The 60,536-nt window shown below is 36.7% G+C and overlaps 5 protein-coding genes and 1 long non-coding RNA gene across 14 annotated transcripts; 2 read left to right on the top strand and 4 right to left on the bottom strand.

The window, feature by feature from the left end:
* Positions 1-4,315: 4,315 nt before the first annotated feature.
* Positions 4,316-6,671, bottom strand: LOC144714360 (ADP-ribosylation factor 1). Its single transcript, XM_078589082.1, has 7 exons — positions 6,515-6,671; positions 5,987-6,144; positions 5,444-5,514; positions 5,198-5,317; positions 5,019-5,137; positions 4,599-4,680; positions 4,316-4,490 (listed from the first exon to the last, which is right to left on the bottom strand). The coding sequence occupies exons 2-7, from the start codon at positions 6,132-6,134 to the stop codon at positions 4,485-4,487; spliced, it is 546 nt and encodes a 181-aa protein (XP_078445208.1). The 5' UTR covers positions 6,135-6,144; positions 6,515-6,671; the 3' UTR covers positions 4,316-4,484.
* A 289-nt stretch (positions 6,672-6,960) lies between these two features.
* LOC144714470 (uncharacterized) lies at positions 6,961-11,429 on the top strand. Of its 2 annotated transcripts, XR_013584361.1 has the most exons (4): positions 6,961-7,061; positions 7,450-7,606; positions 8,172-8,277; positions 11,142-11,429. It is a non-coding gene; the product is annotated as an uncharacterized LOC144714470 (long non-coding RNA). The 2 variants fall into 2 exon arrangements; XR_013584362.1 differs by lacking the exon at positions 8,172-8,277.
* LOC144714469 (small ribosomal subunit protein uS8) lies at positions 8,488-10,351 on the bottom strand. The gene is made up of 3 exons (XM_078589220.1): positions 10,172-10,351; positions 8,790-8,950; positions 8,488-8,699 (listed from the first exon to the last, which is right to left on the bottom strand). Exons 1-3 carry the CDS (start codon positions 10,302-10,304, stop codon positions 8,601-8,603), a joined length of 393 nt encoding a protein of 130 aa, XP_078445346.1. The 5' UTR covers positions 10,305-10,351; the 3' UTR covers positions 8,488-8,600.
* Positions 11,430-28,400: 16,971 nt separating the features above from the next.
* On the top strand, positions 28,401-30,457 carry LOC144714114 (NADPH:quinone oxidoreductase). The gene is made up of 3 exons (XM_078588797.1): positions 28,401-28,556; positions 28,659-28,853; positions 30,005-30,457. The coding sequence occupies exons 1-3, from the start codon at positions 28,463-28,465 to the stop codon at positions 30,304-30,306; spliced, it is 591 nt and encodes a 196-aa protein (XP_078444923.1). The 5' UTR covers positions 28,401-28,462; the 3' UTR covers positions 30,307-30,457.
* A 2,835-nt stretch (positions 30,458-33,292) lies between these two features.
* On the bottom strand, positions 33,293-39,984 carry LOC144714113 (dual specificity protein phosphatase-like protein). The gene is made up of 8 exons (XM_078588796.1): positions 39,870-39,984; positions 38,138-38,612; positions 37,285-37,337; positions 37,145-37,209; positions 36,988-37,066; positions 36,411-36,710; positions 34,178-34,358; positions 33,293-33,590 (listed from the first exon to the last, which is right to left on the bottom strand). The coding sequence occupies exons 2-7, from the start codon at positions 38,575-38,577 to the stop codon at positions 34,204-34,206; spliced, it is 1,092 nt and encodes a 363-aa protein (XP_078444922.1). The 5' UTR covers positions 38,578-38,612; positions 39,870-39,984; the 3' UTR covers positions 33,293-33,590; positions 34,178-34,203.
* A 5,804-nt stretch (positions 39,985-45,788) lies between these two features.
* On the bottom strand, positions 45,789-48,712 carry LOC144714572 (uncharacterized). Of its 8 annotated transcripts, none has more exons than XM_078589342.1 (8): positions 48,578-48,712; positions 48,373-48,446; positions 48,226-48,285; positions 47,710-48,149; positions 47,438-47,630; positions 46,867-46,971; positions 46,165-46,289; positions 45,789-46,084 (listed from the first exon to the last, which is right to left on the bottom strand). In XM_078589342.1, exons 4-8 carry the CDS (start codon positions 48,051-48,053, stop codon positions 45,976-45,978), a joined length of 876 nt encoding a protein of 291 aa, XP_078445468.1. In that variant the 5' UTR covers positions 48,054-48,149; positions 48,226-48,285; positions 48,373-48,446; positions 48,578-48,712; the 3' UTR covers positions 45,789-45,975. The 8 variants fall into 8 exon arrangements, with proteins under 8 accessions (XP_078445468.1, XP_078445470.1, XP_078445471.1 ...); XM_078589344.1 differs by having other exon boundaries at positions 47,710-48,062; XM_078589345.1 differs by having other exon boundaries at positions 48,373-48,440; positions 48,578-48,664.
* Between the last annotated feature and the right edge of the window lie 11,824 nt (positions 48,713-60,536).

The following is a 60,536-nucleotide window of genomic DNA, read 5'->3' as shown; positions in this document are numbered from 1 at the left end:
AAAAAAGAGTTCCTTTTTTCTTGATTGGACCACATCACACTTACATAATTCAAATCATCAGAAGTTCTTCCAACTTCTGATGATTTGAATTATGCAACTCACACGCACATGAGATTATTATCTCCAATGTGTATGCATATAGCTGCTGTTTGATCATCCGGTCAACAGTTTAAATCATCAAGGACTCGAGATGCAGATAAGCATGTTCTATGTCGCAAGTCAAATATTTATGTCTATCAAACATCATTTTCCAGTGAAGTGTTGGACAACGTGGACTTATCTACCTATCTTATATATTTATACCCAAATTAATGATTTAATTTCATAGATCTTAAATGTACATGAACTAATGTTTGATTATTTGTAATATTTTGAAGTATATGGTGTTAGAATTGTTTGATAAGTTGTGAATTTAAATTTATAGAGAAACTCGAATGATTAGATTTACCTTTGATGGATTATGAAATGAACGAAAAAATTGTATTACATAGTAAACCACCTTATGTTATCACTAATACTAAAAACCTTTTAATGTTTACTATTTATGAAAATTATGGACTAACCACTCTGATTTTTAAGTCCTCCCTAATTTTGGAGGTCTCACTTCTTTCTCTCTCTAAAAATAACATTCCAAAAGTAATAGAGATACCTCAGACCTTGAGACATCTACAAGCCAACTTTTTGCATTTTTTTACTAATCTACTGTTGTTAACATTAACCCCAGTCTGTAGGATACAGAATCATTTTATTTTGTGGATGTTTTTATAATCAGTCCAGCAATAAGGCTGCCTTGTGCATGTTCATGCTTTCATAAACCTCTGTACCAGTATTAATGCGTGGGGATATTTGCTAATGATCTTTGAGATTATCAATCTGCCACCAAAGAAAAATATCGAAAATAAGAGAGCTAAAGGGAAGAACCATGATACAAAGGGGAGGCAACTTAACAAAACTTAATTTATAAACATAAAGTATATTTTATCTATATTCATAACTTCAAGATTATATAAAACATCTGATGAACAGCATTGATAAATTTAATTAAGAAATTTGGACAAAAGTATTAGTTGTTTAACATCATCTTGATCTTAGATTAAGAATTTTAAGGATACTTATAAACATCATTGTTTTTATTTGAGGAAAATATTACTTGGATTAAACACCAATACTATAGTGGATGCATGAATTTGATTTTTAGATAGAATATTTAGGATTTTCTAGGAGTTGGGGGAGGGCAATAAAGGGTAGGGCTTTGGGGGTCAATAAATAAGATGCTTGGGGGGCTTACCTGGAGGGGGATATGTTTTGATAAGCTGTGGAAGACTTTAGGGGTTTAGGATGATCAGACCTTGACCAAAATTTTGGTTTATTGGTCTCCTTTGTCAAGCCCTGTTTCTAAGTACTTGTCCTGATGCAAACTTTGGTTACTTCTTATCAAACTATGGGCTGAATTTCTCCAGAATAACATAAAGGAAGAACCTAATTTATATATATAATCTGATGCTCACTTAGTTACATATTTTAGGAACAATAGTCTTTAAAATAAATTAATTCACCCACCCCTAGCTCACATAAAGTGTAGAGTTATCCATAAACCTCTTCCTCACATTCCCCTAATGTGCTCACTTTTTTTAGCATAGGTGCTGGTCCTAGGCTGTCTTCTTTGGGACGTGTATAAGATAAAAAGGTTAGGGGGATTTTTACAGAAACTATGTCTCTCTTGTTTAAATTGAAAATAAACCTCAGAATTGAAATAATAAAAAGTATCCCCTTCCACAATCCCAAATTAAGGAAATGGAAAATAAATAAATAAAACAAGTAATACGTTTTAATATTTTCATTAAGACTACATCTTTCAACTTTTTCATAACTTTATTTTTAAAAATTATAAGTTCAAATTTTCTTGATTCTTTTTTGAATTTTATTTTTTATAAAATTCGGAGTTAATTTTAATAAATTAATATATTGAGAACAATATAGATATATATTAATAACTAAATATTATTAATCAAGGTATAATAAATATTTTAATAATATTTAACCGAAGGCTAGAGATATTTTTATAAAATAATATAAATATTTAGTAGATAAAAAACACCACAATGCTCATGATATTTATAGTAGATGAGATTGATCAATCTAGAATAAGTAAGATATATTTGTAAAGGGAATAAATATATTGCATATAATTGTATAGGGGCGCACATTAATATTAGGAAGTATAAATAATCAATAAAAAATAAGATATGTACATATATTATATTAAATGTGATTTGTTTAATCATATTAACTTTTATGTCTACATAATTTTATGAGTTATAAAATAATATAAAATGTGGCGTAATAATTATATTTAATTATATGTATCCATATATATTACATAATTTTAATACATTTTTTGTTCCATAGTAGGGTATTTATGAAAATGAAATCATAAATTTAAAGAATGATATATACTCAGAGAAACGACTAGAATTAATTTTAGTAAATATTTTAAAAATAGGGTAATAGGAATTCACTCGTACAAAATTATCTCTTAAAAAAAACAAAATTTAAGAATTACTGAAATTAAAATTGAAGATATTGATTAATGACTCAAATTTCAAAATCTTTCTACTCCAAAAAATTCTTTCCAGATAATCCCTGATTGAATAGTATGGAAAATTTAAATCCAAAACATGAAATTTAATTTTAAAAATAAGATATTTAAAAACCATTTCATAAATATATTTTTTGCATTTAATTATTATTATTATTATGTTAATTTCCTGCACAAGTAGAGAAGAGAATCAAATTAAAGAATACATGAAAAATTTGCATTTAAGGGTATTTTAAAGTCCAGAAGTTAGAAATATTGAACTAATAAAATGAGGCAAAATAGGGGTTTACCTTATTAATATAATGAGTTTTAATTTAATTTATGGTGCAAATTTTATTTTAAATTACGTACAAATAACAAATCACCTCAGGATACTGATTCCGTAGGGATAACTTGCTGATCATATAATACATTTGATTCAAGCTCAAAATTATCCCCAGATTCTAAATCAAACACGCTATTGCATTTATATGAAAGTTCAATAATTCGTGTTTCCAAAAAACAAAAATATATGCACCTTAGCGGTATACATCCACATGATTCAGTGTATCCGTCTTTGATTTTATCTTAGAATGAGAGTCATGTAGTTAACGGCAGTGATATTAATACCTAAATTCACATCCTATTGCCGTTTTCAAATTCCTTCCACATGTTGGGGTCATGATCTGTTCCAGTTATTGTCTCATTTAGTTCAATCCCTCAATCAGGCGTCTATTAATTCTAGCTCCCTAACTTGAATCCGCTCCAATCCTATTTAATCTAATTTAGATCATTGTCTCAATCATTAGTCTAATAACCCTTCAATAACCAAATCTTCATATAGCTGACCCCATATTTAAAAATCAAAATGGAATGACATTTTGCCATGGGGGTGGATTAATAAATGAATACCTTTATATTTAAAACTTGTCTGATGGGGAGTAGTTAGCAAGAGATAATATTTTCAAAGTGAAATATACTCAGCTGACCTCATAGCTTCTTAATCACCCTTCTTTGGAACTTAGTGCGCACACTGACGTGTAACAGTCTAATGACAACGTAATAGTTGAATTTTGCAAATATTTTTTCCAAATTCATAAGGTTCAGAGAGTATTTTTTGATCTTTTTACTTCTAGAACGCCAATGCTCGAGCGACGAGCTATAGAATTTAGAAGTTCTCAACAGGTTGAGATTGCAAGCCTTGCATGTCAATTTCTGAAAAACATAATAACTTTACCTCCGAATTTGGTATAACTGAACTTGTTTTAAGAATATAAGCACAATGGAGTTAGATAGAAGTTTAATAATACATTTAAGACCTAAAAACGTATTTGCTTTGGATATAGTTAGTTTGATACTACAGAACTTGTTTTAGAATAAATACATTATGAAAATAAATTTAATTATTTCCATAAAACAATATTTTCATCAGCCTTGGTCATAACTTTTCTTCTAAGACCAATACGGTGTTTCCCTTAGAAGGATTGGAATGAACATAAAAAAGGACTTACGATGATCTGAAATTATTGGTAGGATCTATGATTAATGTATTCAACACACATTTCAATTGAAACTTTGGAGATTAGTTTTAATAAAATGAAGCTTTAGTGACCGATTTTTTCTCATAAGGATTTTTATTTTTCTTCGTCAAGCCTGATAGTAGTGGAAAACGAAGAAAAACATAAGAGAACTGTAAAAATTTGGGATAGCAACAGGGACACGTCCCACAAGAAGAGATTAAACAAGCTAATAACGGCAAATTCAATAATTCTGCAACAAAGAAAATCCAAAAGCACAGCAGAAGATAGATTCGACAGATTCATTCTCTATTTTTTGAATGATAGAAGGAAAAAGAACTGGGAAGGCGAAATTACGGAGATATGCACGTCGGGAATCGGTACTCCCATCAAGCCTGCGGACGCAAATGTAGCACAATATGAGCACATTTAAAACTATATATAGATCATTAATCTACGCAGATAAAACTATACTAAAACCGAATTAAAGGGAAGATTAATACCTTGCTAGCGATGTTGCTCGAGAGCCAATCCAAGCCCTCGTACAGGCCTTCACCAGACGTGGCACAGGTGCTCTGGATGTACCTGCGTGATTCAAATCAAAGGAAAAGAAGGCTTCTTCAGCAATTACAGAGTCAAATAAAAGAAATTAATAACATCCGAAATTTAAATACATTTTTCGAATTTAATTTATGGCTGTCTTAATATGCAGTTTTTCACATTAGATGGGTAGCTTTTGATCGATCAAAACTGCATCAACGTAAATTGGATGAGAAAACTGAACAACATACTAGATGGACCAGGATCGCTAAGAACGTCAGATAAAAAAAAAGATTGATCAAAACTTGATAGATCAAACCAATCGATTTATTAGATTGATCAGCGTTGAAATAAAACAAAATTTGAAAGAAGCTTTGGATTACCAGTGACGCTGGCGCAGGGAGTGGAGACCGAGCTTATCGGTGATCTCGGCGGCGTTCATCGCGTTGGGAAGATCTTGTTTGTTAGCGAAAACCAGCAGCACCGCATCTCTCAGCTCATCCTGCAATTACCCAAGTCAACGGCAAGCAGGTTACTAAAGTCAACTGAAAAAAAAACTCACCTCGTTGAGCATCCTGTGGAGTTCGTCCTTGGCCTCGACGACACGCTCCCTGTCATTACTGTCCACGACGAAGATAAGGCCCTGGGTGTTCTGGAAGTAGTGCCTCCAGAGCGGCCTGATCTGTTTAGCAAGGCACAGATCATTCAGAATTACATCATTTTTTTACCGTGATGGAAATTTTTAATATTTTTCATTTGATATATTACTTAAATTACGCTAGATGTGATGCAGTTTTAGCGGTTTTACCTTGTCCTGACCCCCCACATCCCACACGGTGAAACTGATGTTCTTGTATTCCACAGTCTCCACGTTGAAACCTAAAGATTATGTCAAAATAATTGGATAAATGGGGAGAACAATCATGATAATACAATTTCGTTTCAAGAGAAAGATAATAAGATCGCAATTGGTAGAACACGGTTTTTCCGATTATATGCACGATAAGCTCATAAATTAAACATTTAAAGACACAAGTCACTCCACGAAGAGGCAAAAAAAGGTAAAGCTATCATCCAGCGGGAAGAAATTTTCAAGCGCAATTGAACAACGATACAGCAATTATCTGGATGGAAATTAATAAGAATCAAAATTCGACGGTTCAACATTCAAAGATAGCGCGCTAGGGCAATGTCCAATGATTCTCTACCCAAAGTCTCATAAAAAATTAAGATACATGACAGAGAATAGATAGATCTCGAGATTTGTAGCTTTTAAAACATTGACGGAAAATTGGGGAGGAGAAAGAAAGGGAGAGAGAAAGAGAGAGAGAGAGAGAGAGAGAGAGCGAACCGATGGTGGGAATGGTTGTGACAATTTCTCCCAGCTTCAACTTGTAAAGGATGGTCGTTTTACCGGCCGCATCAAGACCGACCATGAGTATTCTCATTTCCCTCTTGGCGAAAAGCCGGCTGAAGAGCTTCGTGAACGTAAGCCCCATCTCCGATTACCTGAAACCAAAGCAATAAGAATCTACCAAAATTAAACAAGCTGAACTAAAAAATTACGCTCCATCAATGATCCAGACAACAAAATAGCGGCACAGACGACAAATCACGCCGCAATCAAAGGATCTGACAATATACAGAAAATACGACACCAGATCTGAGATTCAGGGGTCCGTGATGAGTAAAAATGTTGAAAATAAGATGCAGATCAACAGAAAAGAATCCGCCAAAGGATATTCAGACAGAATGAAATGAGATCTGGAAAATCCCTTAACGACTGACATAGATATGCAGATCAAAGATCTAAGAGGAAACCGCTGGATGTATAAGCTCAAAACTATGAAAAATAAAAATTCTGGAGATCAGAACTAACCTTGCGAAGAGGAATCACAACGACTCAAAGGAGAAGGGAGACCCGACGTTCGCACAGATCTTCGACCGAATAGGATGCAAACTCTGAGAAAATAGAAGGTTATTGTTGCCGACCGGCTTTAAATAGTGCGAAACTGCGTTCGACCAACGCGCGCACGTGACCTCGAGACCACCTCACGTGCCAACTAGTTTCAAACAGAAACATTGCTCTAGACCCAGATAAACCTAATTATTGTATAAACAACCGATTCGCGGGCCGCGGTATCAGTATGACCGATATTTTGAAGAGTAAAATGTTTAAACACAAATTATAAAACGCGGAATTGGCACAGATCTGTCAACAACGATTAGAAGCTTCGAGATCTAACCAAGGGTAATATGGTCTTTTCGTTTTTCTCTCTGTTATACTTTCGTAAGAATAAATACGAATTTGAAATAGTAAACATTCTTGAGAGACTCCCGCTCCAAGAATTAAACCGAGCTGTTTGATTGCTGCTATGGAGCTCGTTATGGATTTCTTCAGTCCGACGCTATTTGACTATTTCTCGGTAACAAGATCATCTTTGAAATTATGGATTTCTTCGTTATGGATCGTTTCTTTGAAATTAACTGTGATTTCTCGCTGCTTCTTGTTGCCGGAGTTAGCATGTATGGATGATTTTGTCTCGAGGAATTTCGTGTTTTATGATTGCAGAGGAATTACGAAGTCTGATCGGCGAGTTTGTTTTTAAAATTTTTCGAGATTCATCGCGCTTTTTCTCGGCAACAAGATCATCGTATCTATGAAATTAATTATAATCTCTCGCTGAGCTGTGTTGCCGATATCACCTCGGATAGCCGATGCTGTCGCGATGAGTGCGGATGAATCACGGAAGCTGATCTGCAATCTCTTTTAAAGAAAACTCCGAGACTGATCGCTCTATTTCTCGTTCACAGGATAATCGTATCAATGAATCTTTCGCTGCTCCGTGTTGCTGATATCACCTCGGATAGAAAATGCTGTCGCGATATTTTATGAATGCAGAGGAATTACGAAAGCTGATCAGCGATCTCGTTTTTAAAAAAATTCCGAGGCTGATATCTCTATTTCTCGGTAACAACATCATCGTATCTATGAAATTAATTAAAATCTTTAGCTGCGCCGTGTTGCCGATATCACCTCGAATAGCAAATGGTTTCCCGAAGAATCTCTTATATTATGATTGCAGATGAATTACGGAAGTTTATCAGCCATCGCATGTGTCCAAAATTCCTAGGCTGATCGCTCTACTTATAGGTTATAAGATCATCGTCTCGATGAAATTAATTAAAATTATTTCACTGTGCGCCGTGTAGCCGAGATCACTGTGTATCCATGTTGTCGCGGAGAATCTCATTTATTGAGACTGCAGAGGGATTACGGAAGATAATCAGCAACCTCGAATTAAAATATTCCGAGTCTGATTTGGCCGTGTAGCACACATTTTATGATTGCAGATGAATCACGGAAACTCATCATCAATCTCGCTTTTTTAAAAATTCAGCGACTGATCGCTCTTTTTTTCGGTAACTAGATCATCGTATCAATGATAATAGTTTATCTTTCGCTGCGCCGTGTTGCCGTGATCACTATGTATCTATAATGTTGTCGCGAAGAATCTCAAATTTTATGGTTGCAGTTGAATCAGGGAAGGTGATCACCCATCTCGTTTTTTTCCAAAATTCCAAGGCTGATCTGCTCTATTGTCCTCAAACGCAAGCAATGAGATTCAGGTTTTAATTCACGTAAGCATATTCTTTTTCAATCTCAAATTGAATATTCTCCAACGATCAATAAGTATGAACGCAGTTACCGAACGAATTCACAATCTAAGTTCGGTACCACGTCCAAAAATTCCTTCCCGATCCTCAGTGATCTTCATAACAATCCTGGACAACCAGAAAACAATTTTCCATGAAATTTCCAGGGATTTTGATCTTCCAAACGCCACCAAATTCTCATGAGATAATCGATATCCTTAAAAAGTTCAAAAAAATTCCGGACAAAACGAAATTTCCGAATGGAAAATCTTGTTCAAAAAAATCTCCAGATCTTCTTTTTCGTAGAGCTAGTAGAAGAATCCGAGGACCTTTCCACCAACATTCTTCCTCCTGGCCTCTTCGTGGTCCATGATCCCGGCAGAGGTCGTCAGCACGATATACCCAAACTACATATCCAAACATTTTTATTTTAAGAGCATACTTTTATTTTAGATCAAACAAAACCTTAGTTTAGAAAAAACGATGAACATACATACCTGACGCGAGGGAAGAAGCCTGGCGGTCCAGGGTTCGATGTCCTTAACCCCGACGTCGAATCTGGGGCTGATCACCCCACACTTGTTCAATCTCCCGTTCAACTCCACTACAATCTTCCCGGCTCTGTGATCATCCACATACTCGAATTCCCCAATGTATCCTGCCAATTTATACTGATTATTATGACCCTGATGCTGACGATGATTACCATCATCATGAAGATGACGGTGATAATGCTGATGGTGGTGATTGTTGTGATAATGATGATGGTGATTGAGGTGATAATGACGATGATGATTATGGTGATGATGATGGTTGTGGTGATAATGACGATGAAGATTGTGGTGATGATGATGATTGTGGTGATAATGACGATGAAGATTGTGGTGATGATGATGATTGTGGTGATGATGGGTACGATGATTGTGGTGATGATGGGGATGATGATTGTGGTGATGATGGGGATGATGATTGTGGTGATGATGATGATTGTGGTGATAATGATGATGATGATTGTGGTGATGATGACGATGATGATGATGATGACGATGATCGTTGTGGTGATGAAGACTATGATGATTGTGGCGACAATGATGATGATGATGGCGAGGATGTTGATTGTGGTGATAATGATGATGATGATGGCGAGGATGTTGATTGTGGTGATAACGATGATGATGATAGTGGCACTAATGATGATGATGATGATGGTGAGGATGTTGATTGTGGTGATAATGATAATAATGATTATTGGTGATAACGATCATTGTAGTGATAATGATGATAATGACTATTGGTGATGACGAACATTGTGGTGATAATGATATTTTTTGAACAAATTTGAGGTGATAATGATGAAAATGATTCTATGGGATAACGATCATTTTGGTGATGATGGTGAAAATGATTCTATGGGATAACGATCATTTTGGTGATAATGATGAAAATGATTCTATGGGATAACGATCATTTTAATGATAATGATGAAAATGATTCTATGGGATAACGATCATTTTGGTGATGATGGTGAAAATGATTCTATGGGATAACGATCATTTTGGTGATAATGATGAAAATTATTCTATGGAATAAAGAACATTGTGGTGATAATGATGATCATGATTCTAGGGGATAACGCTCATTATGGTGATAATGATGATTATGATTCTAGGGGATAACGATCATTGTGGTGATAATGATGATGGTGATGATGTTAAAAATGAGGGTGAAGATGATGGTGATTATGGTGAGGTTCAAAATGATGATCTTGGCGATAACGATGAAAACGGTGATAATGAGAACGATGGTGATGATGATGATGCCGATCGTGGTAATGATGATGATGGCGATAATGATGATGATGATGATGATGGTGGATTACCGTGCTTCTGCATCACAAGGAGGAACTTGATGATAACCTTGGAAGAGGGACGGATGAGGACCTGGCGCTTGCCCCGTTTCTCGGCGTTGTACATGCTCTTGAGAGCATCGTTGAGGACGCTGACTCTCACCATCTTTGCAGGAGAGCGGTGGCTAGGGTTTCAGACTCGGCCCCAAGAGAAACAGGGAAGGTTTTTATATTTTATTTTTCCAAGTAGATCTCTCCGGCTTAAGGAAGTTACAATAATACCCCCAAGATTATAGAATACAAAATGAGATTTTATCGGCTTCGTAAAACTTTCTTCTTTTGTGGGTAGATAGATCTGCGCTTCGTAAGTTACGATTCACATATCTTTAAAATCTTTTATTTTATATTTGGGTGTAGATCTATAATGATATGCTCGGTATGTTACGAAATGAGATTTAACGGTTGTTTGAAACTTTCTTAAATTGTGGGATTATTTTTTTGTTTGTATGATCTAATAGATCTCTGGTATTTTGGAATTTTGCAATCATCCAGCCGGTCTGATATGGTCGGGTTGGGTTGTGAGAAGAAAGAGCGGTAATTCTTGAAGATACAATGGAAAATCAAATTCATCGTTCGAATTTGTGTATAATATAACGGTTATCTATAGTGATTTTTATAAGATTTTGAAAGTTAGAATATAGAGCAGAAAGAGATTCGTCAGTACAACAAAACTTTCATTCATCATGGAATAAGACCTTTTAGATAGAAGCCGGATGATAAATTATGCACAAAATTGTAAGAAAGTGCATTTGTATTTGTATTTATGATAGTCCAACATCTGTAGTTGGTTGTTTCTTTGTCTTTTATTATAAGTCTATTTGAGCAGTCTACCATTCATCTAGTTATAATTTATTTTCTGCCAATCTATCTTGTTGTTTATTTATAACTTATGTTCTATGGTATATTTATGTCTATTTTATTTTACTATATTTTTGTTTGCCAGGTTAAGCTACTTATTTGTCTTTCAGTTTATCTACTCGAGTACGTTAAGGAGATATGTTGGCACAAAATACCACTCTTTCGTGACATCGTTAGACAAAACTGCTTGAATGATTACTTGGGTCGTGTTCATCGAAAAATATATTTCACAGCCTATGCTTTTCTAGGACCAGAACATAGATTATGTTGAGCCAATTTGTATTTGTAGCTTTTAATGGAATTTTATTTTGCTATTGTTCTATGGAATTCAGCATCAATAGTTATTTATGTCAATTTATTATTTTTCATTCTATTCCTGTCAATCCATATCTATCTAATTATTATAGACTGATCTACATGCTATTTACGAATTGTTCACTCTATATAATTGTTTTTTAAGTACTTATGTTCTGTAGTTATGTATTGTTATTAGTAAGTTAAATAAAGTTAAGAAAACATCTTATTAAAAATATTTCATGCACATTATTCCATTTCTGAATATATATAATCAATAAAAATTTAAAAATACAGAAATCATATTCATGAATAAGAGAGGGAGAGGAAGATAGAGAGAGAGAGTGGGAGAATAAGAGAGGGAGAGTGGGACTATGGCAGACAGAGTTACAGAGTGAGAGAAATACTGAGGCAATAACAGAGAGTCGAGTATGAGAGAGCTCGAGAGGCATGTTACTTACAATCACCAAGTCACAGGCAGCGAGGTAGAGTTGTAGACAGAATTACACGCAACAGCAACAGAAGGGCATGCAGTACGGTGGCAAGAAGAGAAGAACCAACAATGCATTTGATTGGTTAATTTTTCCACATATTTGGACGACAGCAAGGTAAGAATTGAAAATTTCAACCTAAATTAAATAATTACACTTATAATTTGTTTAATTGTAGATGTCATTTTGTCTGCTTTGTCCGCTGTGAGATGGACGTCGCCTGGTGACGGGCTGAGGGTGGGACGATGGATCCAATGACGGGTGACGAAGACATGATGGATTTTTGTAAAATCTAATGACGTATGATGGGGCAGGAAATGTGGAAAACTTTTCGTCACTATTCGTCATCCATCCGACCACATCCGAGCCATCACATCCAAGACATGGCATTTCCTAGAAGGGAGCCATTGATCATGTATGATATTAGGCCAGTTTGAGCCACTAATTTCATTTAATGCCCTAATAAATAAAAAACTCTAAAAATGCCATGACAGTGCTGACAAGGATGAGGTGAGAGGAATTTTTACACTAAATGAACGGCTAGGAATCGTTCAACCTCAAAGCTTCACATCAGGTGATCCAAAAGTCTTATCGAGCTGAAATTTTGAGGGTAGCTTCATCTTTATGTCCTCTATCAATCTTTGAGGTTTTGAAGGTTCATCAAGTGTGTTATTGGTGTCTTGAATGCTTGGAGAAGGTCAATTGAGAAGTGGGGAGGACGATATGCATCAAGATGATGCCTTGACGTCGGCAGAACATAGGAATCTACGGTTGAGCATATCCATTCTTCAACACATTCACTTAGGTAAAGCATATCCATGTCATCATCACTATCCATCATTATCCATCATCATCCACCGTCTATGTCACGAATCATCTACCACCTACGTCACATACCATCTACTCTGCCACAATCCGACCATGTGTTTCCTCTCTATTCCCCTAATAAACCCTAAGCCACTTCTTTTCTCCATCTCATCACTCACTCATTCCCTACATCCACCATCTTCATCCCTACGCCTCATGTCATCATCCTCATCACTTCTCATCTTCAAATCCTCTTATCCCATAATAAATCATAATTTCAATATTGAACTATAATTAAAATATTTATTCTTATCATTCCCTCAAATTCCCCATCTTTTCTCATGATTATATTATTTAAACTCGCTTCGTTCATGTTCCACTATCTAGCACTCGTGGTAATATTCATCTTATTCTTATCAAATAGTTATTATCCTCATCTCATCTCAACATCTTCATCTTATAAGTACCTCTTATCTTATATGTATTACTTCTCATCTGCATAAAATTAACAAATCATAAGAGTTGTTTCCCTAGGATATGTTCCTTGTGGATATGACACGTACTCATCCACTATATATCATATTCAAGTGAGTATTAGTTTTTTAACTTTATTGATTAAACTCAAATCCACAATGTCGTATTGTTACCCTAAATTTGAGTTTATCACCAAAAAACAAGAGAAGAAAAGCTAAAGAATATAAATATAATGGTGGGATAGGTTAGTTGGTAAAAAAAGTACCACAAATTTATGTGTCACTAGTCTCTCAAGTTTGTCGTTTTGTATTTTTTAGGGCTAAATATGAATAAAAAAAAGAGAAGAAGAATAACAAGAAGAAGAAAGTGGTTTTAGCTTCACTGTCAAAGGTCAAGCCAGCAAGGCACATTACTGCTCAAGCTAGTCGCATGCCAATGAGCATAGAGCGCTCAAGCCAGCCAGTGGCTAGCGACCACTAGTACGCAAGCAACATCACCACAGGGGAGCAAATTAGTGCACAAATAGAAGGCCAACATACCAGGGAGGAAGTCAAAGTTGAAGAAATTAATAAAGAAAGAGAGATAGAGGAAGAACATATATATATATGCGTAAATTGATTTTAAAGCGAGACAACTAGGGCTGAGCCAAGGCGTAATAGTGCCCACGCCAGCCGCACGCGAGTGAGCGCAGGGCACTCAAGCCTACCTGCAATTGGCAAGTGGCAGCGCTCGGCGCAAGCCTCACTAATCCCACAAAGAGCACACGTAGGCCACAATAGTCAAGCCACTACACACATGCCAAAGGGGAAGTTGTTTTTATTCAATACTGATTTCCACTCAACATTTATATAACATTTCGCCGTTGAACCGTATGCATCAAAAGGTGCATGTACGGTTCCTAAAGGATAACTTTTTTGTCCTAATCAACTGACTTCCTAAAGGATAACTTTTTTGTCCTAATCAACTGACTTCCTAAAGGATAACTTCTTAATTTTTTGATATGGGATAATTGCTAGCCAATTCTTATTCAGCAGCGCGTCAGGCCGGGCCAATAAGTGACAAGATGGATTGTGGCCCAACGGCCGAGAACAACTGCGAATATAAGAAATAGATAGAAATCATAACTGGGCTTTGAGTCGACCTGGCCCAAAGCCCATGTCATATCAGGCTAGTTTTAAGTTAGCCCATATAATCTCGACTGTATAATCTTCTTGAGGAAGATCGAACAGTGAGATCTTCTTGAGTTTTTAAAATTATCTTTCTTTCTTTTTCTAGGCATTCAATTGGCCACGATGCCTTATGAGGAAACCTTAAATAAACAAATAAGAAAGGAGAAAAGGGTGTTGGGTTCTGCGTATTGGTTCAACTAGGGAAAACATGGCTGTCTTGATGCCAAAGCGTGTTAACGATTCTCAATGGATCTATGAAATCATACATCACATGTACCTTATGGGGAACTTGTTCCACCCTTGACCTGCTCACTTTGAGATCGTTCTGAAGCCATTCATTTGCCTAGCCTCTAGAAGTATCCACTCGATCACGTTGCACTTGGATCTCCACATCTTCTACTTCAGCTCTCCTTGAAAATCTTGAAGATCTTCTCACCATAAAGACACTCTCCATGGTCGAGTGGAGAAGAGATAAGAGTGGAGAAATGGGGCTCTCAATTCTGGCTAGTTTGGGTGCTTAAAATGAGTGTCCCTTTCCGATTTATATTTTACTTAAGTTTTTCTCAAGAATCCCATAAAGTATAATATATTCACCAATGCATCTTTGATCTTATGCGTGTGACCCTCTAGGCCCATGTATCATTCTAATTAATAACTTTTGTGGCCCAATAACAATTATTGGCCAACCTTATTAATTAAATATATCAACTCATAGATTAATTATCTAAGGATCGATTTAACCCATTCGATAGGTTAAGTTTCCATTCTATGGGGTGCCAAGCTATACATGGTGCTCTAGCATGATACCGAGTTGTGTTTGAACTCTCTCATGGAACCTTTACTATCATCAGTTACCATATGTGTATAATCCATCATCCGTGCAAGACTCTCGAAGGGGTATGGTTGATCGTCAAGCGCTAATCTGTCATTTGATTAGTACTAATATGTAACAGGGATCACTGGAGAACTCATCCAATATCCTCACTACCCTGGCCATGAATTTTCTGCATCTTCCTTGAGCCAATCTCCTCTTATAGCGAGGGTGGATGATCTCGTCTTGACCACTCAATCATCTCCGTGAGATTCTTACTACACCTAAGCTATGACTTGTTTGAATCCCATGATTAGAGGGTCGTAAATCATAGTCAAAATGCAGTCGTCCATTCACAAGATGTCCTTGGTGTCTCAGGTCAATGGATCACTTATACAACCGTGACATGAATCAACTTGATTGACAATTAGGTATAATACCATTCAGGAATTATTCTGATCAATTCAGTGAACTCTTTCTCCAAAGAGCACCCACTATTTGTCCTTAGTGTCGCCACACTAATAACCACAAGATCAGTTATATTTATCATATAAGTACAATTAGTTAGTGATATTCTATTACGGATAATTTAATGTCCATCTCGACTATCCATCGAATAGGAATATGTAGAATACATATTTACATATTAGTAATCAATGTATTATGATCTCATCATAATTCATTGTAATTGCACGTATTCATGTACTTCATTATAATCATCACAGTGCAATAATAAGGAATGTAATATTTTATTCGGCGAACTTAAATAAACATGCTGGTATGATTTGGCAAGACGGCCGCATAATATCCATCAAAGGATTGATGGGGCTTATAACAGGGTGGCTAACATGGCTGGGGGGTGCACAATAAGTAATAGGGACAGATCCATCCATCTCCAACCTTGGTCGTGAACTTTGTACGTCGGACAGTAATTTCTGGCCTCAGGGGCCTATTAGAGGCAATCCAACGGACTCTGAAAAATGCACATTGCATGCACATAGTATTTATGGCTGATGAGGATTCCCTTGGAGCTTCAAAGTGAAACTTTCATCTTCAATTTGAGACATTTTCCGGTTGAGACATTTAACAATGGTGGGCGACTTGTCTTGAGATTTCCTTGTTGTCTAAGGGCAATGACAGTTCCCTAGATGCTTGGGAAGCTCAAGACAGTGTTAGTGGAGCTCCTGATCATCATGGATTTGTGACAGCACATAGAAAGGTGGGCAAAGATGCATACCACTGTTAGGGGGCAGCGATCGACATACCTAATCTCCACCCCCCTAAATTAGGATGATTGAGGTAAGTTGTTGCACTCCATTTGGTAGATCAGTACTTTTTATCATGATCTGGTTCATGTATTAAGTTAAAATTACCTTTTGATTTTGATTTCTTCGAAATTTCATAGTTTAGCCTCTTTGAGGTATTTTGACAAACATCTAGCAAGCACAGAGCATTCATCACGATTTTCCACTATTTCCTACTGAATTTATAATATTAATAATACTTAAATTACTTATTAAATATATAAAACTAAATAAAATGCATCCTATTACTAATCCTATGTAAATTCTCTCAGCCTTCACCTCTATATCTAACTAAATAAACTCTTTTAAATTGGACACCTTTTGTGTCAAAAAATCCAAGAATTTCCACTTTAAGAGTGATAGATGACACATTGAGATCTATCGAGCATCCATATTTCTCTATCTTATTTCTATAATCCCACCAATCTCTCTTAATCTTAAAATCTTGGCACATATAAATATTTCTCTATCTTATTAACCTATATCTACTTACGTAACCTGTTGTTTATTATCATTGATATTCTTATTCCTTCTCTTCTTCATGTTTTAGCTCATATCCTACTAAAAATAATACTCTGATTAATTAACCCTTTACATCTTAATACTCCCTCCATTACTATATTTACATACCCTACCTTACATATAATCCAGATTTTAATTAAAACAAACATCTTATAAGAATATTTCAATCTTTATCTCTTTATATTATTTTTCCTACTTATGGGTAAAATTTAAAAATAATTCTTCCATTACATATTTTAATATCATCCTTTATTCTAAAACTTTGAATCCATTTCAGCATCTTACTTTCTTACTATTTTGAATATCCAAAGATATTGATCATAAGAGGTAATACAGTTATTCTATCTTACAGCTATCTCAACTTTTCCTTTCACTACTACTCTCTGTCACTACTTATTATTACTTATTATCATATATAATCATAATTTCTCTACTTCCCTATCTAACACTATCAACTTACTTATGTTTACCTTTTCTTGTAAACTCGTTGCTGCTCCCGTTCCTCGCGCCTCGGGTCCAAGAGTCTGCTGAGCCGCTTGCATGGCAAAAAGGTGCAACTTTAGGAGCGTTTAGGACCTATGTCAAAGTAATCCTTCTTTGAAACACTTTGGTTTTCACTATATGTATTATTATTATCACTTCTCCAATCAACCTCTAACTAATCTCTTTAATTATCCTTATTGTCATCCTAAAGTCCCCGTTATCCTAACTAAAATAATTAGATTCACCTTTAAAGGCCAGTCCTTGTGGTGAAGATCTCACTCTCATTATACACATATTTGAGTGAGTTTACATAATTATATATTATATTTGATTTAGGCAAATTAAATCACAGCAATACTAAAAAAAAACAACACAATTTGTCACCATCATGTGCTCTTTAAGATGAGGTTAATATAGACCGTAGAAGAATTATGTTTATATTTTTAATTAATAAGTAATAGAAATAAGGTTAAGAGAGATATTAGCAAGTATGTTATAATTAATGAGTTATATGTGGGGTAGAAGAGGTAGATCTAGTCAATAGAGAGATACAAGATTTAGAGAAGAAGTAGGGTTTTGTTGTTTTAGTGAGATGTAAGATAAACATGAAAATAGAAAGGGGGGTAATATTTAGGATAGATGGGGGATAGATATTAGTTAACTATGTGTATATTGATGAGGTACAAAATTATATCATTAATAAGTAGATTTTAGTAACATAAATAGGGTTTATGGGTATAATATTTAATAAGTATTCTTACTATTTTTAAGAAGGAAAATTGGAGAAAAACTAGATTAATTTGTCGACCCTGTAGGTGTTCGACAGAATGCATCAAAGAGGCTGCAACACTAAAACACGATAAACTCAAATTTCTCCTAGAACCAAACCAACATTTACTCAATCAAAGGTTTTCATATGGTAATTTTCAATTAAATCAAGCTAGGAAAAGTATCAAATCTGTCCTAAATTAAAAACAAGAGGTGGGGACGCCGATCGCCATCGCCCAACTTCGGGTTGCAATTTCCCCCTTTCTTCTCCTCCTTGCTGGCATAGTTTCTTCTCTTAATGGACTTTCTCTGATGCCTTCCTGAGTCAGTTGAGTCATGGCAGAGTTGTCACAACTTTGAAACGCATGCTCTAAGCTCTAAAAGGGTCTGTGCCATTGCCTCTTCTTCCAATGACAAGAGTGATAACATAATAAATGCATGGTTATTTTTATACATTTTAGATGACTTTGGTGCTTTTAATTGGAAATTTATCATGTTACTATTTTAATTAAATGAATATTTATGTATAAGCTATAAATTCTAATTTTTTCACATTATGGTTCTTTTTTACTAAACTCCTTGACTTCGTTGAAGTCAAGCAATTTGAGTACTGACGATTATTTTATATTTCCAAATAGCATAAGATACAGGAATGAGAAGATACAATTCTTCAATAGTTGGAGAATTTTTGGGAGCTTAGTGATTCTACAAAGGAGCTTGAATGGACCAAGTGGAGTTGTGGACCTTCAGAAGAGAAATCTGAGGGAGATGGGCCACAACATGGCATGCCCATTGGGCTCTCAAAAGCCTTACAAAGAAAGAAGCTAAAGATTGCAAGGGGAAGCTCTCAACCTATGTAGAAAAAGAGGCATAATGGCAAGAAAATATAATAGAAAATGCCCAATGGGGTATTTAGTAATTATTCCTATGTATAAATACTCCTTTTCTCCCTCATTTCCCCTCATTCCGAACGTGCTCCAGCAAATGGCTGGCAAGTAGGACAAGACATTTTGCAGAATCCAGGTTGTTCAACCTGCTTACTATAAGTTTGTTGAAATTTTCATTCAATCTTGTCTCTTATTTGTTGGGTTCTAGAGGCCTTGATCTGGATGAACAAATCAAAACGATGCGCAGCGGAAGTCTTTTGCGAACCGAACGACATCAATAAATATTAAAACGAAGTACCTTTGCATGAATCTCATTTGTGATGTCTTCGATCCCGGAGCGAGATGAGTCGAGCTGCTCAAGTGTGCAGCCTCTAGGCATATCCACACGGTCCTCGGCGCGTCGGATCTCCTCCTTCTCGTTGATGAGCCCCTTTCTTTCTCCGTCAGCGTCATTACGTCGTCCCGATCATATCAGGAATGGAGAGGGGGTGTGGGGAGAGTGGAGAAGAACGGGAAAGGCCCCTGAAAAATTCTGGCCTGGGTGAATTTCGTTTAGGGCCTTCCCTATTTATACTAAGTGGGTATTTTTCATAAAAACCCCCAAAACTTAAGTATATCTTCCAACGTCCAAAAGACCATTTGTGTGTGACCCTCTAGGCCCATGTATCAGTCTAGTTAACGACTCCAACAGCCCAATAACCTTTATTGGCCTTCCAAATTAATTAACTATATCATCATATAGATTAATTAACGTCGGATCGATTTAACCCAATCGATAGGTTGAGACTCCGACAAGTGGGGTGCCAAGCTACACCTCGTGTCGTAGAAGATACAAAGGAGTGTGTATCGACTCACTCATGGAACCTGTTCGTCATCAGTTACCGTGTACGTATAATCCCTCATCCACTTGATGCTCCTTGGACGACATAGGGTATGGTCAACTGTCAAACCCTAATCGATCATCCAAGTTAGTACTGATGCATTCGAAAATCATCAGAGAACTCTTCTCTGATATTTCACTGCCTTGGCCAAGGAATTCATAGCATCATCTTCCTTGAGCTGTCACCTCTTATACCGAGGGTGGACGATCCCATCTTGACCACTCAATCGCCTTCGTCTACTTCTTGATGCACCCGAACTAAGACCGTTTAGAATCCCATGATTAGAGACTCGTTGGCCATAGCCAAAGTACAACCGTCCTTCCACAAGACGTCTTTGGTGTCTCAGGTCTAAGGACCACTTACACAACCGTGACGTAAATCAACCCGATTGACAGTTCGGTATAATACCATTCAGGGATTCGTACGGATCAATTCAGTGAACTCTTTCCACTAAAGAGCACCCACTATCTATCCTTAGTGTCTCCATACTAATGGCTACGGGACCGGCCATACTTATCATATGAGTGAGGCTAGACAGTGTTATTCTATCCGGATACTTCGATGTCCTTCTCGCGTATCCTTTGAATAGGAATGTTTAGAACACATGCTTAAAAACTAGTGATCTCCGTATTACGATCTCATCATAATTCACTAATTCCGATCATGTATTCATGGACTTCATTATATACATCACACCTGCACTATAATGAATATGTTCTATTAATGAATATGGAACAAGATGTGGAATGTGTGATTGGCTTGCCAACCACATATATTTCCATCATTATTTGCATTGATAAAATGCCTGATCCTGAAAAAATAGAAGTATCCAGACTTGAGATGAAGTAGTGAGGGCTCACCAGACTTGCATTGAGGTTTTAGGAACCTAAGTTTTACATTTTCCCCATCAATATCCATCCATTTACCCTTAAAATCCATCACTTTATCACTATAAACACTCATTTTCCATAATTTCTCTCTCTAGAATTGGATATTTATCTCTATAGACCTTCATCCATATCCCTAGTTGATCCCCTCAAAATTTCATAAAAATATCCTTTATTTTCATCGTCAAATTCCATCTCAAACTCCGTCTACACCATATCTTCCTTTTCTCTCTCTATCTCCTCATTTTGACATTTTCTCTCTAAAATGGTTTATTTATGTCTCTAAAATTTCTCTGTATCTCCATCTAGAATTCCCATAATTTCCTATCTCAAATATCAAAAAAATTGCCTAAAAAATCAACTTTCAGCTCTCAAAACCCAAGTTTCTCCCCTCAACGCCACTGTCATGCGTTGGTGTGCGCTGCACTCCAGCGCCAGGGGTGGCAGGAGCACCCTTCCACCCCCCATTTTGCACGTGGGAAGCGCGTATCCGCCACGCAGAAGAGGCACCTGTTCAGGACTTACTCAAATCGGCCAAGTCTTGAACCTATTGGGCCAAGCCCAATTGGGATGCCCCAATGGGCAAACCCCTACACGGGCCACACTAGGCCCACTGACCTGAAAGGCTCATCTGCTCTGCCACAATCGCCAGAACGTGTACTTTCCTTATTTTATGTGTTTAAAAAATCATTAAATTAGGAAAAATTATTTTGTGCATTAAATTTTCTAAAAATAGGAAAATCCTTAAAGTTAATATAATCAATTTGTAGTGATTTTAACCTCGAACAAATTCTTAAAAATCTGCAACTCTCATTTTTAATATTTCTAGTGGTTCTTGGTGTAAATTAAATTCCATAAAATTATAAAAATTTATTTTCTATTACTGGTGTTAATTAAAGTAAGGAAAATTAGTGTAAAATATTTTTAGTTTTTTCTTTGTATTTCTGCTTCAATTTAAATCATAGGAAATTATATTAATTGAAAAAATCCATAAATACCATAAATTACATTTCTCAATTTTAAACTCATTTCCTTTATTCTAAGCCTGAGAAAAATTCTGAAATTAGATATCTGCCTTGCTGCTAATTATAGACCACTTACTTTTCCTATGCTAATTATAGAGTATTTAAGTGGAAATTTTCATAAATATTGTTGGTTAAGTCTGAATTAAAACAACAACATAACACCACTAAATTAGGAATTATCAAAGAGATGCCCCATTAGAAATCCAAATTGAGATTAAAAATCCACATAAACTTGTCCTTCAAAATACAATAAGAAGAGAGAAAATCCACATAATCTTCATTGTCTACAGTTATCTTATGAATTGACATTACAATCTCAGTTATACTAAAATCTGAAGGTTATCTCTAAGAAAAAGATTTTGTCAAAAGTAGTGATGTTTTGAGTGCCAATTGAGAGAGTTTTTAACAATTTATTATTCACAACTTCCAGTTGATCACTTGATTGATAGTTTACGGGAATGTGAATCATATTTGGATCTGGAGTTACATGATGAGTGGCTACACTGTCAGGATATCATGTTTGATTCTCTATTACGAAGTTGGTGAAGTAAGCCCAGGTTGCAATTTAGTTCATGTAAATTTTTTTTGGCTGGGTAAAAATTCTAAGTATTCATTCCTCCTAATTCATGACATTCTCTTGATCTCTCACCAAATAGTGAGCATATCTGAAATCAACCAAGGAATTGGTTTTCCTACATCCACCTTAACCATAATTATGAGAGTACCCTCTGGTTTGTTAGTAGTAGTCCCTTATAGAAGTATAGTTTTGTTGTTGTTTCCTTTGTCTGTTTGAAAATTTTTCGCTAATGGACAGAAGTTGTTCACAGTTATATCTTGATGATAAGAAATAAAGCCTCGTGTGCATTAAGATCGGTCATGATTTCTTCAAACTTCATATAGTTGATGGTAGCATTAATACTGACAATTAATTTTGCATATTCTACCCCAAGCCCCCTCAAGAAAGTAAAAATTAAAGATGATTCACTCTGTGTTAGAACAACAGACTCAAGAACTTCTGGTATGGATATGAAGTGCTTGATGTACTCATTGGTGGGCATCATACCTAAAAAAATTGAAAGTGTGGGCCGCGATTTTCTTTGTTTATTTGGCCTTACTTATGTATAGAATTGTTGATGCAGGGAGTGTTGAAACCAAGAATATCAGAATATGTTGATTGATATTCCATCATATCTTTAATGCAGGGATCTAGATTACATTTCCTTTCAACTGTGGAACACTAATAATCGGTGATATTTATTCTATGAATTTGAACAAATCACACCCATTCAAAAGTGAAATTACGTTGCTTATCCACGACTGATATTTTGGCTGGTAAGTTTCATAACCATCATAGATGCTGTTAGAAAAATCATAGGTACTTGTCATCTAGTCTTGAGAAATCATAGGCACTCACTAGTCTTGAAGAACTTGTGGCAGAGAACTCTTTAGACATGCTATGTGGATGGCTACGGTAGTATGAAAAAATAAAGGATGATGAAATGGGAGGAAAGAATTGGAGATTGAGGAGGAGAGAAAAAGGGAGAAAAGCCATTATAACCATCTATTGGTGTTCGATCTTGACCATTCATCGTTTCATCCTATCTCTATTTGATTCCAAAATCTAGATGTAATCCTATTCTATCTTCAATCCTATATTGAATCCTATTCTATCTAGATGTTAAGGCTACGTGTTTGTTTCTTAATAGACTAATATTATTTAAGTCATAGTGGAGACTGACTACATATCAGGTGGGCAAATCCTATTTGTCTGTGTCTCTCTCATTTCTTGCATCTATCTCTCTCTCTCTCTCTCTCTCTCTCTCTCTCTCTCTCTCTCTCTCTCTCTCTCTCTCTCTCTCTCTCTCTTCTCATTTTCCCTCATTTTCTCTATTTTTTCATCTCGCTGTTATCTCTCTCCCTCTCTATCTCTCATTTCTCGTCTCTCTCTCTCTCATTCCTTACCTCTTTCATTCCACATCTTTATCTTCCATCTTTTGACTCTCATCTCTCATTTATCAACTCTCTTGTTTTACATCTTTCTCTCTCTCATCTCTGGACTCTCATCTCTCTCTCATTTTTTCCTTTCCCTGATTTCACATATCTCTCTCCCATCTTTTTATTCTCATCTCTCTCATTTATCGTCTCTCTCAATCCACATATATCTCTCTCCCTTCTCTTGATTCTCATCTCCCTCCCTCTCCCTCTCATTTCTCATCTTTCTCCTCTCACATATCTCTCTACCTTGAGCCATGTCAATAATTAAGAAGGTCTTTTGAAATTTATAAAGATATTACTAAAATTCCCTGTATTTGGTATCAATAAAATGTTCATTAAGATGAATATTTTTAAAAAATCAATTCACAGAAAATGTATTATATAAGTAGAATATCAATATAAATTTATAATGTTTTAATTATATTATTTATGAAAATAAAACTCCTACCTGATTTGTGTGATTTCTTGCATTGTGTATTATGGATTTCCTCCCAAAAATGGCAGCACACACTACAGAATGGGTCTGATGTGGCCTAAATTTCACACACTTGGATTGGATTTTTGAACTGCACTGCCCTAACATCTCTAGAAGGCAGCAGCAATAGCTAAAGTTGCTATAGTAAAAGGGAGGGAAATAGACAAACACAAATATATATATATATATATATATGTATATATGTATATATTTATATATATATATATATTTATATTTATATCGAACAAGATAGAGAAGAGAGAGTTTGGATGTAAATAAGTCAGTTAGAGATAAAAACATAATATTAAAATTATACTCGACTAAATTTCATAGGCATTGTTATATTGGCAGTCAAACCCTAGTTCAATCAACCTGACCCCCCTTTTTAGCTAAATTTAGCCATCTAAGACATGTACGAGTACTCTACTCATGGGTAAGGGGGTTAGGTCACCAGGGCAAGGTCAGGGGGTCAGGTAAGGGTGGCTATTCAATCTAGAGTCAATCCATGAAAGTGTTTGTGATCTGGATGCTGATAGTGAATTTTGATGTCTAGAAGGATAGCAAACATGATATTGAAAGGGGGAGAATCAATATCCACCTTAACTCATATCTAGATATTGGATGATGATATCAGATTGTGATAGAGCCAATATCTGATATCGATATCTATCACTATATTGTCATATGCCATTGTCTGGAGGTTTGGATGCTGATATCAATTACCGTTTGCAGATATTGGTTTTTCCTATATCCAACATGTTATTTTTATTATATTTTTAATAAATTTTCATAGAAGCACAATAAATGAATGTATATATGGTCTAAATATGATAAATGGGTTTTAAGCTAATTAATTTTATACCTGATACTTAAAATTAATGAGTTTTCAAATTAGGGCTTTTCCCACATACCTTATTGGTGAGCTGTGTGACGAGTTGATTGAGTGTCACAAGACATGCAGGCAAGGCATAAAGAAACAAGCAGCTCAGGGGGGGACAACAAGCAAGTATCAAGCGGCAAGAAGACAAGCGACAAATTTAGAATTTCTATTCAATCTCATTCCAACGATGAAGTATATTACCAATCTTGTTTTTTTTTATTTTGTTGATAGGGGACAAACATACTTCAAGAAATACAATAACTTACTGATTTCTTGACATCCAAATCCGAGATCCATACATCAGATTCCGGTACGTATAACGCATTCTGATATATGATAACAACATTTGTCAGTGTCCACTTCATGGGGATACAAGTCCTAATATCTGATATCAGCTAAAGTTTAGATATCCATCCCAATATCTGACATCATCATCTGAGACTGTCTTATGTCTTCCGGGTACCGGATATCGGTACGGTATAACGAATGACAAACAAAAGCCTAACATGCCCTTTAGAGCCTTGGAGAGTTAAGATTAGGGGCTGATAGGCCTAAAATATCTCATGTAATTTTACACATTTTAAAGTCCTTTTGGGATCATTTCATGTGTATTTTCTCCAATTTCATAAGAATTTTGCATTTCATGCAATAAATAGAGCAAATAATGAAATAATGCATTTTAATGTCTTTTTTATGCATGTTCCACAACTTTAAATATTTCTTAGTAAAAATATGTTTAAGACAATTTTTTATTTTTTGAATGCTCTATTTAGTATGTATCTATGCTATTGAAGGGAAGAAAACGAAGTTGGAGAAAGCAATGAAAGAAAGAAATTGAGGTAATGAAATGAAGAAAAAATGATATATATATATATAAATAATTGTTTATGGGCCGACTAAGGAGCCGAACAGGCGCATAGAGCCCAAGCCAGCCGCAGGCCAGCAAGCGCAAGGCTCAAGCCAGCCCACAGTCGGCAAGGGGCAGCACCTGACTGGCATGCCCAGCCGGCCACAAGGTGAACAGACCCAAGTAGGCCAGAAAAGAGGTATGAAGCGCGCAGTCAGCGAGACAGTAAGGCATTCGAATTCAATAACATAGAAATGCCAAAAATTATATAACAATACATTATTTAAAAATCTTCCATATGGGATTGTGATTTTACTTCTTGCAGTGGGCCAGTTTGTTGAGTAACTGATTGATCTTGGCCCAACGGGCCACATGTTTACAGAAAACAAAGTAAAAAGATACCGGGCTTCGAGCCAACCTGGCACGAAGCCCGTGTCTTTTCGGGCCATTTTAAGTTGACAGATACGATCTCATTCGTCTGATCTTTTTTAAACGTCCATTTAATATATGTTTTATTCTTTTTCCAGGCCTTTAATTGTTCCGCGGCAGTTGACACGGATCACGGGACCATCATTGGGCGAATAAGAAGAAGTGCTGCTGACAGGACAGCTGATTGGGTGTGCTGAATGGGCATTGACGTGGGGATGATGGGGGTGCACCGTAAGGGGTCCACAGCTGCGATTTAATCGTAGCCGTCGGACGCTTATAAGGACGATCAGACAGCCAGGGGCATTTCCGTCTTACTTCACCCTTGGCCATCGATGCCGCTAGCCAAAGGCCATTTTGGCCAGTGAGGGGGGACCCCATCAGGGGATCCAACGGGCCGGGAGGACCCCAAGGCCACCCCCCTCCATCACACGGCCTATGGGATCCCTCCTAGGCCATTAAAAGGACCCGAGAGCCCCCAATTTGATCATCTTTCGACCTTAAGCTCTCAACGGCGGCAAAGATCCCTTCCGCGTTTGGAAGCACGCTGTGGCATCGTGACAGCGCCGGCGGTTGTGGACAGTGAGGAAGGAGCTGAAGAAGTTCTGAAGCAGCTTGGATTCTCACCCCGGACGGAGGAGAAGAGCCATGGAACCCCTAAACCAAAGCTCGGTGGTGGCAATCGGCGTTGCCACTCTAGTTCTTCAAATCAGGGGGATTCAGTATATTTTATGAGTTTCTTCTAGTTAATCTGGATTCTTAATTTCCCACTCAATCGATATCGTGATAGAGTTTTCATTGAAATTGGTATCGTGAACTCGTTGTGGCATTTCATCGAACATCTAGCGTGTTCGATGATTGTTTGTTCCATTTACCTACGTTCTAATATCTCAACCTTATAAAATGTAAAAACATATTCTTTCCCCTTCTTACCCGTCTTCTATTGTGCATTCTGTCAAACACCGCACGGTCGTTCGCCAGAAATACCCCATTATCTTCAATTTTATGCCATTAAAAACTATATAAATATATTAAAAAGCATATAAAATTAAATACAATATATATATATATATATATATCGCTTAGTTCAACATCCTTTAGAGCATTTGGTCAATCACCTCTTAGGTGTTTGACTAAATCAGGCCTTTCACACCTTAAATCGACCCTTAAAAATCTTTTAAAATACATTAAAAATATGAAAACATATAAAACATCTAAAAAACCTGTAGTAATTATATAATAAATATTTCACTAATGTAAGTAGTGGTCTATAAGTATATGTCATCTTATATTACTGTAGTTACTTCTTAATTACTACCACTACCTCTTTTCACTTAATATCTCTCTATACTTATCTTAACTCTTACTTAGTATATTATAGTTAGATAATCGTTTGATACCCATCCATCTAACTCCTCTTATTCTATCCTCTTACTAATACTCTTAATAAATACTTTTCTACTCTTTCACTAACTATATTACTATTATTCTTAAATATAATATATAGTCTCGTAATTCTTTATTATTCTTAGTATCGTAAAATATGTATTCATATAATAAAGGATATTCTCTCTTCTATGCTTTTATATTATTTAACTAATCTTCCCTATACTAACTTATTACTTAATTCTTCTTATATTCACTATCTCCAATATTATTACTATTATATCTTAATATCCAACAACTCAAATATCTAATACATCCCTAAAGGCCAGTCCCTGTGGAGACGACCTTCCTCATGCTATACACTTGAGTAAGTTTCTATACTTTATCAAATTTATTTGATTGTGGGCAAATTAAAAATACAACAACAAATTAAAATTTAACACACAATTTGACTTTGTGAGGGGCCCCTCTGATGATGTCAGCATGACCCCAGCCAAAAAAGTCTTGCCTTTTATATTAATATAAAGTGGAAGTCACGCAAAAAAAAAATTGTGTGGACCAGAATTTCAATTTTTCTAATCCGTTCTGGCAGAAATGGAGGTGGCAGCGTCGAAACCAGTGCTCCAGGTGGCTGCAATCTGCGGATCTCTTCGCAAAGCTTCCTTCAATCGAGGCCTGATTCGCGGCGGTGATCGAACGATCTTCGAAATTCTCTCCCAATCTCCGAATTTTGCCGATTTTTTCGGGTTTTTTCTCGAAATTCTTGACCGTGGGGTTGTCCGAATCGCAGCCATTCAGCTCTGCGAGAGCGGGGCCGTCGATGGCCTTTGGATCGAGCACATCAGCATCGACGCTCTCCCCTTTCTCAACACCGATCTGGAGGTCGGCGGCGAGTTTCCCGCCGCTGTTGAGGCTTTTCGACGGAGCATCCGAGCTTCTGACGCGGTTCTTATCGCCTGCCCCGAGTACAATTACTCGATTTCTGGTAATCTCTTCTTGTTGTTTGTTCATCTCGTTCTAGGTCAGATCCTCTTCTGCTTTGAAATTTTGGCATCTGTTCATGCATCCATTATCATCAACCAAAACGTCATCGTCAACGTCACCCTGTTTTGCTGACGTTGACTAATTTGGAGACAGATGGTTGACGATGACGCTGACCGTCAATGTCAGACATTTTTTTGCTAATTTTTTGTTCAAATCCCAACCAAGTCAATTATTGTTTGCAAACAACGATGAAATTCGTCTTCCCCATCCATTCATCTGTGATGAGGCGATATCATCATCGTCATCGTCATCCTGATGCGATCAAATGAGGACAATTATGGCCGGTGATCTCAATTTCTTCCCATGTAGTTAAAACTGTGGAGAGTGAGAGGACGATGACGACTAGCCATTGTACTGTGGAATGTAAATTTTGTTGACCCTCGTTGATTTTATTGACATAGATGGATTTTTAAAAATAATCGTTTTGATAACATGGAAGCCATCATGGTCATCATGCCACAGACGAATGACTCGTCAACTTCCTGTGGAATGCCAATTTTATTGACCCTTGTTGACTTTGACGTTGACAATGACGTTGATGGAATTTTCTTAAAACGACTGGATGACGTGGACGCCATCATGGTCATTACGTCACAGACGAATGACTGGTCATCGTCCCGTAGAATGTCAATTTTATTGACCCTCGTTGACATTGTTGATGAGGTTGACGGACATCATGCCTTGGACAAATGGCCAGGACCATGATAATTTGTCACCCAATTCATAATCCAGTAGTTTGAGATGTAGCAAAAGGACAATGCCGACTCAATAACTTCCTCCGTCCTCTCGTCTGTCGTTGACGATAATGGCAGATATTTTTTAAGAAGATATTATGACAAGTGATGTAACACGATGAGCACCGGGATCAGACGGCTCGTGTTACAACCCACGGACAAACGAAAATGCACGGAAACGATGAATGAACCTTTTAGTATATCGTTTAATTGACGGTATGCAGACACTGTCATTGCCAAAATATCAACCCCTTGTTGACGTCACACTACATTGTCACCTGGAGGAGCCAAATCCTAGATGAATGATTTAATAAAATGTTGGTTAATTTAACATAGAAAAACATTAAATGATACACAGGTCCTCTCAAGAATGCCATGGACTGGGCGTCTCGGCCGCCGAATGCTTGGGCGGCAAAGCCGGCCGCGATTGTCAGCGCCGGAGGAGGCTATGGGGGCAAACTGGCCCAACAACATCTGCGCCAAGTTGGAGTTTTTCTGGATCTGCATTTCATCAACAAGCCGGAATTCACTTTGAACGTTTTCCAGTCTCCAAAGTTTGATGAGGAGGGCAATTTGATAGATGAGGAAACCAAGGAGAAGTTGAAGCAGGTTCTTCTAGCACTGCAGTCCTTCGCTCTCAAAATGAAAGGAAGCCCATAATTGATTGAGAAATGGCCGGTGTTGCCAAATTCTTCTGAAACTTCAACATTTGAATTTCCAGGTAGACCCTTTTTATTTTGTTTACGGGATATCAGTTGTGACTCCGTCTCTATGTTTTGGTTCAGTGCAATTTTATGTGGTTACAATGCTATATTTTGAAGTCTGATCATTGGCGGTTTGATAATGTTTCTTTCAATTTATATGGATAATATCAAGAAGAAAACTTTGCATCTTTTAGATTTCACCCATCGTTTGCCAATATTCCAGGATGTTAGTCACTGGCTTAAATACCTGATGCCACTTTTGTGACAAGTATTCCACCTCTTAATTCTTACTGATCTCACTTAATCTGATTGGTTCATTGACACTCTTGAGTTGTTTATCCAGCTTATCCACCCTTGTGACTCTTAGATTGCAGACAATTTTCTCAAGAGATCTCTCTGGATTTTATTGTTTATGTCAATTTCAAAGATGTCCCATCAGAGAATTCTTATAAAAACTCATCCGTTTCTTTAAAGTCAAAGATTCTGACAAGTGGGAAGTTCCTGATGTAAAGAAAGATAAATCAAGATTCATACGCAACTTATTTTTGAGAAATTTTTTTTTGCGAATCTATTGAAACTGGTGAGTTATCTTTATCTATGCTATTATTAACCTTTTTTTTTGTTTTTTCCTCTTTGTTTTAAAGCTAGTTCCCCTAGTACCTCACTCCCTGGCAGGACGTTTTATACATGTAAGTATTTATATATTTCTCCTAAAACAATTTTGGATCTATTTTACCATTAGAATTGGTTCCAAGGGCTGTTTTGTGTAGTCTGGTTTAGTTTAATTATCTAGATAAGAAAGTGAGAACTACGAAATTAAACAAGGGAAAGTAAATACACAAAATGGAATTAAATTAGTAATATAACATAAAATCAAGAGTTAATTAAGTACCATAAACAGACTAACACAGCTTATATACTATCAGGAAAATTTTAATCTTGATCAGGTGAACACACCTGAAATTGCTGGAATCACTGAAAATCTGTGAGCTTTTTATTCCATTTTGTTTGCATTTAAATTGAATTCCTTGCCTGTTCTTCTGCTTCCAAATCCCATCTGGGCGACAATTATACATCGCTTGTTTGTATACAAAGTTTTCCTGGTTTCGAAAACTTTGTTCCAATGCTTGGAGTCCTCTTCCATGTGTTAGTCCAGCTTTTCTAAATAGATCAACCTTTGGTAGTAATCCTCCTCAATATCATGACTCGGGATGGCCAACTGTTTCGGTGCTTTCCACATTTTGATTTTCTAGTCCTTGTAAATAAAAGCACTCGAGGATGATTCAGTTCTCTCCTAAAAGCTCAATGGCTAAAAGAGTTAAAGCTGTAACCCCTGCAAATGCATTTTACCTATTTTTGAAAGAGTTTTGGATGTGGAGATTGCCAGGCACCTTATCTGAAAGATGCTAGATCTCAGAAGTGGGCTTACGCACATTTTACTATATAACTATGGTTACTAAAAAGTATGTTTATCCGATCTAATGTGATTTTATAAAGTTTGGAATTAAGGCATTCTTCATAATACTATGGTTGCAAATATGATCTCAAAACTGGGTCAGCTTTTATATGCCCATGTGGGCCTATAAAAGGATGGTTGTGGTCCCTGAATTAGGCACTACATATGACCCTCCAGCCCCCATTAGCATCAGAGGAACAAGTCTCCACTGCTGTGATCCAGAAGACCTACTCCTATCCATCGGACAAAGATGGACTTTAATACACTTATGTTGCACAATATTTCAAAAGATTGCCATTTATCGACAAAAGGAGAGTGTGTAAACCCTAAACCCTAACCCTAGACCCTATCCATGAGACAAAAATGGACTCTTGTACCTTTATGTCACATAATATTTCTATCAAAACATTGTCATTCATCCACAAAAGGAGAGTGTGTAAACCCTAATCCCTAAACCCTAGACCCTATCCATGAGACAAAAATGGACTCTGGTACACTTATGTCGCACAATATTTCTATCAAAGCATTGTCATTCATCCACAAAAGGAGAGCGTGTAAACCCTAAACCCTATCCATCAGACAGATGGACTCTGACACACCTATGTTGCCCAATATTTCTATCAGGAGATTGCTATTCATCAACAAAAGGAGTGTGTAATTTTTCACCTGATCACATCCAAGGTCATCAGAACAATCTGAGTGGGTGTTGGGAGTAGTCCTATGATCGTACCCAAGAGGCTCCATGATAAAGGCTATTGAGCCACAAGTCCCATGCACATATGTTTCTATGTTGCTAGAGGGTGGACCCCTCATGTTTTCTTTTGCAGATTGCTTCTGAGTTGTATTCAACACCCTAGAATGGCACCACCACCTTGGATCTCCCACCTACGCAGCGCGACCCTCGTCAATCTATTTCTATATCTATCTATCTATGTATATTAATATATCTGCCCACTTTGTTCAAAACCACTGGAGCACAAAGTGAGTAAAGCGCACCTTGAGAATGGCATAGTCATGTGGTGATTAACAACACGTCAAATGTTCATTCCCAGTAAATAGAGGGAACACTGAAGATATGTTCAATCAAAGAAGGTTCGACATTGGTAAACATGCCATTTAATTGAGCAGGCAACTACATTAGCTAGGTCACAACATATTTTTATCTGCCCTACATTACCAGATTACGTGGCTTGTTAAACAATAGGAGGTAAAGTGTTTTGCGTAAAATGCGATGTACTTCCCAAGAATTGTTTCATTCAGTATTAGCCTCAAATAAATAAAACATAAGACAATTTTATTTATCTGTTCCCCTAAGAGTCTGAAATTTGGCATGTACAGTCCACTTGATTATTAATTTAACTTATGTCGGTACGAAGCGAGGGCAAACAGGCAGTAAGGTTTAAATTTAGACGGTTTCCCAAAGTCAAACAAATATAGAAGAATAGTTTTAATAAAAAATGCAATTTTAATTTGTTGGGCAGAGAAATTAATGGAGTTTAAGCAGTATTCATCCAATTGTCACCAAAAAAATAACAATAGAAACAAAAGGATGAACACGGAGGTTGATGATAGGATCATGGTTGGGATTCTAAAGGGAGGGCACCACTATTTAAAGGGAAATACAATAGAGTACCTGAAATACCCAGTAGAAGAGGTTGGGGATTGTATAAAAAATTCTCATTTTCTTCATATTTTTCCTCCACGGTTTACATTAATTCTCAATAATTTGGATGCAACCCTCCACCCTAGAGATTTTAAATAAATACCCCTGGTCAGGGGCATCCCTGCAACATTCAAAACAATGCTAATAAAGCTGGACATCGCGTTATATTAATAAACCTCCAAGAAAAAAGGAAAAATAACAGAGTAATAGGTGTGAGAAATAGCAAAGATAAAAAATAGTTTGCGAAATACAAAGTAAAATGGGGCAGAATTAAGAAATGGGTCATGGAAATAGCAAAAAATAAGAAGAATGGGTCGGAGAAATAGTAAAACACAGCATAAATGGGTTTAATGGTCTGACAAGTAGCAAAAATGAGAAGAAATAGGTCTGAGAAATAGTAAATATAGAAGAAATGGGTCCGAGAATTTGCAAATATAGAAGAAGTGGGTCTGAGAAATGGCAAATGAGAGAATAAATAGGACAGAGAAATAGAAAGAAAATGACGAGAAAGAGCCAACATAAGAGGATATGCATCTGAGAAACAGAAAAAAATAAGAAGATTGAGTCTGAAAAATAGCAAAAATGAGATGATAAGTGTCTGAAGATTATCAAAAATAAGACGAAAAGGGACCACTAAATAGAAAAAAAAAGAAAAAACAGGTCTCAGTAAACGAAGGAAATGAAAATTAAAGAGGAAATAGGTCTAACCTTGTCTAATTCAAGGAGATGAGCAATCAGATGGCGCTAATGTCGACTCGGTTCTTATGTATTTGAAAAGCAGGTGTGATCCAGCTGCCACAGCTGCACTGAATTCCAGACCAATTGAAGTAACCCAGCCGTGCATCACAGTGGATACAAGAGAGCTTCCCCTCCAGACCCCCTCCCTCTACTGCCAGTTTTACACCAAAAATGAACAAATCAAGAATTGCCCTTCCCATTGTTCCTATAACCCTATCTTAACAATAATCATATACTTAACGGGTTTTGCATAAAGGGTAACAGAGTTTTCATAGCCAAAAAATGGCCACCCAAGATCGATCATTAACGTGGATCAGAACGCAAATTATTCCTATTCAGAAAACCCTGATAAACGGAGCTTTGAATGAGTTTAATGGAATATCTTTTTAAGGAAACATAGTTTTTGCTGTCAGTTTTTTCAAAACAAAATCAGCCGCAACGATCGTAAACAATCATCGGAGTGCACGTTATTCCTATTCACAAGCCACTTTCACAGGTTTTGTATGGAAAAAAAAGCATCTTGGTCAATCATTTTTGTTGTTCCCACCCGAGTGCTCGTCATGGGCTGCACAAGGAGGTCCAAAATGGATCCGGCCTTCCACAGAGGTCACTCATCAGAATGGGTCAAGAACCTTGAACTTTGGAGTTCCAATTCTCAGGTCAAATAAAGAGGGCAGGTCGGGTGAGGTCGACTGTACATCAAGTCGACCAGCCATCCCAAACAGACCACCCGACCATTGGGTTGAAGTGAAGAACCCAACCTTCCTGAGTGGGCAGGTTAGAACTGTTGGATGTAAGCGGATGACGATCTTGGATGGACGGAAAGGCTGAACAGACTTCAGCTCAGTTATCCGTCCGGGGCATTTTGGTTCGTCTCATTCGTCATCCGTCCCCAGTCCGTCGTCAGTCCCGTTCCGTTATTTGTCCGTTACAGAAAACGGAACGGATAACGGAAGGATGGATGACGAAGTAAATCGAGATAGAGAGAGGGAGAGAGAGGGGGAGGGGGAGCTATGAGAGAGAGAGAGAGGAGGAGAGGGAACGATTGAGAGGAAGAGGAAGAGGGAGTGATCGAGAGAGAGAGAGAGAGGAAGAGGGAGTGATAAAGAGAGAGAAAGAGAGGGAGGGAGAAGGAGAGAGTGATCGAGAGAAAGAGAGAGAAGGAGAAGGATAGAGAACGATCGAGGGAGAGAGGAAGAGGGAGTGATCGAGAGAGAGAAAGAGAGGAAGGGAGAAGGAGAGGGTGATCGAGAGAAAGAGAGAGAGGGAGAAGGAGAGGGAACAATTGAGAGAGAGAGGAAGAGGGAGTGATTGAGAGAGAAAGAGGGAGAAGGAGAGGGAACGATTGAGAGAGAGAGAAAGAGGGAGTGATCGAGAGAGAGAGAGGGAGAAGGAGAGTGAACGATCGAGAGAGAGAGGGAGAGGGAGTGATCGAGAGAGAGAGAGGGAGAAGGAGAGGGAGCGATCAAGGGAGGAAGAGGGAGTGATCGAGAGAGAGAGAGGGAGAAGGAGAGATTGAGAGAAAGAGAGAGAGGGAGAGGGAGAGGGAGAGGGAGAGATCGAGAGAGAGGAGAAGGTGAGGGAACGATCGAGAGAGAGAAGGAGAAGGTGAGGGAATGATCGAGAGAGAGAGGAAGAGGAAGTGATCGAGAAAGAGGGAGAAGGAGACCGAACAATCGAGAGAGAGAGAGAGAGAGAGGGAGGAGAGGGAGGAGCGATCGAGAGAGAGAGGGAGAGGATGACAAAACATCCATTCAAATATTTCCATCACCACCGAAAATCATCTGTCCATTCTGTCATCCGTTTGTCATTTCCGTCATCTATCATCCGTTACAGATGACGGATGACTATTGACTAAAAGCTCTCTGTTCAGTCATCTGTCCGTCGTTCCGGACAATGACGGATGACGTTTTTTGAACGGACAGATGACGAAACGTCATCCATCCCCCAGCTCTAGGGCAGGTTAAGGGTCTGGGCTACTTTGAGTCAGGTCAGGGTTAGGGCCAACCTGCCCAAGATGGGAGGTTGTGGGTCAGGTCAGCCCAACTGACCAGTGGGTTGACTAAGCTGATTCGTCCAATACGACAGTTCAACGGATAGGTCAACTTTGGCGGCATCAATTAGTTGTCCCGACCTGACCAGGGTCGTGGAGAACACTAACTACCAAGTACAGGACTTGAACTGATCCAGGAAAGAGAGATACCTTCTGTCATCCACCGGAGAGGCTCGACAAATATGGAGGAACAGTCTGGCCCGGCGTGCCGGTTGAAGGGGTTGCCACTTCTCCTCTTTTGCCAAGTAAAGCAAGACTCGCCTTCTCCGGGAGTGTGGATGACTACATTGTCTTGCAGAGCTATGACTCTTCTGCATTTTTTGCAGCGGTAGATGGCAGCAGGGGAGGCCGGCTTGTGGGGAACTTCGGGAATGCGCTGCTGAGGAGGAAGGCCGGGGTCCGCGCCAAAAATGGAACTGTCAATCTTGTGACCGCGATTGTAGGAATCACCTAAAACATTGTCTGGTTTAGAAAGAGAGAGGGGGAAGGGAAGAAGAGCAAGAGAAAGAGAAGATGCTGAATTGTTACCAGAAAGATTTCATTTCCTGAGTAATAGGGATAAAGGGAGCAAGAAAACTCTGAATTATTGTCAAGAAATCGCAGGAACTGTTATATTTTCTGCTTTTTGCGCGATAATTTATATTTTACGAAATATAATGTCTTTCATAATTCATTTTTATGGGCGACTAGAAACCGTGAAACAAAAGAAGAAAAAGAAGGAACTCACCAAGCATCTTTAGACGAAAGCGCTTATAGGTTGGGCTGGAGAGGTCTACCTTGAAGCCCATTTCCTCGAACATTTTCAACTATAATCAGACAAAAAGATTAAGTATTCAGTATATTGGAGACAAAAATTGGTCACTTGCACTCTAATAATTACCAACCTGATCCATGAAGCCATCATTCGGACAAACAAATTCGCAGACTTGCACCAAGGATTCAAGAGCATCTGCTCCAAGAACAAAAGAGATAAATACGAGACGTCAAATGAATAATATCAGTCTTTCATTGAAATCCTCGTAACCTTCTAGAGATTTTCGCTCAGTTTTCATTAGATACGCTGTGACAATGGCAGCGCTGCAAAGGAACAAAAGAAGGAACTGTAAAATTGTTTAGTCCACCTCCATGAAACTTATCTGCATGCACGACAAAGTCTGGGAGTAAAAAGCAGAGCAAAAATATGAAAATGGAAAGATTTAAAGATACTGAAAATACTGCGAGGGAATTTATTCAGTTTGCCGGAACAAGAGAAATCATGCTCACTCAGAAATAAGTCTAGACGGAGGCACAAGAACAGAGTTAAGTGTAATAAATCTGAAGCAGAGATGTCTGACATGCACATCATTATGTTATATACCATACAGACAACTGCAGAGGAATCCATGAACCATGCGAAGAATGCATTCTAATCCGATACTATGAGAATGCAACAACTAATGCTCGTTGACGATGACGAGTTCTTCATCTACTAAGGATGATGACAAGTCATCCATGACAACATCATGATCTGTGGCCCAAATGACATAGATGAAATCAACATCTTCGTCCTAGTCCCAAACGAATGGTGAGTTGTCCTTGCCATTGTCCTCGTCATCTTAGCCACAGAAGAGTGATGAGACGTCCTCATCATTGTCATGGACACTGCCTTCAAATCATCATCATCGTCTGAAACAGCAAAATGGAGAGAGTAACGAGAGGACAGTGACTGGTGATTTTCATTCATCAACAAATTGCAGATGAGGGATAATGACAAAGTCATCATCATCAGATCGATAAAAACAAATAACAATGGGCGATCTGACTCATCGCTATCCGCATTGATCGTAAGCTCTAGTGACAGAGTCAAAAAATTAAAGACAAAAATCCAGATCATATACCTTCTTGACACACCCGCAAAGCAATGCACAAGAATTGACCCTTCTTTCCTGCTGCTATCAATGAAGTCAAGACAGACATCCAATCGATCCAGCAGGTTTTCATCTTCCATGTCCCTCAACGGCACAGCCAACCTGACAATCTTCATTCCCTGGCCAGCTCGCTCAAGCGTGTACACGAGCTTCCCTTCTGGAATTGCCTTCTTCGGAGAAATTTCGCCTTCATCGTCTGATCCAGATGGTGTTCCAGACTCTCCGGCAAAGACTTTGCGAATCTCTTGGCTTGGAATCAACATGCTTGCCTTCCAATCAGTGAAGAAAGAGATGGATGCCGAGCTTAAGAGTGAAAGCAAGTGAGTGATCTCTCCCACGCCTTTTGTAAGAACGTCTGCGGCATCATCAATCTTGCCGATGAATAGACCTTCCCTCACAAGATGCGGCATGTTATTTGATCTGATCAGCCGTCCTCTTGTTGCAACTGTACAATCAAGTCATTATGTAAAAATTATATACACCAAAGTATTGCTAGGAAAATCTACGAAAATATATTGAAGCTCGCCGAGATGAGGGATATTCAAGCAGAAAACAAAGAGGAAGACGGAGAAGAAGAAATTGATGATGATAATGAGATGTGTGATAGAGAATTGAATAATAAAAATTCTGAGGAAGAGCACGGGGAGAACAAAAGAATTGAATAATAGAGACTATCTACAAAAAAGGATTGCCAGGAAAAACAAAAAAATTGTTTAAAAAAGAGGTGAAGGACAATGAAGAAGAAAAAGAAGTAGACGATGATGATGATGATCATGATGATGATGGCGATGATCATACCAACATGTATGATAGTGAATTGAATTGGAGAAACTCTAACATAGAATCTTCTCCGATCTGCTCAACCACCCTAGCATTGAGATGACGGAATTATATACACTAAAGGATTACTAGGAAAACCTAAGAAGATCGATTAAAACTCATGGAGCTGAGGGACACCTAAGAACAAAAGGAAGAAGATGAAGATGACAATGATGATAATCATGATGATGAGGTGTAAGACAACAATTAAAAAGAGGAAATTCCAAGCGAGAACTACTTCTAACCGACCAACCGTCCTCGCTTCTGATACTTTCGATTCAATCATCGTTCACAAATTTTACACAGCAATCAATTGGTAGAACACCGGATAAGAAAGAAGAAGAAGATGATAATCATGATGATGGTGTATGACAGCGAATTTAAAGGTAGAAATCAAAAGCTATGACCTTGATCACTGACTGTTAACTTTTGAGAAGCTTGACGATCGTTGACGTGTACGAGAGCAATAAAAAAGCGGAAATTCCAAGCTAGAACTTACGTTCGATCCAATCGTCGTACACAAATTTTACACAGCAATCAAATTGCTATAACACCGGATAAGAAAGAAGAAGAAGATGATAATCATGATGATGGTGTATGACAGCGAATTTAAAGGTGGAAATCATAAGCTACGTCCTAGATCACTGAGTGTTAACTTTCGATAAGGATGACGATCGCTGAGGTGCATGAAAGCAACTAAAAAGTGAAAATTTCAAGCTTGAACCTACGTTCGATTCGATCGTTGTCCACAAATTTTACACAGCAATCAATTGTTTGAACACCGGATAAGAAAGAAGAAGAAGAAGATGATGATGATGATATGTATGACAACGAATTGAATGGTAGAAATCACAAGTTATGACCTTGATCGTTGAGGATTTACCTTCGAGAAGATTGATTGACGATCGATGAAGAAGGCCAAAAATTTCCCCCGCCGGCAGGGGGGAGTTCTTTAGGGCCAGTAACTCGCTAATATTTATAGATTTCTCAGTCTCTCTTGGGCTATAGTTACAACTATATAGGCCCGGCCCGGCCCACAGTTAAACCTCTCTCTACCTTTCTCTCTCTCTTTATACTTCTATCTCTCTCTATTTTCTCTCTCTATCCCTTTCTTTCTTTTTTTCTCTATCACTCTCTACTCATTTCTTTCTCTTTCTTTCCCTTTCTCTCGTCCTCTCTCACTCTATCCCTTTCTCTCTTTCCCTTTCTCACTTTATCTCTCTGTCTTCTCTCTCTCACTTTCTCTCTCTTTCACTGTCTCTCTCTCTCTCTCCCTTACTTTATATCTCTTCTTTTTCTCTTTCCTTTACTTTATATCTCTTCTTAATCATACTTCTCTCTATTTCCTTCTCTCTCCCTCTTTCCTTCTTAGTCATACTTTCTCTCTATTTCCTTCTCTCTCCCTCTTTCCTTCTCTCTCTCTTTCCTTCTTAGTCATACTTTCTCTCTCTTTTCTTCTCTCCCCTCTTTCCTTCTCTCTCTTTCCTTCTTAGTCATACTTTCTCTCTCTTTTCTTCTCTCCCCTCTTTCCTTCTGTCTCTCTTTCCTTTTTAGTCATACTTTCTCTCTCTTTTCTTCTCTCCCCTCTTTCCTTCTGTCTCTCTCTTTCCTTCTTAGTCATACTTTCTCTCTCTTTTCTTCTCTCCCCTCTTTCCTTCTGTCTCTCTTTCCTTCTTAGTCATACTTTCTCTCTCTTTTCTTCTCTCCCCTCTTTCCTTCTGTCTCTCTCTTTCCTTCTTAGTCATACTTTCTCTCTCTTTCCTTCTCTCTCTTTACTTCTTAGTCATACTTTCTCTCTCTTTCCTTCTCTCTCTCTCTTTCCTTCTTAGTCATGCTTTCTCTCTCTTTCCTTCTCTCTCTTTACTTCTTAGTCATACTTTCTCTCTTTCCTTCTCTCTCTTTCCTTCTCTCTCTCTCTTTACTTCTTAGCCATTTTTTCTCCCCTTCTTTCTCTCTTTCCTTCCTAGTCATACCATCTCTCTTTATTTCCTTCTCTTTCTTCCTTCATAGTCATATTTTCTCTCTCTTTCCATCTTAGTCATACTTTCTTTCTCTCCCTCTCCCTCTCTCTCTATCTTTCCTTCTCCCTCGCTTTATCTCTCTTTCCTTCTCTCTCTATCCCTCTCTCTCTCTGGCTTTCTTTAATTCCATTTCTTTCTCTCTCCCCTTCACCTTGATTCTAGTTCTCTCTCTCTCTCATCTCTATTTCTCTCTCTCCGGTTCCCTTTAATTCCTATTCTTTCTCTCTCTTTCTCATTCTTAAATTCCAATTCTTTTTCTCTCCCTATATGGTTCTATTCTATTCCAATTCCATCTCTCTACGGTTCCCTTAAATTCCAATTATTTCTCTCTCTCTGGTTCTCTTCGAACCTATTTTTTTGTGCCTCTCTCTCATTTTTTATTTCCCTCCCTTACTCTCTCTCATTCTCTCTAATTCTACTTCTTTCTTTGGTTCTTTTTCATTCTACTTATTTCTCACTCTCTCTCCCTCTCTTTATTTCCCTCCATTTCTCTCTCTCTCTCTGTCACATTCTCTTTATCTCCCTCTCTCTCTCTCTTCTCGCTCTTATGCTCTTTATATCCCTTCCTCTTCTCTCTCTCTATCTCTAGTTATCTCTCTCTCTGGTATCTCTCTCTTGTTATCTCCCCCTGGTTATCTCTCTCTCTCCCTCTATTCATCTCTCTCTCTGGTATCTCTCCCTCTATTCATCTCTCCCTGGTTATCTCTCTCTCTCCCTCTATTCATCTCTCTTTCCTTCTGGTTATCTCTCTCTCTCTGGTTATCTGTCTCTCTCTAGTTATCTCTCTCTCTGTGGTTATCTCTCTCTTCCTCTGGTTATCTCTCTCTCCTTCTGGTTATCTCTCTCTCCTTCTGGTTATATATATATACATATATCTGGTTATCTCTCTCTCTCTGATTACCTCTCTCTCTGGTTATCTCTCTCTAATCTCTCTGATTGCCTCTCTCTCTCTCTCTGGCTATATCTTATTCCATTTCTCTCTTATCTCTCTCTATATATATATCCCTCCTTTCTCCTTTCACTTTCTCTCCCTCTCAGACTCTTTCAAACTCTCTTGCTCTGTTCTCTCTCTGACTTTGAAGATCCAAATTCCAAGTGGCCTTCTCTTTCTATCTTTTTTATTAAATGGGCAGTGCAACTGTATCCCCTGAACGTAAATCTAATAATAAATACTATAAATAGAACATCTAGATAAATTATTCAACGATTTATGTAATTAGACATAAATACTTTTGGGTGATGAGGACATATGTGGATCACAGTGAAAGGTTAGACTTGGGCAAGATGTCTGTCCAACATTGGTGGGGCAGTGACTGCAACCCCAAAGGCATATTCTTGGCAAATATTCCACAACATGTACATAGATTCAATGGGGTTGATAGAGCCACATATGGGGGTTGCTAGATATAACGATTGACGGGTAGATAGATGAATGCATGGATTGACATATAGATAGAGAGATATATAAATGGATTAATGGAGAGATGAATAGATGGATAGATGGAAGGATAAATAGAAACAGAAGACTTGATAGGTGGATGTATATGGATATATACCAGGTACCAAGATAAATGGATAGACGGAGAGAAGATGGATGGATAGGTAGAAACATGAATGATTTGGTTGATTGATGTATATGGATATATACCAGATGCCAAGATAAATGGATTGGTAGAGAGAAGATTGATGGATAGATAGAAGCATGAAAGATTAGACTGATTGATGTATATGGATATATACCAGATACCAAGATAAATGGATAGACGGAGAGAAGATGGATGGATAGGTAGAAACATGAATGATTAGGTTGATTGATGTATATGGATATATACCAGATGCCAAGATAAATGGATTGGTAGAGAGAAGATTGATGGATAGATAGAAGCATGAAAGATTAGACTGATTGATGTATATGGATATATACCAGATACCAAGATAAATGGATAGACGGAGAGAAGATGGATGGATAGGTAGAAACATGAATGATTTGGTTGATTGATGTATATGGATATATACCAGATGCCAAGATAAATGGATTGGCAGAGAGAAGATGGATGGTTAGATAGAAACATGAAAGATCAGATTGGTTGATGTATATGGATATATACCTGATGCAAGAAAAATGGATAGACAAAGAGAAGATGGATGGATAGATAGAAACATGAAAGATTAGACTGATTTATGTGTATGGATATATACCAGATGCCAAGATAAATGGATTGACAGAGAGAAGATGGATGGATAGATAGAGACATGAAAGATTAGACTGATTTGTGTATGGATATATACCAGATGCCAAGATAAATGGTAGGGTTCGCCCGTCCCGATACCGGTACCGGATGCCGGTATCAGGATGGATACTGTATCGGATACCGGAAAGGCATTTTTTGGTATCCATTTTTTTCGACATCCAGATACCGGATATCAGTATTGGATATCGGTTGTTACAGTGCCGATATCCGATACCGATATCTGTCTCGATGTTGGCATCCGTCTCCGTCTCAACAGGGCAGATGAAGATATCGGATATCAGATGCGGACATCGAAAACCGATATCCGCATCAAATTATAATAAAAATGATTTTATTTATTAGATATCCCACATTTCGCATAGATAACGTGGGCGCGGGTGAACCGAAAGCGATTTCTATTTGGTCATACATCTCAACTATTATATACAGTTGCGGATTTTTAATTTTTTCCATATGGAATCCCTTTATCCCATATGAAAAGATATAGAAATTTTTGTTTCTATTTATTGGACGGTGTACTCATTAATTAAATAATTTATATTATAACGCTCTTAAAATATAGTGATAATAGGTATGAATATTATTTTAATATTAAATAATTTATCGGCCTCATTTAATTTATATAGAGAAAATTTTTTAATATCTTCCATGTGGGATAACAGGATTCAGAGTTTACATTAACTTTGAATCCTGTTATCCCATATGGAAGAAAAAAAATTTGCACACTATATATTAATGGGCATCGATCATAAATAGAAACCATACAATGCGTTTAAAACTAACAGGTAGAATGTGAAATATAGTTTTTTTTGTCGGTTGATACCGGTTCCGATTCCGGATACCAGTTCCAATATCCGGATATCGAAAACCGATATCCAGCATCCGGTATCCGTCTCTGAAATCCAGATATCGGAAAACCGATATCCGGTATCCGATACCCTATTCGTCCTCACCCCCCCGATATCCGTTACCAATATCCGTCTAACCCCTTCTAGACGGATATGGACCGATATCCGATATCCGACACTATCCCATTTTTCCCCGGATATCGGACATCGGTTGTCCGATACCGGATGACGGACGGATATCGGTTGGGCAAACACTAATAAATGGATATAAAGAAGGATGGAAGGATAGATAGAAACAGAAAAGATTAGATAGATGGATGTATATAGGGGATACTAAGATAAATGAATAGGTAGAAACGATGGAAAGATAGATGTAAACATAAAAGATTAGACAAATTTATGTATGTTATTATTTTAATATTGTTATTAATCAGAGGTGGTGAATGTGGGGGATGATGAAATCTACTAACATAATAAAGGAAGATAATAAGATAGTGGAAAAGGTATTTTAGAATTTAAGTAAGATTTACAAGTAACAAGCCAGAGAGAGGGATAGAGTATTAGAGATAATATTCTTTAGTAGATAATATCTTTGGTGTTATTATTTTTAATTGATTGATAGGTTATATGAGTGATAAGAGATCTATATATAATAATTAAAGGAAGATTAAGATTTAGAGAGAAATTGTATATGTGTATTTTATTATTAATAAAATATAAGAGGAAGAATATAGAAATAGATACTAAGATAAATGGATAGACAAAATGGATGGAAGAATAGAAATATAAAAGATTATATAGATGTATGTAAATGGATTTGTACCATATACACAGATAAATGGATATACATAAAGGATGGAAGAATAGAAATATAAAAGATTATATAGATGTATGTAAATGGATTTGTACCATATACACAGATAAATGGATATACATAAAGGATGGAAGAATAGAAATATCAAAGATTAGATAGATGTATGTAAATGGATTTGTACCATATATACAGATAAATGGATAGACATAAAGGATGGAAGAATATAAATATAAAAGATTAGATAGATGTAATTGGATATTTACCATATACAAAGATAAATGGATAGACAGAAAGGATGAAAGCATAGTACAGTAAAAGATTAGATTGATGGATGTGAACCAGATACTGAGATAAATGGATAGACAGAAAGAAGAATGGAATTATAGAAACAGGAAAGATTAGATAGACAGAAATACCAGATAGATAAATGGATAGACAGAAAGAATGATGGAAGGATAGGTAGAAAAAATATTAGATAGATGGATGGAAATGGATAAATTACAGATATTAAGAGTTTTGGATAGGCAGAAAGAAGGTTAGAAAGTTAAATGATTAGATAGGTGGATGTATATGGATATAAAGCAGATACCTAGAAAAATGGATAGACAGAGAGATGGATTGGGAGAAAGTAATATGTACCTAGATCAACACTAAGATATAGGTTTAAATATGTAGATATATACCTAGATCAATACTAGGATATATGAATAGTCAGATGGCTGGAGGGACTGTTAAACCAACTGATAGTTTGGTGGATAGAGAAATGAATGGATATTTAGGCAAAAAGATAGGCAAATATAGATAGATGATGGACAGGTGGGGTGCTAGATAGAAAGACAGATTAAACAAGGAGAGAGATAAATCAAATTAGATAGAAAACTATACTATGCCTACCTTCTATATATACCTCATCTCAAAATATCTTGACAAAATGTTTGTAAACTAAGGTGTATTTCCCAGAAATACTGAGAAATACGCCCAGCCTACGCCTATTATACCAAACATTCAATCTTAGCGCCTTACATTAAAAAGACGCTTTTGTTTAATATTTGACTTACCATTTCCTTTCATGTGTAGGATAAACAAGATTGGTGAACATCATGCTGGCAATGGCCCTGTCAATTGCGTTTGTCTCTCTCTCTTTAGATCCTGTGTCGCGGCTCCTGCACAATTTTACCCATGCCAAGATGGTCAATATATAGTTACAAGACAGACTCATAGATCATACAATCAATAATCTCACCGTTTTTTGTGATTGGAGGGCGAGAAATTTTGACGATGATGATCATGTTGAAAATGATGATGATTTGATGTTGTGGCGAGGCGGTACAAAGCATCCCGGATGCAGATCCTCAGTTTCATATCCATCTGCAAAGATTAATGACAAAGGAGTACAAGTGGGTCACATCAAACCTTAAACTCGAAACCCTAAAATTTATAAATATGAATAAACCCTTAACCCAAAACCGTAAACTCAAAACCCTAAATTTTATTAACACGGATAAACCATCAACCCAAAACCCTAAACTCGAAACCCTAAAATTTATTAACACGAATAAACCATCAACCCAAAACCCTAAACTCGAAACCCTAAAATGTATTGACACAAATAAACCATCAACCCAAAACCCTAAACTCGGAACCCTAAAATTTATTAACATGACTAAACCATCAACCCAAAACCCTAAACTCGAAACCCTAAAATGTAGTAACACGAATAAACCATCAACCCAAAACCCTAAACTCAAAACCCTAAATTTTATTAAACTGAACGACCCTCAACCCAAAACCCTAAAATCGAAAACCTAAAATTTATTAAACTGAACAAACCCCAATTCAAAGCCCTAAATGCTAAATAAAACCCTAAACTTTAAGCTCTCAACCCTGAACCCAAATTCCTGATCATAAACCCTAAAGCCTTGTAGTTTTATGGATTTGAACTAACCTGAGACAACACCTGTTCAAGATCCTGAAGAATGGTGGCTTGCAAAGCCGAGCCTTCTTCAGATGGGCTCGGTTCAGCAAGAGTCGAAGCTGATCTCGGCAAACCCTGATTAATCGTTGCACCAGGAGAATTGTCCCATCAAAAATAAGGCCAAATAACACAGAATCCTAAGATGCCCAAGTTATGATATGATAATTTAGAACGGATTCGATAACTTTAAATGAATCGGGATACATCAATCCATCAAAAATTACGCTGAATCACAAGAAAAAAACTGATTTTCAAATTTTTGTATGAGCATACCCTCTTTAAAAGGAGTTCAAACGCATCAAGAGGATTGACCCATGAAAGTAAAGACGGAATCACATAAAAAACGATTTCCAAGTTTTTTTTGTTCATTTACAGCTGGGTTTATCGAGGAATTCAAATGCAAAAGGAGGGAATTATTTCTCAGAGCCGTGGAAAATCAATTATTTCGAGAAAAAAAACAGAATTATGCGATCAGGATTGCATTCTTCTCTACTACTGTACACCAGGCAAAAAAAAAACAGACCAAAGATAGGGAATTTACCGTAGTTGAATCAAGCGTTTCTCGCAAAGCCTGAGTGTACCGTCTTTCTGGGCAAGCCCGGCTCTCGTCAATTGAGGCATTATTCAAGAAATAAGCATTTGGATCACAGAACATTGCTGAGGAAAGATCCCCATCCGAAGAATCAGACGGCTTCTCCAGATAAAGAAGGGTTTCTCCAGTAAACCCAGAATCCCTGCAAAGAACAAGTCTGATTAGATTAATTAACTAACCAAGGAACAGTAATTAAAATTACCAATCGAGAAAATAATTACCAGAAATCTATTCTCTCCAAGCTGCCCTGCAAAGGGTGGTCTGGCAGATCAGAGAACAAGAGATCTTCGTGCGAGCTTTGCTCTTCAGATCCTTTTGTATCATTGGGACGAGACGCTGGCTTGTAATCTTTACACGAGTTCTTGGTTTCGAAGCTCGAAGCAGTGTTATCATCTCCCTTCATGGATTTTGTGAAGAATTTTTCAGAGCTATCGTCTCTTCCCATTTCCCAATCGAACCAGCTTTTAGAGGACGGAGATCCATCTTCAGCATACAATCTATCAGAAGATTGTGAAAGATTGGGCACGGCGATGCTATCATCCTCTCTTCCAAAGCACCAGTCCATATTCCTAGTCTGAAATTAGCAGCAGATTTCATTGGATCGTTCATCTCAAGAAATCCGAACCCTAGAAGCATTATTCGTAACCCTAGATGCCTTTCCCTTCAACACCACCAAATCAAAATCCCAATATTAGAAATTTAAGCTTGGGTTCATGAAAAAACTCATATTTCCATACCAGATGAAGATTTCTCCTCAGCAGATTGAGGAGATGCGAGCAAATACCAAATCTGCGAATCTAAGATAAACAAAAGCGCCCCGTACGCTAGTCATCCGAACAAGGATGAACATGCAAGGTATTTTTTGGAGAAAATTTTCAGAAAACCTTTTCAGAGGCGCGGCGAAAATTCCATTAACAGATAATTCAGGAATATCTTCGTCGCCGAGCACCATCTGTTTCTGCCAAACAGGAGAAAAACGAAGCCAAGAAGGGGAAGGGAAGAGGAAGAAAAAAATCATAGAGATAATCAATCATCATCCAGAATCATTATCAACAAACAATCAGAAAAAAAACCCAGATGAGAACTCACCTTTTTCGATCAATCTGCGATGTTTGATTTCGAGTAGAACTTCTTCTCGATCGTCTCCTAAGTAATCTGCGCCTCAAATTTCCCCGAACACGCTTGGCAAGTTCTTGTGGACGGGGAAGAAGAAGGCCCTAGAAGGCCAGAACTAGAGGCCAGGAACGATCCTACGATCCGAATCAGCAATCTGATTGGTCCACGTGTCACACGCCCTTATCCTGGCTCGCGGAACTCGTACACTCCACCGTCAACGGTCAAGATCTGACTTTAAAAACTGATCCTGACCGTCCGTTTTAAGGAACTGGTTAGCGTAGGGACTTGCGAAGGCTCGATTCAACTCTCCGAGAAATTTCGTAGTTATCCTGGGGATTATTAAGGTCGTGGGGGTACGCACGTGCGAGTTGGTCTATTTTGATTGGTCCACGTGGCCATTGGCCCGGATTTGTCCTGTACTGCAGCAGCCACTGATTTGATAAACGGCCTCAGGTGAGTTTTTGGAGAACTTTAGAGCTCATCCTTTATATTTGGAAAGTAGTATGATCGCGAGCAGGATAGGGTTTGCCTGTCCAGGGTGCCATAATATATATATATATATATATATATATACACACCAAATGTCGAATTGGGTATATGGCTGATTAGTGTTCGCAGATCCCAAGCCCGAAGTCGGGACGGATGCTGAAGCAGATATCGGAAGTGGGTTATCTTTTATCCGTCATGACTGATATCCAGATGTCGGATGAAGCTATCAGATATCGATTGATACATGATCGATATTTGGAAAGTAGTAAGATCGTGAGTAGGGTAGGGTTTGCCTGTCCAGGATGCCAATGTATATATATATATTTCAGACCAGATGTCGAATTGGGTATCGGGCTGATTATTGTTCTCAGATCCCATGCCCGATATCGGAATGGATGCTGAAGCGGATATGGGAAATGGGCTATCTTTTATCCGTCTTGATCGATATCCAGATGTCGGATGACAATATTGGATATCGATTGATACATGAACGATATTTGGAAAGTAGTAAGATCGCGAGTAGGGTGGGGTTTGCCTGTCCAGGATGCCAATGTGTGTGTGTGTGTAGATATATATCAAAGCATTTTGTCACTTACTATGCCCTTCGTCATCTCTGGGAGCCTAGGTATCCACCATAAGCCTTTCCTCGTTTGAACCTCGCCATTAACATTAAGGCTATGCCATCTTAAGGTGCTGCTAAACGGAAGGATCTTATCAATGTCCATGAATCATAAATCATAACATAAATCGAACTGCCGAATCGTCAAAATTGCGTGCTATCATAGTTTCGGCTAAGTTTACGGGCTGCAGATAAGCGGACTCGAATTGCTGACATCTGCCACAGGATAAACCACCGCCTATCAGGCCTCCCCAAGTGATTCTACAATAGAGGCCAACGATAGACAATAACCCCCCCCCTTCCTGAACACAGCTTACAACTTTCATCGTACTGTGCTCTCCAAAGAGTAACTCTTCTCAAAATATCACTATATATACATATATATCAGACAAAATATCAAATTGGTTACCGGGCTGATTAGTGTTTGCAGATCCGATGCCCAATATTGGGATGGATGCTATAGGGGATATCGGAAATGCGCTATCTTTTTATCTGTCTTGACCAATATCCGGATGTTGGATGACGCTATCGGATATCACTTGATACAATACATATATCTGATACTGTTATTCGTCCCATTGTCGGCATTCGTCTTCGTCTCAAGAGTTGGAAGATGATATTAGATATCAGTGTCGGATATTGGTTTTTTTAATATCCTAAAAATAAATAGAAATATATTTTAAATCATTGATAAATGAGTAGCTAAGCTATAGGGGCTATATTCAGAGTGTGTTTGAGCATTTAGTATATTTTTAAAGGTTTTCAATCAACATTTTGTACTTAGTCTAGCCCAGTCCAATCTGGGCCCAATAGCACAAACAAAGGGGCACAAAATGTGTCTGACATATGAATAAGTCAGGGTGGGCAGTGCGCATGAGAGAATATTTGCTCATTTTTAAACCAGTATTTGAATATCGGACAATGTGATCCAGATATACCCGGATAGTCATTTTTTGTACAGATCTTGTTATATGATATCCTGCTATCAGATTTTGATATTAGATATTGGATTAGATACCCGGTACATGCGGAGGCCCACGATATATGTCTTGATATCCAGTATCTGAAACCACCAAGATTTTTTCCAAATATCTGATATTGATTGTCCAATACCGAATTGTGGACATATATCGGATGGCCAAACACTAGGACTAATATCCACCATAACCGACATCCTTTTATGAGATGTGTACATATGATATATGATGCTAGAATACACATAAATGATATTGATATAAGTCATGTTATCAACACTCAGTTACATCTTGAGGTTTGGATTCCGGATATCAAACATGAACATCTGATTTTCCAATTTCTGACACAACCATTAGACCATGGTGAGGGATTTATCTTGGATTGTAGAATTTTTAGCGTTGCTAGCAGCTACTGATTTGATAAACAGCCTTTTGTGTCATGTAAGAATCTTGTTAACATGTGGACCCAAGAAAGCTTTGGTGAATTCTTGGAGAACTTTAGTGTTCATCCTTCACATTAAAATTGTGAGGTAGTATTTGCATGTCCTGAGTGTCAATATCAGATGATAACACCATTATAAATATCAAATTGGGTATCGTACTGATTCAGACACAATTGACGCCCCTATATCATATCCAAACATCATAAATTTATGGCTACAGTACTGACATCTGATGTCTGATATCAATATTGCTCTGGATATCGGCATCTAACCACGTCTGGAGTTTTGGACGCCAATCTGTCTTTATCCTTTACGAATATTTTGTTGTCTCTCTGTGTGAGAATCTCATCAACCACATGAAGGGTAAAATTAAGAAGAAATGGAAAAACACTGAATTGGAATGTGACAAAATGATGAGTAATATCCATCTCCACAGGAAATGGTGATCATGAATTAAGTAATATTTAAGTGATAATGGAGCTGGGGATGGGTGATACATGAAAGGTATGAGGTTGAGGGAAATGTTGAGGTGAGAGGGTGACAGTTAATATTTCCAGATATTATGAATATAATATGAAATATGGAATATCTAGGTTTATGGATCTAAAGAGAGAATAAGAAATAAAGATATGAAGAGTGGAGTGTAGTAATGTTGAAGGGATGAGAATAGGGATAGAGATAGATGGATATGTTTATGTTTATAAATAGCTGGATATGATTTGATAGATAATAGGGATAGGAAGTGGAGAATATTTTGAATGTGATTCAATGGAAGAAATGAACGGATATGAGTGAGGTAGTGGACCATGGAAAAGGAAAAAATGTAGGGCAAGGAAACAAACCTTATGCCATTTTACTCAACAAAGACCACTGCAGTTTTTAGACAAAGGCGAGATCCTCTTCCTTTCTGTTGCTTCTTAAAAAAATCCAATAGTATCAAAACGCCTTAATAGATCTCTGACTCACCTTTTTCGCTTAGCTTAGAAATGTAAGGATCAAGTTCAAAGATAGTTTTTTTGTGCATCCCTTACAGATGATGTAGTATGGACAGATTGAAGGGATAAGGACAAAGCTGCACCCAAAAATTAGGTTCAAGAAGATTTCTAGACCATCAGATAATAAGGTTTGAAGTTCGCAAAATTTGATCTCTCTCTCTCTATTTATCTCTCTCTCCCCCCCCCCCCCCCAGCCAATTTTTCCACTGCATCATTTCAATATTTCATACCCTCATTTTACCTAAAGATGCCACCTCGTTATTGAATTTGATTTTTGGGTCATCCTTGTTCTGTTTATCATGGTCAGACATGTTACATTGTATCAAGACACTTCTAAGGCATATAATGTAGGACATGGTGATACATTTTGAGAATGACATGAGATTTTTTCTCTTAGAAAATAAAAATTAATCATGTATCAACACCTCTCTGAAGCATTCAAGTCATTTATTGCAAAGAAAATTGGAAAATTTAACTGCCATGACATTTTTTATGTGTTTATTGCATATGTTATGATTTTAATGTCATATTTTTCTCATCACACTGCATTTATTATGAACCCGTGATTGGTACGTTAGGGCTTTGTGATTTATGATGTTATAATGTCACCTTTTAAGATAACTAGTGCAGCTAATTATTGACAAAATTCAATAATTGGTCGAATAAAATCAGATGGTGACAAGTGACACGGCACAATTAAAACAAAAGGCCATATAAAATAAAATATCAACTTAGAAAAAATGGTTTATGTCTTAGAATTTTAAGATTTATGATTTAAATTTATAAAAATCCATAAAATAAATTATAACATAAAATTTTACTTGTTTAAAAATATGATATCATAAAGTTCCATAGAATACCTCAGAAATCCTTTAAAAGATGGTTTAATCATTTTAATATCTAGACACTTTGATGCATTTTAAAAATGACACTTAAATACATATCTGGGCACTCTAATAAATACCTGGATACTTTAATACATTTAAACATGAAAAATCTCATGACATGATATTAATGTAATAATTAGGATATTGGAAAAAACACACACTTAAAATTAACTTCGTGATTTCATTTATCCTGGATGTGTCTTGTATCATATTCCTATTGTAATATATCTTTATATTATTCTGTCTCTTTATCATACTCACTGGGAAGGTACGCAATAGAGATGAAATTTTGAAATGAAGAATCCTCCAAAAATAAACCAACTTTCAAGATTTCAGATCCTCTTCTTTATGTTCTAATTTAATTATACACTCCAATTTAAACGACAATGATTGATATTGCAACAATCAATAGATGCCAATTTATCTCATGTTTCTTGCTTGCCCTAGGAATTAAATTTATTAAGATTTTTTTATTCTCATTTCAAAGTTATTTTTTTGTTATGTTCATTGATGCCACGCTCATTAGAGTTACTTTCACACTGATTTTCAATTAGTTTTACCATACCCAATGTATGCATGGTTTGAGGTTTATCTTTATTATGCTTTTGCCTTAATGAATTAATATTGGCAAATTTGGTGTACGCTTCATATTATTGTAAAGTTAATTTCTTAGGCAAAAAAATTATTAATGTTTAGGGTCACTCATATATGTCTAGTGGTGAGTGATAAAACACATTTTTAGTAGCTTAATCTGACCATATTTACATGTTTATTTGCATTAAAATGATTATATGTGTGTGTTATCAAGCTTAAAATGATTAAATCTATATTTAGAATGATATTTTGAATTATATGCATCTTTATGTATGTATGGATTTTTCTGAGAACATGTTCTGAAAGAAAATGAGTTTTGAGTTGAAAGATGATTTTTCCTGAATTTTTGACTTTAAACTCATAAAGATATGATTTTTCTAGGTTAAAATACATACAGTTTTATAATTTTTGGAATTTTATTTAATTTAATATGAATTTTAAAATATTATTTTAAGCTTTTTTCCGAAATGCCACATGTTGTCATTCGAAAGTGAAGTTTTGAAGGTCCATCTAGGTTGTTCTTGGTGTCTCTATAGCTCAGAGATGGTCAACAAAGAAGTGGGGAGGTTGATCTACATAAGGAAGATGTCTTGATTTTGGCGGAACATAGGGATCTAAGGTTAGCCTCTTGCCTTACATTGATCACTCTTCAACACATTTAGGTTGCTCATTCGTCGTCGTCATCCATCACCTCCAGCCATCACCATCCCTATCTAATATACATTACCATACACTTCATGTGTCACCAATGTTGTCACGATCCCTTCTCGTCCTTCCACTCTCTTATATTACATTAAACCCTAAAGTAATAAACATTAAATCATTCAACACTAAATAAGTTTTTTTAATGACAACATTTCCATTGATATGAACATGATAGTACATTGTTTTATAGTGCCCTCATGTCATGTTCCTTTCCCTCTCTGCCTGGATAACTCTTATGTTGGATTTGCATCTTCCCCCGTCCCTTCCTTATTCTTTATGTTACCTATGGGTAGAGGAGTTTATCTGGTATGATTTTTAACTGTTGATTTTCCATCTTATTCGCATTTTGCTCATAACTCTGATTCCTCCTCTATCCCTGGTATGACAGCTTATCTTGAAACATCTACTTGATATTGGGTATCCTCATTTGCTTCATACTACGGATGCCTCTTGATGTAATGACCTCTTTGCCCGGATATCTCTTAAGTTGGCTTTGATTCTTCATCCCTCTCTTCTCATTCACTTTGCGTTTTAAAGATAGTACGGGTGTCCCTTCACATTCTTTATGTCATCTTCAAGTAGAGACAGAAATCTGCATCAAAATCACCAAATTGTGAAATGGAGAGATAATCTTAAGCAGATGTGAATAAAAGGTTTCACAATACTAAATCAACTATTTCTTATTATTAGCTCTAATATCATATTACTCATTTCATTTTGTTATAATAACATAAATAGATTTCATCATCCTACGTATTCACTAGAATTTGTATAAAATACTTATACAAATTTTATTTTTAAAATAGTCTCTCATTTACATATTATTTATAATTATTTCTATTTTTTCTCTACTCCACCTATCATCTCAATTCCCACCTTAATTCCCATATCAATGATAACCAAGTATTGGACTGCATTCCACATCAAAGCTGATTGGTCAGTGGTCATCGTCCTTGTTAGCTATCAGCTAGTCACGCCCTAGCAAAAAGAAGCCAAATTACAAAAAATGGTTATTTTTAGTATTTCCATCTGATCTTCCTTAAGAAAATATAATGATTGATATTATTTTGTTTCGCAGATAGATTAGCACGTTATCATGTAGGCTTTGGGCCAAGTCAGTTTGAATCCGAGTCATTCTTCGTCTCTTTATTCTTGGATGTGACAGCTTGTTGGGCTCCAATCCATCTTTATTTTTTTGTCCGGCCAGCCAGTGGTAAACTAGAAAGAAACAAAAAATCTCAAATACCATATCAGAACTTTTGAAACATTAAATGCATTTTGAATTTTAAATGTCCATCCCTCCAGACACATGCCGGCTCCACCTTGATAATGGCTCTCTGCTGGGGGCTTACCCGACCCATTTTGATCCACTGTTAGGCCCCACTAGGACCTTGTCTTTCCACTGTCCACATAGGTCTTACTTTTGCGTGCTGGCGCTTACTTGAGTGTCGGCTGCACTAGCCATCGCTTGTGGCTGTAAACCAAGTTTTGTCTTTCTCTCTATCTATTTTAATGTATATTTTTTATCAAAATATACATGATTTCATGATATAAAACAATGGATGTGTAAAGCATTGTATAAATCAATCAAAATTTAGAATAATGAAATATAATTTTAACACAGTGGACTAATTAATGCATGAAATGTACTATCATATAAAAATCAAGATAACCATGGTGATGAAAATGATAATTATATCTAGATGATAATGCAAAAGTACCCCTAAAATTTTTATGATTGCATGCATAAATTTGGATTGGTCAGGCATCTTGTTCTCTCCATTTCATGGGCCAAACGAGATTTTGCATGAGCAAATCCCTCAAGTTATCGTAATCAGGATCAAAATCCAAAGGGACCTTTTTTACACGTATGGGGGGTTCTATTTATAAATCCAATATGGTGGATGCATAGAGGGGAGAAAGGTGGAACTACCCTCAAACTTAAAATTTTAAATATTTTTATCCTGAAACTCCTTGACCGTTAGACATCATCGTTTCAATTCGAGCAATATGAGCCATCTGATTTTCTCCCTCAGATTTTTATGGTCGATGCAAGCATGGCACATAATTCTAGGAGTTGAAGAAGTAAATTTTTTTTAAAAAATATTTAAACAAATTCAAATATATATTTTATAACTTATAAAATTATGCTTTTTATGAATTTAATGTTATAAATTTTTGTAAACATACCCAAAAAAGGATAATATTAATCTATAATTTTAATAACCCTCACAAATTTAAATTAATTTAAATTTATATTTATGACTTAAAAAAATATATTTTATTAATGAAATTTATGTCAGAACATACCGTACAATTTACAAAAATTGGAACTTCCATTCTAAAACATGTAATAAAACATTTTAATCCTTAATAAAATGGATTTATGTAAATTTCAATGAGAATAACACATGAAATACATGAAATTAGTATGAAAAATAACATGATATTTGTGGTTATCATAGACAGTCAAAACCTCTTGAGGAACTCCATGCGATGCCACATGAAAGGATGATTTGACTTAGTGTTTTGAGGGGCCACAACCTGTGAGAGACAAACTATCTAATCACAAGTTTTGTGTGTTCGACGTATTTTCATAGAGGATCATAAAAAATATAACATTTAAGGAGCTATTACTATACGTGACATAGGATGATTTAGAGACTCCTACTATGAAGTTCATAACAGTTGCATAGTAGTGATGCATGACAGTAGTGGAGGATATGAAGCAAATATGGGTTGATGTCAAGTGAGTGTCGACCACTGCAGATGAGTAGACCATGGAGAATGGTACTAACATGTTAGAAATTGGCACCTATTTGGTGGACACAAGGTGGACTACTTGATAATCTCAAGAATTTAGTTTTAATTCTTTGTTGGTAATTGAGATTATTAAATAAATATATAAACCTTTACTTGGTATTTTTTAGCTAGTGATGTGAATGGAGTGTTTCCGCAGGTAACGATCATTAAGGACTTAATATTCTTAGTAGTGTGATTATCAAGATGATAAGAGATAATTCTTAATGTGAAGTCAAATGATGAGAAAATAATAGAAGATATAGTGATACCAAATCAAGGAGAGTATATATTGATAATTCAAATTTTAAATGAACAAGTGAAAGTGGGAATGAAATAAGAATGATGAGAGGCATGGCGGGAATAGGGTAGAGAATGCATTGGATACAATAATGAGCGAGCAAGTGAAGTACGATGATGGTAAAACAAGATCAAGTGGACATATGGAGAGGCAACCATGGAGAAATGTGATTGTGGAATCGAATTAGGCCATTGATGATGTCGAGTGATAAGCGTAAAAATGCACGTAAATATGTCGTTGATTTGGCGTTAGACTTATACAATAGAATTTATAATTTCCCTTAATCACTAAATATAGAATATAAAGTAAGCAAGGGGTCGAACCACAGGGAGGCAACAAATAAGAATTTTTATCCAATTTTTACAATTAATAAACCTTAATTATACTTAATGATGTTTTTAATTAATCAAAATCAAGTAAAAACTTAATTTTGATTTTAAATATTTCGGTCAAAAAGCTCAAGATAAAATTATTTCAATTATAAGATTAGATTAATTCGGATTATTAATTTCCCAATTATTATAAAATTTTAAGAGAATTTTTATGAGATAAAATTGTGAATTTAATAATCAAGAAAGGGATTTCTAAATTGGACTTCAAGATGAATGAATTTTCGAATCAAACTTTTTTTTTAGGTCTCTTATATATTTAATTAAATTTCCAAACAATAAAAATTTAAATCTAGAGAGAGAAACTAGACAAATTAACCTAGAGAGAGAAAGTGAAGAAATCGGGGAAAAGGTGAAATTCGATCCTAAATTAAAATTCTAATGAAGCAAAAATGTTCTAAATTGATGTAGAATTAAGGATAAAAAATCAGATATTGAATCAGAATCAAAATTCAGTGCTAATTTCATTCAAAACCAACTTCTAGGGCATGTACATTTTGCTCATGCCTTGGCGTTTTAGAATCGTTCAAGAAGAAGATTGAAATACAAATCAGAAACTTACAAATTTGAGTGCAGAATCAAGAACTGTCGACTTCCAAAGCATCCCTTGTGTCCTCCCTGGCCAATTCCTTGAAGAGAGCTTCAAAAGATGTTTTTCACCCTTTTCCAGACCTCTATTTAAAGATCCAACCGTCTGGATTTTAGAGGGAGAAAAGACGAACCTACTCTCAAAATTTCAGCCCAATCGGACATCAAGATCTCAAGATATCAAGGTTTTAGTGAGGAAAAATCTGGGTCGTTGGGTCTCTTTTATCTTCTTAAAAAATAGGATTTTTTCTATTGGCTGGCATTGATTTTCTCATTTTCCCCATCCTCGGATCACGTGCCGACACGTCGTTGTCTGCGTCGGTCGCCCGCAATGATTGTAAACTAATCATTCTCTTTAAACGGCTATGAAGACGCCACGTCACCTTGAAAGCTTAAAAAAAAACACAAAACGACAAAAGCCACTTTTCATTTTGTTAAAATTTTAATAATGCGCAGTCGATAGCCGCAATTTTTGACCTGTCTTACAATAAAAAAAGCAGTGAGCTTACCGTTTTATTTTATTGTTTTACGGTGTTGATTTCTGCGTGTACACGAAAAATCGATGCCGTAAAACGTCGATTCCAAAAGGGATGTCGGTTGCCGCGTGCATTAATGCATGCGGCAACTCGATGCTGCATGCACGTTGCTTAAACGCATGTGCATGTCGGTGGCCGTAAAAAAAACAAAATAATCAATCTTTCTCTTTCTCTCTTATTATTTAATAATAATTATCCACTCATTCGCCCGAATTTCGGGCGAATGACGTGGATGCCTTTTAATATATATATATATATATATACATTATAAAATGCCAGATAAATTCAATATGTATTATTTAAATATATAACAATCATTTCTTGGCTATATAATGGTCAAAAAATTATTTTAAAATATGGAAAAATTCCAGAAAAATTAGGAAAACCCTTAACAACCTTAAGCCAAGTATTTAAGGCCCTGCAAAAAATAGTTCTTCACTGAAATGATGTTAAATTCAATGTAAAAAATGATGAGCAATTAAAAATTATAATAAAATCAAAGTATAAGTCATTTATCTTTATTTTTATATGATAACATGCAAATATAGTCATTAAAACACATAAATATAATGTAAAATTCATCAATTAATGATGTTAATTTGCAAGTTATCATCGAGAAAGAACAACAAGGCGAATATGCCTTCCATAGATCCTTACGTTCCGCTAGGATCTTGTTATTTGCGAGTGTTGGTAAGCTCACTCTCTTATCTAATGCTTCTTCCCACGCACCCAAGGCATCAAGAACACACTTGAAAGATCTAAAAAACTCGCTATCTTTCAATCAACCCTCATGAGTAGGAAGCAAGCTTAATGATAAGATGTCATAAAATCCTAATTGTTTATATTAAATCCGCAAAAAATCAGACCATCAATCTAAAATTATATTTAATCCTCTTAATATTGATAACATAAATATTTCATTATTTAATACATAAAAATATGAAAATATCATAGAATTAAATCAATTATTTGTGTGTTATCACTTCTGTGAGAAAGTGATCACCTTCACTAGAGATCATTCGCAAGCATGATGGCAGCAATTTGTCGCTACTGGTTGTCCAAATTTTGGAGGAGTTTTCCCTAAGCTCTAAGGCCTAGTTGGTTCCAAATTGGAATGATTTTCCTCTAGATAGGAATTTTGCATAACCATTGTTTCTTTTATATGTCTATATCATGACACTAACACTACCCATTACTGACAAGAGTATGTAGGCCATCACTAACCATTGTGAATCCACTCTTCACTTTCAAGTAAAATGTGTTATGTCTTGTGCACATTCTAAGGCACATATCTAGTGGCAATAAAGGTCTCTTTTTTACTCTTTTTTTCATGACACTCAAAGTCAAATGAAAGCAATGTGACAAGAACAATGCCAATTGATAAACAAAACCAATACTCAAGTAATAAATCTAGCTAGTGATGAGTTTGGATAGTATCCATAGGGAATTAGGGATTTAAATTTCATTAAATGGTGATTCAAGCGGGATGAAAAGGGACACATATAAAATAGGAGATAGTGAGGTGATGTAAATAGTGTGAGCCATAGATGATAATTTTGGTTGAATAATAACATGAAGAATATTAGTACAAGTGACAGAAGTAGGATGTGAAC

Source organism: Wolffia australiana, chromosome 17, assembly GCF_029677425.1.
Source record: "Wolffia australiana isolate 7733 chromosome 17, ASM2967742v1".
Classification (NCBI taxonomy): domain Eukaryota; kingdom Viridiplantae; phylum Streptophyta; class Magnoliopsida; order Alismatales; family Araceae; genus Wolffia; species Wolffia australiana.
This window is presented reverse-complemented; position numbering and strand designations above follow the sequence as displayed.

Bases quoted from the DNA above. Each gene is read 5' to 3' on its own strand.
- LOC144714360 (XM_078589082.1), bottom strand. From the start codon at position 6,134: ATGGGGCTTACGTTCACGAAGCTCTTCAGCCGGCTTTTCGCCAAGAGG. The intron at 5,318-5,443 runs GTAAAACCGCTA...CTTGCTAAACAG, and splicing joins ATGTGGGGGGTCAGGACAAG to ATCAGGCCGCTCTGGAGGCA. The intron at 4,681-5,018 runs GTAATCCAAAGC...TGAATCACGCAG, and splicing joins TCCCTGCGCCAGCGTCACTG to GTACATCCAGAGCACCTGTG.
- LOC144714469 (XM_078589220.1), bottom strand. From the start codon at position 10,304: ATGGTGAGAGTCAGCGTCCTCAACGATGCTCTCAAGAGCATGTACAAC. The intron at 8,951-10,171 runs GTAATCCACCAT...ATAAATTGGCAG, and splicing joins CCTTGTGATGCAGAAGCACG to GATACATTGGGGAATTCGAG. The intron at 8,700-8,789 runs GTATGTATGTTC...TTGGATATGTAG, and splicing joins GGCTTCTTCCCTCGCGTCAG to TTTGGGTATATCGTGCTGAC.
- LOC144714114 (XM_078588797.1), top strand. From the start codon at position 28,463: ATGGAGGTGGCAGCGTCGAAACCAGTGCTCCAGGTGGCTGCAATCTGC. The intron at 28,557-28,658 runs GTGATCGAACGA...TCCGAATCGCAG, and splicing joins TCGAGGCCTGATTCGCGGCG to CCATTCAGCTCTGCGAGAGC. The intron at 28,854-30,004 runs GTAATCTCTTCT...AATGATACACAG, and splicing joins GTACAATTACTCGATTTCTG to GTCCTCTCAAGAATGCCATG.
- LOC144714113 (XM_078588796.1), bottom strand. From the start codon at position 38,577: ATGCCGCATCTTGTGAGGGAAGGTCTATTCATCGGCAAGATTGATGAT. The intron at 37,338-38,137 runs GTATATGATCTG...GTTCCTTTGCAG, and splicing joins TTTGCGGGTGTGTCAAGAAG to CGCTGCCATTGTCACAGCGT. The intron at 36,711-36,987 runs GTGAGTTCCTTC...ACAATGTTTTAG, and splicing joins CTTTCGTCTAAAGATGCTTG to GTGATTCCTACAATCGCGGT.
- LOC144714572 (XM_078589339.1), bottom strand. From the start codon at position 48,053: ATGGACTGGTGCTTTGGAAGAGAGGATGATAGCATCGCCGTGCCCAAT. The intron at 46,972-47,437 runs GTAAATTCCCTA...ACGATTAATCAG, and splicing joins AAACGCTTGATTCAACTACG to GGTTTGCCGAGATCAGCTTC. The intron at 46,290-46,866 runs GTTAGTTCAAAT...TAATCTTTGCAG, and splicing joins TTGAACAGGTGTTGTCTCAG to ATGGATATGAAACTGAGGAT.